Source organism: Dipodomys merriami, unplaced genomic scaffold (genome assembly GCF_024711535.1).
Source record: "Dipodomys merriami isolate MVZ:Mamm:240054 unplaced genomic scaffold, mDipMer1.0.p SCAF_81, whole genome shotgun sequence".
Classification (NCBI taxonomy): Eukaryota; Metazoa; Chordata; class Mammalia; order Rodentia; family Heteromyidae; genus Dipodomys; species Dipodomys merriami.
The window spans coordinates 2,393,952-2,466,040 of NW_027206413.1; the positions used below are offsets into that span (position 1 = coordinate 2,393,952).

Sequence of the window (72,089 nt, forward strand, 5' to 3'; positions counted from 1 at the left end):
CAAACCAGTTCTCACCGTCTCTAAGGTGTGCCTTGAGTGTGATACTTCATCTAGCCAAGTCACACCTCCCTAGTTGGGCAATCCGTGATATTTGATCATCTTCACAGCAGCGTACCGATAAGCAAATGGGAGTGCTTGCTTAAATGCCAAGTTCACGGGCAGGGACACACGCATGAACTCAAAGCTGGCCCTGGGTAATCAGTAGCCCAAGCTCTTAGCAAGCTCTTGGCTCCCACATTTTGGCCTTGCCCCTCTGAAGAGCGTGGAGCATAGGAGGTATGCAGAAAGCCAAACTTCTCTGGGGGGTGAACCCCAGGGCGGCCCCGGCTGGATTGCTATGACTAGCACAAGCCAGATCTTTTCTTGATGGTGTGCACTGAAGGAAGGACCTGGGGGGAGGACAGCTCCAGTCGGGTGGGCTGGTGAGAGGCGGTTTCCACCAGCCTCGCTGAGAAGAAGGAGGCTGTGAGTACAGGAAGTGCTGGGGGCAAGATCTCCTCCCCAGAGCACGGCACTGAGGAGCCCACGGGCAGCCAGAGAACACAGCAAGCAGGCCAGAGAGAACACAGCAAGCAGGCCAGAGAGAACACAGCAAGCAGGCCAGAGAGAACACAGCAAGCAGCGGGGCTGAGTGTGGGGGAGGGGAGCAAAGTGGAAGCTGTATCAAGGTCGCTGGCAGGCCTCAGAATTTCCTTGTCACCCCTCCCTTGGCACCCAGTGTGACGTGAGCCCCACCTCCTGCCAGATGGCTTGGTGATTTTGCGGCAGGCTCTTCTGGGAACAGCCTTTGGAGTCCAGGAGCCTTACAGTTCCACGGTAAATGGAGCCCACGTGGCCGGGGCTTGAGTGTCGATTAGGACCCAAGATCCTTTAAGGCTAGTTGGCAGTTAATATGGAGGACCGATTCTCACTCGTCAGCAATCTTGGTTGAGTGTTCTCAGCCCAGGCTGCCGCCACACGGTGGAAGAGCCCTGGCTTACAAGCACACAAAGGTTAGAAGCCTGTCCTATGGCAGGCTAACAGGATGACCTTGAACTCCCAGGACTTTCGTCTGTAAAATGAAAACATTGTTAATATGCCCCTGATGCACATGAACGGATACGGTGAGGTCTCATCTAATACCTGACACTTGTTTGCTGTTCCGTAAATGCCTGTTAGTAATAGCAATGGCTGTATTGTTCACGTAGCCACAATCAAAAGCAAAGAATCGGAAATGCAAAGATTCCATGACCAGAGAGAAGCGTCGTCTCCAGAATCACAGGGAATGACCTTCGAGGTACTGGCTCAGGAGAGATGGTCAGACTGTTACCAATAATAATTTTTTAAAAAGGCAGTCAGCTGGAAGAGGGGCTCAGCTTTGGAACTGCATTTTAATGAGAAGGATTTTAAACTTAGTTATCATATGGCTCATGGGTGTTGGTGATAATTTCATTCATTCCACAAATATTTTCACTGCCTACCATGTGCAAAAGTTTTCAAAATAAGATAACTGACACATTCAGACCAGTGTGCTACATATAATTTTTATTTTTTAGGCAACCAGTAGGAATTGCTTGAGGGAGCCGAAGAAGGTAAAGCTTCCTCAGAACGCATGCTTCTGCGCCCCGGGGTCCCTGGCTGCCTCTCCCTGTCTACCACACATCCTTTCAGCTCTCCATCCTTCCTTAGGGTCTCTCCCTCTCTCTGATGCAGATCAAAACTGATTTATCCTTTCCTGTCTTGTATTTGTTCCCACATATGGAAAGTTGGATTCATTAAGAAAATTCACGTAAACGAATATCTGGAAACATAAAGCTACTAGTTCTAATCCATTTGATCAAATTTTTATATTTCGTGAGTGAAAATGTTGAAAGGGGTGACATTGATCAAGGTGTTTGGTATTCATAAACTGCTCCGTCGAATAGCAACTCCTCTGTACAACTACTTAAAGATAACAAAAATATTTTTAAACATGAATAAAAGTTGAGCTTGAGAGGGCAGAAGGTAATGCCATTGTGTTTCACTCCCTCTTGATACGAATTTGTAGCCATAACATATTAGGGAAGAACAGGTTAGGGCAGGGTCCTTGGTCCACGGGTGGATTCAAGTTGTCCATAAAACTCCAGAAAGTGTGTAGTAAAAGTCAAATGTATGTGCCTTCTTCTAAGAAGATTTTTAGCTTCCATCAGATTTTTTCAAGGTTGTCTAAGATCTTCAGGGTTAAGAGCCATCAAATGCAAGAGGAACTATATGAACTACTGCTCAGAGTTACTCACAGACCTAAATGGTTAACAACATGTCAGACAGAGCCCAGCATGGGCTGAAGCCAACGGACGTCCGGGGACGTAAGAAGTTAAGCCACTTCCACACACTCCAAGATCCCTTCAATTTTTCAGGCAAGGAACAGAGAAAGTATTTCCTTTTTCTTTTTGGTCAGTCATGAGGCTTGAACTTGGGGCCTGGGCCCTGTCCCTGAGCTCTTTTGCTCAACAATAGCGTTGTACCACTTTGAGCCATGGCGCCACTTCCGGTTTGGTAGTGATTAATTGGAGAGAAGAGTCCTGCCCAGGCTGGCTTTGGACCACGATCCTCAGATCCTGGCTTCCTGAGTAGCTAGGACTACAGGCGTGAGCCACAAGCACTGGGCAACAGCACTTTCATATTGAGGAGGATCTGGGATTGTATCTCTGAGACACTTTCTTCCCAAGCTTATCCTGGGGGGGGCAATGTACATAAACTGAACACCCCCCCTTTCTTTCTCACTGTGTGCGTGCATACATGGTACCAGTGTCCATTGTTTGGACTCCTTTGACCCCAGAGGGATGAGGAGGTGGTATCTGCTTTTCTTTCATGAAAAGTACTCTCATTTATAGCCTTAATATCTGGCTAAACCATCTGTCAGGAGTTGAGTGTTCCCTGTGCCTTTTTCTGGCAGACCTGGGGGAAATGGGCTAATTCATCCATATTAATGCTCTCTAAACAAGTGGCTTAGCAATATTAACTCTGGGAGCTGATTCTGTCATTTTATTCTAGCACATACATTTTTCTCAGCGTTTCCCTTGGAAGTAGATTTTTTTTCCTGGCAGGATTCATTCTCTTCTGATTTTCCACCAATTGCTTGGCTACGCATGTCGGGGTGATTGTTAAACAAGGATCGCATCTTGCTGATGTAGATGGTTTTGTGAGGGACATAGCACCTCTGTTTCTAGTTAATCATGTTTTGCCAAAGGAGTTCTGTGTTTCTTTTAATCTTTTTTATTCATTTCAACACTAGCTTTTGAGCCTTTTCTATGTACCCTTCCTGACTGTAAGCAAACAATGGCAGAAGCCAGCAGATTTGGGGGTTTCATATGAACTACTAATTATAAGACAACAATGAGATGATTTCATGAAGAGAAGAAACTCTACACACGTGTTATGATAGCCCAGAGAACAATTACATTTAGAGTGATCAGGGATGTTTCAGACGGGAGGATGCATCTGAGTTGAGCTCTTACGGCCTAATTAGTCAATAGGCATCACTTTCTGACGCTTCCTACAGAGAATTGTGTTCAGCGGCTTTATAGGCATTTTCTCATTTCAAAGAAGAACCCAATAAAGTAGGCTCTTCCCCAATTCTACCCAAATTTTACCTAAACCGTGCTCTGGATGATATTTTAAATGGGTTTAGCATCAAAAATCTATGACTGAGAATCCACCTTCCATTTGGATTTGAGTTTGTCTGGTTCTTGTGGGATTTGGGAAGCTGTGTATTGGAAGTTCCATGAATGATAGTAAACATTCTTTATTATCTTCTACTACTTTACAACTGGATTTACTCTAGAAGTTCAAATCATTTCAGGTGCCAAAGGCCCTCATCCAAGTCCAGATCCCTCCTCTTCCCGCTCCACCATACACCTGCTGTTGTGAGCAGGTTTCTAACAGGAAGGTAGTGGGCAGCTTTCCAGGCTGCACCTGCGTGCTCACTGGATGAGCAGGAAGAATGGAGTCAAAGAGCACAGGACGGAGGAAGTCTAGGAACAATGAAAGGATACTTCCCAAGTGAAGAGCAGTACCATACACCAGATCACTCCTATACCTGAGCACTCTGGGTGCAGGTAACTTTGATGCCTCCTAGTAATCTTGAGAACTGTTTCTTTGTTTTGTTGTTGTTTTTGTCAGTTGTGGGGCCTGAACTCTGAGCCTGAGCGCTGTCCCTGGGCTCTTCAGTGTCACTTCCAGCTTTTTTTTTTTCCTGCTTATGTGGTGCTGAGAAATTGAACCCAGGGCCTCATGCATGCAAGGCAAGCGCTCTACCACTGAGCCACCTTCCCAGCCCCGAGAACTGGTTTTTATTATCCCAGTTCTTACAAGAGAGGAGATTTAGGTTGTATTTACTTCCAGGAGATATCAAATACCATTGAGGAGCAGGAATTTGCTGTGAAGTTCAACAATTTCTTTCCAGCCTCTCTAACCCATTAGAGAGAGGAAAGATGTTTATGGACCCGATCAAAGACTTGGTGAGGTTTCTTTCTTTTCTTTTATTTTTTTCTAGCAGCAGAGTTTGGGACTGGCTTCACACTTGCTTTACTGGCTTGTTCACTCAGTTGGCACATCTCCAGCCCAGCTTTTTTCTTGGTTACTTTTGTTTGTGTGTTTGCATTTTAGAACAGATTTAAAAATTACCTATAGTATCTGCATCTTGATCAGTGCCACCCCTTGCTGGTAATTTTGGAGAAAGGGTTTCACAGACTTTTCCGCCTGGGCTGGCTTCAAACTCAATTCCCTCAGATCTCAGCCTCTTGGGTAGCTAGGATTACAAGTATGAACTAATGTGCCCAGGTTGCATGAAGATTTTAAAGGATTTGAGTCAAAATTTAGGGATAAGTCTCTGTCTTTGGAGTTTGGATTTGAGGAGTTTCTAAGCTTTGTGCTAGACTTGCCATAAACAAAACAAATGTTCCTTTATCACCTTTTCAGGAAGTGTCCCAGCTCAGGAAGTATCCTGGCCTCAGTTGGGTTGATCCAGGATATTTATAAGAGAATAAGAAAGGAACAGTCATATTACTGCTACCTAATAGCTCAGTAAGAGCTCAATTCAGATGGAATTCATTCTTAAATCTCATTTGTTAAGCAGAGAATCAGGCTTCCCGAGGGAAGTAGAGAAGAACTCTGATTTCAGGACTTGGGAGAGACTTTGCAAAAGGTACTACCTTCTCCATCCTAGAAAAGTAAAAATAATATGTTTCTCAGTTGGCCATTTTGGTAGACTAGCTTTTAGCCTACACTGTAATTTATAGAGCAGCAATCTATAATAATGAGCACTCTGAAGAACCAACTGGCAACCATGAATATTAAAATGTTACTCAGAAATTAAGCATTATTTCTAAACTGAAACTGCTCAGTGTTCAAAATCCTATAATAGCAACAATGAATAATAGGCATTAATTAAAAGCCAATGTACTAGTCTAAAAATGGGACTTAAGGGTGAATAACCTAACATTTCCACCTGAGGGATTTTATAGTCCAGAAAAAGTCACTAAAAATAAAATTAGGCACCACAGTAAAGCTTAGGATGTGGTGTAATAGTCTTGTGAAATGTGAATGTCTGGGAGGGGGCTGTAGACAGCTTCAAGGGCCGGGCAAGGCCTCAAAGGGAGGTGGTTGAAGCTGCAGTCTGCAGGTGGGAGTGGGGACAAGGACATTAAGAGTGTTCTCTCTGCCATGAGATGAGGCACGAGCAGGAAGGAGCAATAATCACAGAACTTTTTTAAGGTACTTACAAGTAATGCAGGGGACTGTATCATAGGCTCTCGGGCAAAACGAGAGCAGACTCTGAGGAGACAGCTCATAATCTTTCTCAATAACCTCTTCTTTTCCAGATGAATAATTTAACAGTGGCTTTAAAATTACAGGGACAGAACCATTGTTAATGCTTAAGGAAAAGTGTGGTTTTGCAAGAATATATTTGAAATATAGAATCAGTGAATGCTGGTATTAGAAAAAGCCTCTCATCTCATGCAAATTCCCTAGTTTAATAAATAAAGAAATAAGCTCAGAGAAATTTAGTGACATAGCCAAGATCCCTAGTAATAAATGTCTTTGCTTTAATAAATGTGCAAATACTTGGGTGGGGAAACAATGCTATTCAGGAGGACAACAATGAGATGTACAAATCGTTATGTCGAAAAATGAACTTTACAACTTTGGTGGTGGGGGGGGAGGATTGGGGGGAGGATGAGAAGGGATGGGAAAGGGAAACAAAGGAGGAGGCAACAATGCTTCATAAGAAATGTACTCATTACCTTGCCCATGTAATTGTAACCCCTCTGTACAGTATTTTCACAATAAAAAAGCACTTCTTTCAAAGCTACGTATAGTATTCTTAGAATTCCAGTTAAAGTGGCAAAAAATATTTTTAATCAAATAAAATCATTTTAACCATGATTTTAACAATCAAATGAAATCATTCTAGAATTAGTGACATTTAAGTGCTTGGTTCATTCAGGTGACTATTTCTTAGGACATCTCAGGCAGAAACAGAATGAAAGAATGTTCACCCTTTTTAATAACGCACAAGGTACTTTGTATGTCACATCCCACTTTTAATGGCCATGGATGCATTTTAAAAGACATCCTTTCCAGAGAAAGTGCTCTTGTCTTTAACCCTTCTCATCAGTCTGACAGGTGGCTGACAAGCAGATCCAAAGTCCTGAGACAAAGCCTGTCATGAAGGGGAAACAGCAAAGCACCACAGTCAGCCCTGCCTCAAAGCCTTCTTCCAGCACCTAAAATGTTCCTACTGTATTAGATCCTCTTCCTTCCAACTGCAGTAATAATTCATGCTTATGTAACATATTCCATTTCAAGAGTTCCCAGGGACATGCTAACATTACAGTTCTTGGTTCCTTTCTGATTAGCCATGAACGAAAGCTCTGGTTGCTCAGGAAGAGTTCTGCCCTTTCCAGTTAACTTCACCATTGTTAAACCAGGGGAGGGGTCTGCCCTCACCGAAGGCAAAACCTAAGCGAGGGAGGCACTCGGTCAGTGTGACCAAGGAGGCATTCACAGAAGGCTTTGTTTCCTTGTGAGCAGGGCTGTGGAGGCTCTCAGAGTTTGAAATCGTGGACTTCCTGAAAGCCACATTGTGACCTCTCATAGGTCTAGCTCACGTACAAGGGGGAGTGTTACCTGTCACCCAACTGTGTAAGGCAGCACATATGGGAATGGCTGAGTATGGGGCGCCTTTCACAACAGTGCAATCTCACTTGTAGGTTCAAGTAATCAGAGAAAAGAGACTACGTATACGAAGGACTAAACATGAATGCTCTTCAATACTTCCACATTATCCCAGTAAGTATTGGGCCTAAACTCAGGCTCCCTCTCACTATCGGGAAGGATGCGACCACTTCAGATCTTGTTCTGGTGACTCCTAAAGGCATTTTATTTAGGGGGAGACAGACTTGAAATGAGGAGAAGAATGAAGAGTCCTGTTAACTCATTAGTGTTAGTCTGTTTCCTCCTGTCTCACCCATGCAAGATGCTGATCCAACTACGGCCACCAATGTACCAGATTGTGAACTGAGCTGTAGGCATCAGCAGGAGGGTGACTGGTCCTCTAGCCCAGTAGACCGCAGAGTTCAGATACACTGGGGTCATCTTTTCAACTGGTGATAGATCAAAAAACTCTTCTTTCCAACCCATGTCTTGGGAGGCATCAAACACCCTTGCTTCTGAAGATATGTAATACTTACAGAGCCAAAGATTGAGAGTGACTGGTGAGGTCATGGGCTTCAGACTCCCAATTTCAGACAGCAGACACCGGACCTGTGCTTATTGAATATCAACAATGTTCCAGGGGTGATACTATACACTGGGAAAATAGCCATGTGCTAGAAATTGGCCCTTCTGGAATGTGCAGCCTAGAGCAGGATGTCAGATAGCATCAGATGATGATACAAGGAAGTGTAGAATGACAATTGGGACAACGATTGCAAAGAGGATCTTACAACAATGAGGCAGGTAGTTTTCTGAGTCAGAGCGGTCAGGAAGACTTGCTCAGGGACCAACATCTGGAGGAGAAGGAGGTTTCCTGGAGCAGGGAGAAGGGATAAGCATTCTGGGCAGAGAGAAGAGACAAATTGATTGTCGCCTCTCGTTTTCTAAGTCCCCCTTTGAGCTGGATGGGTCTGTGAATGAGGCCAGGACGCAGCCCACGCAGCTCCCGAGCGATTCCCGCGTTGTGTTGGGATTCAGTGTGAGAACGCAGCTTTGTGTTCCGGAAGACTTCAAAACAGACCCTTCCCACTAGCTAGCTGACCTCGGGCAGGGTGGTCTTTAAGCATCAATTCCCTCTTATAAAACTGACAGGATGTGTCCCTGAAAAATAGGAGGCTGACATTCCATAGAACAAGTCCAAGAGTGTTTGCCGCCCTCAGGTGGGCTGTCATAGCAAGCGGCTCTGTGAGAGGTGTTTTCTTGGCTCATGCCGGAGAAGACCTCCAGGGACAAGGTCCATGAGCCCTAGGGACAAGCCTGGCCATCCGTGTGAGGACAGCTCTGGGGGGATTTTATGAAAAAGATTTATCTTTGACTTCCTAAGGGCAAAGATCGCCAAACTCCGTGTTTAGACAGAATGCTTTGAGAACTGAGGGTTAGGAGTGAACACCCCAGGGCCAAAGATAGTGATGAGCCACCAGAGCTCCACCTTGCTAGTCCCGAAGTGGTGGGGAGAGGAAGCTGGTGACTGGATCCACGCGGAGGCTTCCATCTTGGAGGATGGCTCTGCCCAGCAAGCAGAGCGCATGCGCAGTTCATCTGCTGATGCTTCTGCTTCTTGTCTTTCCACACACTGTGAGCACAGAGCGCGCTCCACTGGCCAAGCCCAGCCAGAAACCAGGGCCCTGCAGGAAGGGACCCAGAGTAGGGAAAAGAAAAGAAATCCTGAAGTAAACAAGAGGCCATCTGGCATGTCACCTTGAAAGAGACCTTGGGGTTTTGTTGCTGTTATCTTAGTTGTTGAACTATGGGGGTATGCTCTGTTCCAAGTGGGTTACATGTACTAGATTACGTAATGTTCATGGTATCTTAAGAGTGAAGTATGCTCATGGATGTGTGAGCACCTCTCTCTCCCTCCCTCCCTCCCTCTCTCTCTCTCCCTCTCCCTCTCCCTGTCTCTCTCTCTCTCTCTTTCACACACACACACACACACACACACACACACACACACACACACACACACACACACACACACACACACACGGATTGGCAATGCAGAAGATATGTCTCAGCTTCTATTAGTGCTGCTTTGACCGAGGAGACATGAGCTCGCTGACGCAGAGTTGGATTATTTTGGTAGGTGTTAATATTGCAGCATTTTAAGGCACGGGGTAGAAAATAGGCCTCATTAGCGTGCAGTGCGTGGAGCGGCGGCTGCGCCAGGGATGGGAGAGGCTGAGACGCTGCTGCCCTGGCTGCGGCTCTCCGCTCCACACCGTCACTGTCTGCGTGGGCCGGGAGGTGGCGAGTGGGCTCCTGCGAGCTCAGCTGTGCTGCAGCGCCCTCAGCCCAGCCGCGTGCCACAGAGCCCTGACGCACCTGCAGTGTGACCAGCCACCCGGTCACTGGCAGAGCCTGCCTGGGGTCAATGTCATTCTTGGGAAATCAGAAGCATTCCCAGGCAATAAATAAGCACCTTTGCCTGTGGTCCTGAACTTTGCTATGCATGAGGTCAAGGTAGACCTCATTCCAAAGGCAGACCCGGGGCTCTGTCGCCAGCATTCAGCCTGGGGAGGGAGGAAGGTGCCGTGAGCGGACTCCTGCGGGAACTGTCTCAAGTGTCTGGCGCCCTCCCTGAGTCAGTGTTTTGGAGTGGGAGCATGTGTCTAGAGCTGGCAGAGACTCGGCTCCCCAGACGACTAGACCAACAGCTAGAATAAAGTGCCATGCTGACAGGAAGCTAAAGAACACGGCCACAAACCGGGAGCCCCTCCGTGTACGCACACCTTAGTTAAAGTGTAATCAGCTTCAGTGTGACTCTTCGTTAAAGAGTAAGCCAGGCATCATTGGAGGACAAAGCAGAGCGAAACAGTGCTGGAGGACAAAACCAGCTGGGCGATGGGAAGACATCCTATCTTCTCCAAAGACGAAAATTACTTTAAGGAAAGTGACTGCTTTTAAATCCTGACTGCTGTACCTCACGCAGGAAGGCTGCTCAGAGAGGGGAGGGCTGACGAGAGGTAGTTTTTCCAAGTCATTCCAGAGTCCACCATCTTGTCTAGCTATAGCACATGTTCAGCAAGCCCTGAAATGTGAGGTCCTCAAGAGACCTAGCGGAGCTTCTTGGGACTGAGCAGGAGCGTTGGCGGGTTCGAGGGCTTCACACGCATGGATATCTCATCTACTTTTCTCAACTTCTGGGTGCACCTCTACCTTTCAGTGCCTCCATTTTTTATAGTTATATTTCTTTTTTTTAATAAGTTTTTATTACGAAAATACCATACAGAAGGGTTACAATCACATGAGCAAGGTAATGAGTACATTTCTTATCAAGCATTGTTGCTTCCTCCTTTGTTTCCCCTACCATCCCTTCCATCCTTTCTCCACTACATCCTCCCCCTCCCCCCCCCCGCACTATGTACAAGACATAGTGTCTTGTACATCTCATTGTTACAATGGGTCAACCTGTATCCCTATTTAAGCAATTTGTTCCATTTTTAAACTGATAAAACAGACATCATCAAGCTAGCCTTACTACTTCCATTCATGCCAAGATAAACTCAGATCATGTTCAAATGAATATTATACTTGCCAGTCCAGGGACCAGGAAGAATTGTACCCAACAGGGTGTCCAGGGGGCCAAGAGGTCACACCTAGAATGCTTCAGTGGATTTTGGTCTGCTATAAATAAACCCAGGAGTCTATGCTATTCCCAGCAAGGGTTTAGCAAGATCTACTCCAATCCTGAAAGTATAAAAATAACTGTGTTTGAGCAATGACTTGGTTCTTCAGGCCATCCTCAGCGTTCCATCTGAAATCAGAGATTAGACCATATATTCCAGATCTCCCAGAAGAGATTGTATGTCCACGGAAGCTATCTGATAAGAGTCGATTTGGGTTTCAAACAGGATCAGTGGAGTGGGCCTTGCACAGTGGGTTTGCACAGCTTTCAGAAGAACCTAAGCCTGCAAAACAAGTGTTGGTGACAATGTGGGGAAAATGTGGGTCTCTCAGACATTACTGTTGGGGGATGAAAATTGTACTGCTGTTTAGAGAAAATGGTAGTTCCTGAAAGGTTTTAAATGTAAAGTGATAATTAGCCCAACAAATCTACTCCTGGGTGGATGAAAACATCTACATAAAAACTTTTATGCCAGTGTTCATAATATCCAAAAGAATGAAACAATACAAATGCTCCTCAACTTCACAAATGCATAAAATGCAGTATCCACAGATATAGTATATATCCATATATGGATATGTATATCTGGATATAACTATATATAGATATAATATATATGCACACACATTAGAGTACAGTATTTTGTAGCAATATAAAGAAATGAAGTGTAGATGTATGCTACAACTTCTTTCACTTAAGTAAAAGAAGATGGACATGAGCACAATAGTCAACTGTCTAGAATATTAAATCCACAGAAACAGAAAACTTCTAAAGCGATATAGGATTTCTTGTTGGGTGACTTAAGTGTTCTAAAATTGATTGTGATGACGGTTGTATAACCGCACCATACTGAGCCTTAAGTGCAGTTATATGGTATTTGAATTGTACCTTAATAATCTCAATAAAGCTATTGAAGTAGGAGGGGAAGGGAGAGGTGAAGAGGAAAGAGGAGAAAGAGAAAAAGGAGGAGGAGGAGGAGGAGCAGAAAAAAGAGGAAGGAAAAAAAAAGTAAGCTAGAAAAAGAACAACCTAGTTGAAATCCCTTGGTAAACTTTCAGTACGTTGTCCTGACCTTAGTCTGCCCTAGGAAGCCTTCTCCCTGAGGCTTCCTGCAGCTTCTGCGTCCCCTGAGATACTTACTGTACAGCACAGGATGAGCTGCTTTCGTTCCCAAGTAATAGGAATCTACACCCAGATGGACCTAAAGTATAAAAACAGTGTTTTGTACATATTCCAGAAAGTTCACCAAACATGACAGCTCAAGACAGACAGCATTTACCCCATGTACAAGGCCCTGGGTTCAGTCCCAAGCACTACAGACAGAAGGATGGGGGGGGGGGAGGAAGAGGAGGAGGAGAGGAGGAAGAAGAAGAGAAAGAGGAGGAGGAGGAAGAGGAGAGTTAGAGAGAGAGTGAGAAATCTGCAGGGTATAGGGACAAGGTCTGGAAAATGTTGAAAAATCAACAACGTAGGATAAAGATGAGCTCTTTAACGTTTAACAGAACTCCTAAGAATGCAAGATACAAGCTCTCATGAACATCAAGATACAAACAGAGAACGTCTCCAGAGTAGTGGTCCCCCTCTCCACCCTGGCTGAACGCAAGAATGATGTGACTATTTTATATGAACACAAGAGCAATCTCACTTTAACGACCCTGTCACCTGAGCCCGGCTCGGCGCTCCTGGGCCGCCGACTCTAAGGATGGCCCTGACGATGGATACTTTTCACAGCTTCCCAAGTAACTTTTAAGAGCGGATGGTGCTGAGAACAGCTGTGCCAGCACACCAGACGCCAGAGTTGAGCTTGAGGAGGGCTACGTTGCCCGCATTGGCAGTTACTGAGGGGGAGAAGCGGTGGGACATGATCATGCTAAAGAAGAAAATTGAGACTCACACGGAAGTTCAACCTGAAGCCACGTTTCCTCACGCCATAACCATAACCATCAGAGCAGTCGTGCCTAATACACATGAGGACATTCCCCACCCGCCCCCCACTTGCCTTATTTTTATGTATAGCCTTCCTTCTCCCTTCCTGTCTTTTTTGTTGTTGTTGTTGATGGTGGGGCTTGAACTCAGGGCCTGGGCATTGTCCCTGAGCTTTTTTGCTCAAGACCAGGGCTCTACCACGTTGAGCCACAGCTCCACTTCTGGTTCCCTGGTAGTCAATTGTCTCACGGACTTTCCTGCCCAGGCTTGCTTCAAACTGAGTTCCTTAGATCTCAGCCTCCTGAGTAACTAGGATTATAGGCGTGAACCACCAGTACGCAGCAAGAGAGATCGTTTTAAATGATAACTCTTGTTTAATATAAATTATACCTCAATGGAGAGGAAAGTCAGCATGAAGAAAAGAACACCAAGACTATTTTTAAAAAAAAGTAGGATTTAAAACATCTAACTGAGAGCAGCACATGGCTTCTGCATGTGGCTGTGTCCAATTTCAGCAGCTAAAGCAGGTGCTTGTGGAGAGATAATGCCCAACGTTTGACTCCAAGGACCCAGAGTTCGGTATGTAGCCCAGGAATTCTGAGTGTAGCCCCACAGACAGGACGCCTTTGCTTACATTCAAGGTGGAAAGATGTTGAGCTGAGAACTGAACAAAGACAGGCATCCAGGTTCACAGGAATCTAAATGGTTCTGTCCCTTCAGCGACCATGTTTCGGTTTTGAAATCACTGCCTGGTGACTTGTGTAATCCTAGAAAGTTGGGTTGCAGAAGGGTTATGAAGGTTTACTAGTGAGCGGCGGATGCTGAGAGATGAGAATCGCACAGGCTGCGAATGAGCTTCTTTTAAGGGCCAGTGTTTGTAAGGCGGGAGCAGCAGTTGGTTCTTACAACCTCTCTATAAAGTTGTCCTTCTTCCAGGGAATGCCTTCAGTTCACAAGTTCCCACCATATTCCTAGCATTTCCACCTTAAGACAAGCTGGATCTGCTTAGGGCTGGTTTCTCCGCGTGGGGAAGTTTGGATTCAGACATGACACACTGCAGTTGGATCCTGTCCCCACATCTGGAAGCCACATGTCTGCCGCAGCTGTATAAAAGGCAGCCCAGCAAGCCCAGGGTGACATGATCACTCTTTTTTGCCTAAACCCAAGCAGCATGGGCCTTGCTCTTCTGTGGCTGCTCCCGTCAATGCTCGCCGTGGCCTGGGGCCAGTACGGAGACTACGGGTACCCGTACCAGCAGTACCATGACTACGGCGACGACGGCTGGGTGAATCTGAACAGACAGGGCTTTAGCTACCAGTGTCCCCATGGGCAGGTGGTGGTGGCGGTGAGGAGCATCTTCAGCAAGAAGGAAGGTTCTGACAGACAGTGGAACTATGCCTGCATGCCCGCCTCCCAGAGCCTCGGGGAGCCCACGGAATGCTGGTGGGAAGAGATCAACAGGGCCGGCATGGAATGGTAAGGGGCGGCTGCCACTCGGGGGCGGGGATAGCGCTGCATGTCTCCCCAGGGAGTGTCTGAGTCTCAAGGGACCGCAGCGCCCATCGCCTGAGCAAATATGACCTGGGCCTGTATCGCTGTGCTCTCCGGCGGGCACAGGGCTGGTGCAGATTGGGTCATGTCACTGGACCAAACCGAAGGCAAGGGCATGTCCGTGCAGAGAGATGTCTTTGTGGTTCTTTCCCTTCTAGAAGTGGCTCTGTGCTCAGACCAGTTCAGGGGCTAGTGAGAATCTGCAATGCTCACGGACTGCAGAAAGCCAAGTACAGAAATTGAAATCACTTGATGGTGATTGAACTTCGCCGTGACTTGGAATGTCGTTTCCATGTCGTAACGATTTGCCATTTTACAAAAGCATTTGGTCCAGACTAGTTGGGGAGAAAAAGAAACAGTTGGTCCCCAGCACATACAGCTTGGGGAAAGAATATTGATTTAGAGCAAGTGAACAGACAGAGGGGACAAAGACTCGATGTGAAGGGAAGTTAGAGTTCTCGCTGCTCTGATTCAATGTGGTCTCGGTTTGGAGTCCTGAGCTGCTTCTCTGCCTGGGTTCTGCTGGTGGAAATTAGTTTACTAAAAGCTTTTACAGAAGGGGCTCTCCCTCCTCTCTCCCCCTCCTCCTCCCCCTGCACTCTGTCCTTGTCAGTGGCATGGAATGCCCCGGCTTGGGCTTCTCTGTGGGTTGGAGGGTCCCACTTCCCTTCTCAGCCTTGTACTTGGTCAGAAGCAGCCCATCCCAGTGGCCACTGATGGCTAGACGATGCATCCACAACTGCCTGGAAGACCCTGGCTGCAGGGGTGGGGGAGAGGGTGAAGTCTGACCCTGGGGGGGGGCGGCAGGCACAGGGATAAGGAGGCCCTGCAGGCTGGCGGCCCTCCGTGGTGTCTGGAAAGCAGCTCAGACAGCTCTGCAGGGGGGTCCAGAGGTGGGCTGAGGAGTTGGGAGGCATTGAGCAGAAACTCCTAGGGCTCGCATGACGGTCACCAGGGACCCAAGAGGAACAGCCACAAAGGGCAGGCCGGGGTAGAGAGGCCAGGCGAGAGGGGCCGCCAGTAGACACAGCTGGAATTTATTGAGTTCGTGCCCCTGAGTGGGCCCCATGCTAAGCACTTTCTATGGATTATCTCATTTAATGCTCAGAACAAAGCCATCAAGGATTTTCTAGGCAGACAAATTGCTACAGCCATGTAGAGATAAGGTAGGTGTGTGTGTGTGTGTGTGTGTGTGTGTGTGTGTGTGTGTGTGTGTGTGTGTGTGTGTGTGTGTGTGTGTGTTTCAGCTAGAAAGCTGGGATTTAGGCCCAGAAAAATCTCAGTTTAGCTACTGTGAGGGGCCGGCCCCTGGGGGCTTGCTCCCCCCCTGATGTGAGCTCCGAGCGGGCAGTGGGCCCCGTCAGGCCCGTCAGCACGGCCGGGGCTCCAGGAGCAGACCAGGCCAGTGGCTCACGCTGGGTAAGATGGGACTCGCAAGACCACAGTGAAGTTCAGCCCTGGAACCAGGCCGCCTGGGAGGTGCTCGTCCACCCTGCTCCCTCTGGCAAGCAGATTTAATGATCCAAGCCCCTCCAGACGGAAGGCCGGCCCCGAGAGCAGGCCTGCGTGGAGGCTGGACTCCAGACTCATGACCCGCACAAACCATGGCGATGACTTCGTGACAAACGCCTTTCTGTTCCCCCATCTTGGGGGACCATCATGGGGGTGGGGACGCCTTCTTTTTGGAGCCCCAGTTAAAAAGCACTCCGCTATGATTGCTCCCATCCTAAAGGGAAAGCACTGGGCTGAATCAGGAAGTCAGGAAGCGTGGTTCTGGATTCTCGCGCTGAGGACGGTGTGCCGTGCGGCCTGGGCCCAAGGCTCGGCTCTCTGGTGCCCACTTCAGTGGGTGGGGAGCCCTCCTCTCAGACTGTGGAACCCGGAGGTCCACAGAGGAGACATTCACCCTTGAACGTGAACTTGGCATCGTTCAGCATTGGTGGGTCCTTGTGGCCAATCCTGGTAGGACAGGAAGGAATGGATGTTTACTTTGAACTTTGACAACTTGTGGCTGGTCTGTCGTAACCGCCCAGGGTGAGGAAAAGTGAAATGGGGGAAACCATGAATGTGAATAACCAGAGTCCATGGAGTCTAGTGAGAAAACGTCCCTGTCTCCGCCTGCTCTGCTTTCCCTGTGCAGGGTCCAGGGATCTTCCTGCCTTCCTTCCCCCTCTGCTGCCTCCTTCTTATCCGAATCACAGGGCTGAGAGCTCAGAAACATGCCAAACAGCTTCTTCTGCAGGGCTGAGCTGCCTCACGAGAGATACCAATTACTCCCCAGGCAGGTTTTTTTAGATGATTATGGCTTTGAGTTCAGACTGCAGTCCCAGTGAAAAATTTGGAAGGAAAGAAATTGCTCACAGGCTGAGAAGCAATTACATCTTCCCATCGGCTGCAGGTTCTTGATCTGTTCTGGGGGAGGAGTCGCTGATGATTTAGTGCCATTCGGCTGCCTTGTGTAAGGAAATTAGCTTTTCAGTTTTATTTGAAGAGAGGGAGTGTGGAATAAAAACTTGACAATAGAGTTGTGGTAAAAACTTGACTTGCTGAAGAAACTCGCTGATGGACCTCCATCTTTTAACAGGTGCTGCTCATAGCTTGCTAGAGGCATCCGTGCTAGACGTAGACTTGGTCGCAGGCTCTCTCTTGAGACTGTGTTTGTTCCGGGGGGAGGGGCCGGGAGATGACCCGTTGGGGTTGGCAAGAAGGACAGTGCTAAGATACAGCTGTCAGGGGGTGCGGTGAGCGCTTTCAGTGTTAGTGATTTTCCATCAGTATCACCTCTGTGGCCGTGGCATTTGGGGTTTTGTTTTATGAGGGGGGGGAGAGGGCTAAAGAGAGAGAGGAAGACAGAAGAGGGAAAATGTGAGGAAGGGGAAGAGAAACAGATAGGGGAAGGGAAAGGAGAAGGAAGGAAATGAGGTTGTGATATTCATCTCAGAAGGTGTGATCCTTATGAAAGAAAGTATAAAAGAACTCAAAAGCAAATAGCAATCTTAAACAAACACCTGGGACATGGCATCCTGTTGACTGACAATCAGTTAAGATGTCGTGGAAGTTGATGAGGTTTATGTTGGACACATGAGGTTTAGCTCATTCAGGAAGAATGTTGTGTCTACTGATGACTGTTTTGCTCCCCTCTATTTCAAGGAAATTGCTGAACGGCGGCTCAAAGCGACAGTATATCAGAGCTGAATTTATAAATCCATCTAGGAAAGTCACCTAGTGAAGAAACAGAAGCTATCCAACAGAGCTCTGTTAGTATCAAGGCAAACTTGAAGCTGAATATGTTGGGCAGAAACTCCATTTTCCATACTCTGACTATAGTTAAGACCAAGGCTCCATGAAGTACAGAGCCATGGTTCCAATTCCCGGTCCTGAATGTTCAGTGTGTGCAGTGCCTGCTTCCTCTGCTCCAGCACCTCCTGGCCTCTGCCCCTTCAGCATGCTTTATTTCCTGCAGCACACTGTCACTTCCAGATTCCTGTGTTGGTTATTTCCTTCACAAACATATGTTTCATGAACTTCACGGGGGCCCTTGTCCTATCACCACTGTGTCCCCAGTGCCAAAATGACACCGGCACATGACAGGGCTCGATGAGCATGAAGGCTTAAAGCAGTTGAACTAGTGTTTCCAGGAGTGCAGTTCCCAGCCAATGTCCCACCGACCTCAACAAAGAAGCCTATAGTTTCTGGGGGGTTGGGGGATATGTTGCTAACATCTGTAATACGGGCTCAGCATTTCACTCGGGTTTGTTGCATTTACTAACATGCAAGATACTCTTTTAAGAGTTCTTGGGGGCGGGGGGCTGGGAAGGTGGCTCAGTGGTAGAGCACTTGCCTTGCATGCATGAGGCCCTGGGTTCGATTCCTCAGCACCACATAAGCAGAAAAGAAAAAGCTCCTGCCTGTCCCTTGCTAGGGACTGCACAATGCCAGTCTGATGCCCAGGGCCACAGGTGAATAGAGATGTTGATTGTTTTTTCTTAGCTAAAGCTACCATGAGTTCTGAACTTAAAGTCATCAAATCCCTGTCAGAATGACTTTTGAGGGCAAGAAGGTTGGGTGTGGGAGACAAGACCCTGGCAGGTCTAGGATCCTTTCCATCTAGGTCACTCTCTTAAAGACTGGGAAATCAATTGTCTGGGGGAACTTGAGCTTTCTGAAAACAAGCAAATTAAAAAAAAAAAGGTCTAGGCTGTTCCTGCAGGATAAAATCTTCCCAATCGATATAAGATTTTTAGAGAACTGGAGGCTCATGCCTATGCTCCTAGCTACTCTGTAGGCAGAGACCCAGACAGAGTGCTGCATACCAAGGCCGGCCTAGGCAGAAAGTCTGCAAGACTCCATCTCCAGAAGAACCAGCAAAAGCAGGGCTAAAGGCATGGGCCGAGTGATAGAAGGCAGATAAGCAAGCGGTTCCAGCAAGTGTGAGGCCCTGAGTTAAACACATACATAAAAAAGAATTTTAGGGAATTAGAAATTGCCCCCCTCTCTCTTTCTCTCTGGGTGCAAGTGTTTCTGTATAGGTATGATTCTGAAAGTTTATGAATTTTAGAATCAGAACAATTCCTAAAATGTAGCCCCGCTATACATCTAATGTTTAAAACAACTAAAATTGTTAAGAATTAACATGAGCGGGTCTATTTCAATGGCTGTGTGTTCTTCGGGAGATTACCTACGTTGTAGTTCCTTACAGATTACATAGTGGGGTGCATTCTGTTGCTTCTGTTCCACTGCTGTGGCCACAGAAAAGTTTCCTGTCTTTGCGTTCAGGGCCATTTTCAGAAAACCCATTTTCTCAGAACACAGCTTCAGATGTTGTTGTCAGAGGAAGAGTAATTGCCTTAAGATTTTCCTTGCAGAAAGCTTCTAGTGTCAGGTGGAGCGGGATTGATATCGCTCCAGCTTGTGAAAATGAAATTGATTCTTGGCCTTCCAAGAGACGGGGAGAAAGGAGGGGAGGAGAAGGGCTGGGAATCTGAGCACCAGGCCGCCATCCCGCCGGGGAAATCCCCGCGGCGTCCCCTCGGAACTCAGCCCGGGCTAAGACAGCTTACCCGGGAAGCTGCCGTGTGGCCTGTGCCGCACAGGTCCGGGAGCAGCAAGCAGACGCAGGGAAGTGGCTCAGCACCTCAGTCTGTCTTTGCACCTGAACCACTTCTTTTTACCTTTTTAGCTGTCTCTTCTCACCCAGCTCCTGTGCCTGTCCGTCTGCAGTGAGCTGTGGCTGAGGCTCAGGGGACTCTAAAGCTTTTAAAAAGCATGAGAGAGACCGAAGCAAGAGCACTTGGGAGCGTCCATTTGGGGCCCTCATTGTCTAGTGGGCCGTTCCTGGGGAGACAGGAGAGGCAGAAAGATGGACGCTTTCCCTCCTTCCACGGAAATCACGTGGACTTGAATGATAGGCCCCGGCCAACCCATCCCTCCTTCCATAGTGAGCCACATCGCCTCAGTACTCATGCCGTTTATTATAACGAGACCTAACGAAGCATCTACACTCCGCAGTGGGTGGAAAGACATCCCATGTCAGCCAGCTTCGTCTGAGGACAACAGTAGCTCAGGGAAGCTCAGGACAGCCCAGGATCTCACAAAGGGCTCTCCTCACCACTGGGCAGCTTGTGGGAAAGTCAGTGACTGAACACGAAGGACTGCTCCCCCAGAAATTTTATATACCTTGTCATACTTGCCCCCCTCCCAGTCACTTTACGAATTATAAGCGATTCTTGTGCCCATTAGATGGGGATGTAAAGCCCGATCCTCACGACACTGCTAACCCCAGGATACTGCTAACCACAGGACACTGCTAACCACAGGACACTGCTAACCCCAGGACACCGCTAACCCCAGGACATCGCTAACCCCAGGACACTGCTAACCCCAGGACACCGCTAACCCCAGGACACCGCTAACCCCAGGACACTGATAACCCCAGGACGCTGCTAACCCCACGACACTGCTAACCACAGGACACTGCTAACCCCAGGACGCCGCTAACCCCAGGACGCCGCTAACCCCACGACACCAGGCTGAGAACACAGCCCATGCACCGAGCAAGGCCCCACTGCCACCCTCCACACTGGGAAAAGACACCCCTGCCCAAATCCAATTCCAGAAGGGACGATTGCATACCACCAAACTCCCAAGCAGGCTCGCTCGAGCAAAGTGAAGAGGCAATCTAAATGGGGGGGGGGGGGAGGGTATGGTGTTCTGTTATGCATTACTTGTGTTCTCAGGTCAGAGCTGTACAGTCCAAACACTCTTCACCAGGGAGTGTTATCTGAGGTGGTTGTGAGAAAATGACACCCCATGCTTCCCATACAGGCTGTGGGGCTAGCTGCCCGGCTGACAGCTGGTGGGGGACTTGTGGCACTTGGATTGGCTTCTGAAGGAGGACTTCATGAGACAGCTCTCCTTATCTGCCTACATTTATTTGTAGTGAAGGGAACTTAACCACCGTGGCAACTCTGTCCCTTGTAGAGGTCTGAGTACATAGGACAGACAAAAATAGAGCAACAGTCACTGCAGAGAAACCATGGGAAACAATGTGACACATCTTCTCTCTTTGGGCACACAAACTTTTGACATTACCACTTGAAGCTTAGGTTAGAACAGACCTGCCCAGAAGGCCAATTATTTGGTCTCCCAAAATGCTCACCAAGTGGAAATAGTCTTGACAAGATGTGACCAATGATGTAGTTTACCAAAGGCTAGATCATCAAAGGGCCATTTTGAGTAGCATATGCATTATTGATTTCCAATAGATGAATACCAGAAATTCTTACAAGTCTTGAGAGAATGGTTGACCAACTATCAAGCCCATCTCTCTGCTATTCTCTTACTTTGTACAGTGATTAAAATCATAGCCTTGTGTTAAGCAGTTGAGTGGGTAGATGAACTTAGAGATGCCTATTTGTGTCTAAATGAATGAATGTCAGTGATACAGTAGATATTTTCCAATCAACAACAGGAATACTTACTATTTAGTTTGGGCAGAGGAAGAATAAAAGGAAATCTAGTTGCACATAGTTTGAATGTGAGTTATATTTCCCTCAGACATCAGCCTAGCCTACTCATTCCTACTTTATTTGCAATACTTTCTTGAAATTTATCTTGCAGCCGTAACTGCTTTATCAATGTACAAGAGGGAGCAGGTCAACGGTTAGCAAATGGGTAGGAAATGCACAGAAATAGAAATAGCTAGAGAGCAATTTTGGAAGGGCTTGTGCTACTGTTTGATTATATTCTCCAAAGGTCATGGTCAAAAACTTAATCCCTAAATTCATATGTTGATAGAATTTGGGTCTGAGGCAGGTAGTTAGGAATAGAAGGAAAATCTCGCGTGATCATTACACCATCGCCGACTTTATAGGAAGAGGAAGAGAGACCCTACACCGTCCCATCCTGTGATGTCTTCTACCACGATATATACTGCAGCAAGAAGGCCCTACCCAGAGGCCGGTGCCACGCTCTTGTGCTTCCCAACTAACGGACTCACGTGCTAAATAAATAAGCCTTTATTCTTTATAAGTTATCCAGTATGGAACTATTTATAGCAACAGAGAGCATGCTAGGGCATTCCATATAAGGTGGGATAAAATCTGGGTATTTCAGAGTACAAAGTACAGAGTTAAGGTAGTATGGGTTTGGGGGAATGGTAGAAGGTACTGAACATGGAATGAAAGGGGAAATGATTGCTCTGTTCCAAGCCAACACTTAGTTAGAAAGGTGTCATAAAGATAATCACAGTTTTGTTTTTTAAGCCTAATTTCTAGACCAGCACCCGCACAGGCAGAACCGAAGTAAAACTTTGTGTGGCTTGTGGGCCAGAGTGGAGGAGTTACCATATCTGAGGAATTAAGACGAAGCCAGGACAGTGAGGGAGCCTGGAGGGAAGCTGGGGTCGGTGGCCATGACGGCATTGTGAGGACCCCGCCAGAGCTCAGCCGTTCTGCAAAAGCGGAGAGCAGCCTTCCGAGACCGCCCTCGAGCCTGTGCCAGCGGCCACAGGGGGCGGCCTCGCTTTCCTGGACAAACCTCTGGACCCATCTGGGCTTTGTGTGTTGTGTAGGAGACAATGAAAAGTTGGTTTAAAGTTCATTGATTCATCGCATTTGTCTTTGCCTTCTTTGGTTTTCAGTCCAGTGACCTTGATTTCTATCGTCTCTTCTTTTAAATGGCACGAGGAAGAGACTCTTGTAAAATTCATAACCATTTATGTCTTCTCTCATCTAATGATATAAGCATAGAAGTACATCAGGAGCAGTGTCTCCCACACTCCTTTCAGTGAAGAGTCTGAGTCGTGGAACACAGGTCATTTCTACAACATAACAAAGCCTCTTATATATTACAAACTGGACAAATTGTTAGGAGCCTAAGCCACTGCGAGCATGCGTAATGGTGGCGGGCGGAGCTTGGGAAGGGTATGTTTATGCACCATTGTCCTTGGATTCTTATCTCTGCAGGTACCAGACGTGCTCCAACAATGGACTGGTGTCCGGATTCCAGAGCCGCTACTTTGAGTCTGTGCTGGATCGAGAGTGGCAATTTTACTGCTGCCGCTACAGCAAGAGGTGCCCGTATTCCTGCTGGTGAGTTCTGGAGCCAGCCTCCTCCCCCACGGGTCCCGGAGCTGCCCTGGGTTCTCTGGTCCATGTTTCAGGCTTCGGGCAGGCCTACGCCGTCACCAACTAACTTGGAAAACAATCGTCATCTCTAAGAGAATGACTGTGTACGCAGAACGTCCACACTGGGGAGGGCCTGGGCCCATCGATGCTCCCGTAATCCTTTTGGCATTAAAGGCTGGGGCAGATAGCAGGCACGCACTAGCATGTATTGGCTGAGCAAAGGAAGCCTTGAGCCTAATCTCCGGTTTTGTTGTGAAGATTAAGAGAGGTTATTCGTGCGTGGCCTGACCGGTAGCCGCCCTCTCACAGTGACCTCGTAGGAATGGCCAAGCCTCACCCCCGAGGCCTGCAGACTCAAGGCCCACGGACTGCCCCTTGCTCAGGGTAACTTCTCCCGCATGGGAGCCTGTCACCCTGCAGACCCGCTCGGATGGTTCAGAGCCCAGTAGATGGGTTTAGATGGAACGGGAAGATGCTATTTTCTGAATCCATTTGCCTGTGAGACTCACTTCACCCATTTCTCCTTGCTAGATTCATGCCAGATTTCTCCTCTTCTAGACTTCCAACTAAACGGGAGGGAGCGGGGGGAAGGGAGAATGTAGGTGTAGACCCACAGACAGACAGACAGACAAAGACAGATAGATACCTTGGCTGTTGATAACACATTGCATCCCAATTCCTTTGGTCTAAAGTACAAGCCAGTCATTTATGCCTTGGAGAGATATCACAGTCTGGTCAACATTCGAAGCTCAGATCGCTGGCGTGATTTATCTCTACCATTTGATGAATTGCTTCCGCTGACGAGACGGTGTGACTCTGCAGGAGCCTGAGAGGAACACCAGCATCTCAAGGGACACAGGGCAGTTCCAGAAGCTTAGCCTCTTCTTTTTGAATAATGACCAACAGCACATCCAATAGTAATGCCGAATCGCAATCCGCTTGCAGTCCTTGGATCCCTGTAGCTGTAGGATGGAGCAGGAGGCTCCTGGGTGCCCAGAGAAGGGTCCAACTGTGACAGGTTGTGAATCAGAGCCTGCAGCTGTACTGGCGGGGGAGGGGCGTGCTGGACTGGGCGCTGGGTGGCGGGGGAGGGGCGTGCTGGACTGGGGGCTGGGTGGCGGGGGAGGGGCGTGCTGGACTGGGGGCTCCACTCTGTTCCAGGCTTCTCTTTGCAGTGTCCCCCTCTCTCCGCCTCTCCTGCCCACAGTGGCTGCTCCGCCCCTAGGCAGTCACATTAGTTCTCCAAGAAGCCTCCGTGCAGCCTTTAAAATCATGACTGCATTCTCTGAGTCTCTAAAATAGTTAAAAATCAGATGGAAACTCTAGATCCTGACTTTAAGGTGTGTGTGTATGTGAGGGGGTGGGTATTCACTTAAGGATTTTTATGTAAAAGTTTTCTGGGGATATCAGGAATCGTTAAACTCCTTAACAGCCATTCCTGGTGTGAGCCCCACAATGCCTCAACCCCTGTAAAAGATGAAACATCCAGAACGATTCTCAGATGATGCAGATTCCACAGGCCAGAGAGAAAGTAGGTAGGAGCCAGTCTTCAATGACATGAGGAATTGGCCTTCCTCAGCCTCCTCTTCCCCATCTTCTAGAAGAATCACACTTCCCACAGTGAAACCAGCTTCCCTTGGTTGTAAGTCATTTGAAACCAGATAAAATGCAAATAGATTCTCTGGAATATCTAGCAACAACCTAGCCCTCAATCTGTTGATGCACTGAATACACTAGCAAGTCTTTCCCTTGATCAGCCTCCAAAGGAACTCAGCAAGGTAGAGTCACACAGGGAAAGGGACCTTCCGGAAGAAAGGCGTGAGGATGAGCAGCCTCGGGGCGGGCTGCCCCTGCCCCCCCCATCCCTGAGGCCCAGCACCTGCCCCACACCCTAACTGACTCCTAACGCAATGGATGTGCACGTGAATGATTCTGACAGACAGGCAATTCAAGGTGAGATTTCCCCCCCCACACACACACACAAAATAGTTTCCTACCTGATATTTTATTCTCCACTCTCTCCTTCCCACTGCCCTGTAATATAAGCTCTGCACAAGCAGAGATCTTTATACTAATGTAGGACAAAGCCCTTTAAACTATAACCTTTGTTGAAGGAAAGATGAGGGACTTCACCCTACTCCATGTTTGTATTGAGAGGATTAAATGAGATAGTACACGACTGGTATTGTGGCCGGCTACGAGCACACAGAGCTAGCCGGTTTTCAAACACTCCTTTTATTAAAAAGGAGTGTCCAGGTGTGGGAGGGATGAGCCTCTTCACCGTCCAACAACAGGCCTTTCAAGAGCAGACTCTGCCCGAGATCAGCGGCCAGGGCCTGGTGGCCTCAGAGGAGGCAGGGCTTGTGTCTGGATTTGATATGCTGTCCACTGGGGTGTCAGTGCTGGGCGTGACAAGTCACAGCTAGACGGAAGTGATTGCGGGGCAAAGGGAGCCTAACTGGAGAATCCCCGGTCGAAGGCGCTTGTGCTGAGAGCCCTGAGCTTTCTCTGTCAGGCCTGCTTCCAGCTCTTACTGACAGGGAAGAGACCCGACGGGAACTGATGAGGAGAAGGCCGGGCACCAGAATCCTTGCTTTGGAATGTTGCCCTGACTATGTCCTCCTGCACTGGTGCCAAACGGAAAACAAGTTCTGGTCCATCTAGTCAGATGACCGTGGGCTCCTTCGATCCAGAGCTGTTGTTGTTGCTGTTGAACATCACCATGTCATTACGATCCTGTCGTACTATCAAATTCCCACCCTCTGCCTCCACACGCTGGGTTTTCCCCGCGTGGTCATGGGTAGTAGCGTGTGCAGAGTAATTCTTGAGTAATTCATGTCCAGCTTTCGTGTCAAAGTAGGCTGCTCTTGGGGCAGGGCGTGATGCTCTAAGACCTTATAACCTCGAGGAAAGCGTGGGCTGGCGTGGACATGCTGGGCGGTTCTCTACCTCTCTGGGATGACTGATTTCACCTCTAAAATAATTTATCCATTAAGATAAATTATACCTTTAGTGTGTTCCACTTCCTGCCTGAATTCTTCTCTCAGGAAGAGAAGAATTCGAGCAGCTGTGCTGACCTCCTGGTGACACACTGACTCAATGTCCCTCAGCAGAGGAGAGAGCTGTGACAGCCACACAGCACACAGCAGCCAGGGTCTCTGCCAACGCGAGTGGGAGGGGCTGCGTGGGCCTGGCTGGTCTCTGCTGGCTGGAGCCCTGGACAAACAGAGCAACAAAGCAACAGGGAGCGCTCCAGGCCCTGGGCCATCAGACAGACAGGGAAGCTGACCCACAGCAGGGAAAGGGTGGATGGAGGTGGGGTGAGGTGAAGAGGAGCCATCGAAACCATGGATGATCCTGATGGGTTGCTGTGGTCTGTGCCAACACTGCGCGTTGTGACTTCAAGCTTGTCCTGTATACTTGGGGGCTGAAGTCTACAAAAGACAGGTGTGTGTGTGTGTGTGTGTGTGTGTGTGTGTTGTTCTGATGATACTCCGGACTCCGGTGGCTACCACCTGGAGGGCTGCAGATGAGTACTTCCTCACAAATGCTCCATTTCCTTCCTGCCATAAATGTCAACAGTACTCTCCCAAGTGTCTCTCAGGAGTGGATGACCAATGATGATGCAACCACTGTAATGATATGACAGATGTATGTAGGGACAAAGTGAACGCTTCCCAAATCCAAGTAAACAACCTTTTTTGAGTTGACACTTTACTCTAAACCTCAATCTGCAGTGACCTTCTTTTCCGTATTCCCAATCCTCTACCCTTCCCCTCTTTACCCCCTCGCCTCCTCCTCTTCCTACACACACACACACACACACACACACACACACACACACACACACACACACACACATCCAGACATAAGGCTTCTTGGACATAAACATGGGATGAGGGAAGAAAAGAAAATTCCTCAGAACAAACACAGAAAGTCAACTTGGAAGCAGATCCATCCAAAGTATTCCTCAGCTTGGCCGGCTCTGTTTCTGACAGCATGGTGAACGAACTGAGAGATACCACAGTGGCTGAGGGAAATGGAACTTTTTTCAAAGGAAACCTTGGAGAAGTAGCAGAATGTGTGCAGACAAAGCGCCGTGGTGCGCAGTGTGTGACTCACCGTCCCACGGGTGTCTAGACACTTCAGTGGCATCTTTAAATTGCCTTGAGTCATGACGTCATATCTTTCTCAACGGAACGAAACCCCTAGAGCATAAATTAGATCTTATTTCTCCCAAAGTCTCAGCATATTGCCTGGCACAAAATAGACCCTTAATAAATGTGTCAGACAAATAACGGCAGCCCGTGGACCTCTAGGAACAGTCATAATGATGGAACCCGGCATTGAAATGGTCCTTTTTTATCGTTGGTAAGGACTTTGTGGACATTATTTTATTTGAATTTTTGAATAGCCCTGCAGAGGCAAGTAAAGACTTTTCCTGAACCTTCACACAGCAAAACACTGGTAACTCTGATGGTTGAAAGCTTCTTTGTATCCTATTAATGGCTTGAATTACCTTCCCCAGAAGAGACCCACAGGGGTGGAGACCACTTCTCTCCTCCCGCATTGAAAGAGATTCCACAGCATGGGGTCCAGCGCTGTTCCCGACGAGCTAAGAGAAGGTCCAGCACGTCTAGGCTTGTGAGCATTTAAGGATTCAGAAAAATCATCACTCTAGGCTGGGAAAAAACAAAAAGTCATCCACCAACTCCCACAGGAGTGTGAGATTTGTTTGTTTGGTGGGATCCAAGGTGCTGGCTCCTTTCAGGCTGGGCGGTTTCTTGTTGAACTCTGGCAAGAAAGTGAATTCCTGGCAGATGTGGACATGCTCTTACTAATGCTTCCCATTGGGTAGCAGGGATATGCACATTGTATGCATAGTTATTTGTAGAGAAGAAGTCCAATTCTCAGTCCAGCGGTCTGTAAACCACAAACACATGTCGCTGAAGCCACCACAGGCCTTTGGAGATGGTGTCCATTCCCCTCCTCCCAGCGCCGCTGTTCCACGGTCCCCACCGTCCTGACCCTGGCCAGGTGAACTCCGCGTGTCCCAGGAACAGAAGCCTTTGAATTAAGCGACTTCGTTGTGCACGCCACGGCTGTTGTCTACACCCATGGTCTCTCCGAGGTTCACTGGATAACACATTTGACAACATCAGTGTAGGTGGTCTCTGCATTGCTTTTCATCACTAAGATTCTCTGACGCAGGCTTTTCTTTCTCCAGTGTCTGCCTCCTCCTCTCCCTGCGCCTCCCCCCCCCCGCAATTCAATCCTAAACAGGAGAGTGTTTTTCCTTAATTCCTGGATTGCTGTGGTTAACAGAAGCAAAATCAGCGAAGCAACGCCGTTTGTCTGTTCTCTCCAAGTCCACAGCATCTAATCATCGAGCTCCTGACCTCTTGGTCCAGATTTTAGTACCAGATGAGGTAGATTTTGCAAGACCGTTCCTGTAGTAGGGGATTGGAGATGGAGGAAGAGCTCACACTAATGAGGTGTCTGTCACCTCTGACGGCCTCCCTGATGGCCTCCCGCAGCGCAATTGCCAGGGGGCTGAGAAGGACAGATTCTCTGGGAAGCAGGGAGCTGTTATTAGAGAGCTGGAGTTGTCTGTGTTTGGAGAAAGTCGGGCTGATTGTTACACCTGAGAGGGTTTAGATCCTCTGTGACAACTGACACCACGGCCTTGCCTGGCCAGAGCTAAACTCTCCTTGTGGCAGACAACAAACAGCCCCTCTGGGCATGCGCGAAATCCACCTTCCCTTTCATCAGCTGGAGTGGCTGGTGCAATTACCGACCCGTGTGGGCCTTGTAGGCGTGCATTTGCTGGCTTCGTGCAGCAGGAACACCTCTCTGCCTCTGCTCAAACCTCGGAGAGGCAGGTGGCCGATTGTCGGAGTAGCAGAGAACTCAAAGCCAGTCCCTCTCAGCTACATGATGGCCACCTACTGCTTTCTACTGCTCTTGACTCCAGCCAAGAGCCACTGGTTCTTTCCTCCATTCGTTTCATCAGTTACTAAATGGACATAAAATACAAAGTAGGTACAATACATAGATTTAGGTTGAGTTCCTAATAGAACGATGCTAATAAAATGTGTAGTAACGTTTACCCAGTGCTCACGGGTTAGTGCATTGCTTCTTCACAGATAGACATTATGATACCATTACGTGTCTCTCGACCTTCACATGGTTGGCATAGTACCAACCCCCTCTCAGTCTAGGTGAGGTACAGCAATGGGCATCGAATGGTAAAAACAGAAGAGACAGTAGTTGCTGACGCTGGAGGGAAGAGGTTGCGGTGGAGTGGCCCGGGAGGAGTGCTAGCGCACAGTTGTCCTGATGCCACACAATGGATGAAAGGCCGCATGAGCGCCAACCAAAGTTTCTGCTGCCGCCCCTGGCCTGGACAGAGTGCGGAGTTCAGTTCCACGAGAGCAACTTGAAAATGTTTAAGGGCCATCCTCCCCTCATGGAAGCCACAGACATTCCTCAGCCGGGCTCCTCGTGTCGCCATACATATCTGAACGGGTCGAAATTTGAACTCCCCAAATGCCGGATGTGAACACTTGACATTCTGGCTCGCGTTGCAGGGCCCCGGCTCAGGCTGTCTATGCAGAGAAAGGCATTTGGGCGACTGCAGAAATTCTGGCGATCCACATCCCTGGGGGAAGCCAGAATGCTTGCTTCTTGGTATCCATTGTTTCTTTGTGTCTACTAGTTTCCTTGTATCCACCACATTTGGGCTTTATGTCCTATGAGAATGAACTGAATTCTAAAAAGTATCTTGGAAAACAGGTGCAGAGGGATTTTGTTGCAATATTTCCATACATACATTTTTCCAGACATACATTCTTTTCTCTCTCTGTAATATATATATATATATATATATATATATATATATATATATATACATATTGTGCAAAGGGATTTTGTTGAGATATTTTCATATAGTCCTTTTTCCGTATATGCACTTCTCTCTCTCTGTATATATGTAGTATATATTAGTTGTGCAAAGGGGTTTTGCTGAGATATTTCCATATACACCTATCATGTGTCCTGGTCACGTTCACCCTCTGTCCTTCACCTCTCTCTCCTCACCCTCTTTCTAAAACAACTTCTGTAGGCTACATTGTTCTATGTACGTCAACCATATTAACCCTTCTTCAGTCTCTTCCCATGCCCAGCACACCTGTTCTCTATACTCCTGGCCTCCATTTTGGGTGATATTTTAATTGTCCAGGGAATCTCACTGTGGCTTCACACACATGCATCCATTATAGTTGGTTCAGATTAACCCTCTCTATTGCTCCCTCCTTCTCTCACCCACTCTCTCTCTTCCCTTTACATTTGCACTCACATTCTATAGCTATTTCTCCACCCACCAATTTTATCTTATTTCAAAAAGGCCTCCTCCGTTCCATCATTCTGGTTTGTTAAACCCTAAACAGGGCCAGGAGTCTGCACTGTTTCACGCACTCACTGGTAGGAGATGTGAATATTCCCAGGGTGATGTGGAATGAGCCATTTGCCCCAAGTCTCTGCATGCCTCACAGACCCAATGAATGGAGCTCAATGCTGTGGCTTGACTTTTGGTCCAATCCCTTAGTAAATCAACAGGGTCTTGTACAGGTGGTTTTTCACACAATCTTTGGCTCAGTCACTGGAATTTTGCGGCATAAAATACACTTCCTTCTAGAAACAAATTGTATTTCTCTTCCACTCCTCAAAGTGGATGTGATAGCAAATACCCAACTTCAGCTCTGTGTTCTGTTCTAAGCCATGGCACTTCTCAGAACTCAGCAGTCTATGACTTTGTATTGGTCAGCAAATGACCACTGAGGGAGCCTGGATCTGTTGGTAGTTTGGGCACCCTAACCCTCTTAGATGGCACTGTTAGGGGAGGAACACGAGGCACAAGGCCTGTGTGCCCATGATTAGATAAAATAATAGTTATCAAAATCAACTGCAGGAAATGGACACAAGAGTTTTTTTTCTTCATTGCTGTTTTTGTTTCCTTCTTTCTGTCTTGTTTGTTCATATAGCTCTCTTCGGGAGTGTATTGGGGGCCCAGAAACAGAGGGACAAAGGGTGAACAAATGCAGCAGTGGTACTCATTAGACACAATGTAGAAAACGAACTATATGACTTGTGGGTGAGGACAGGAGGGAAAAACTGGGAGAGGATAAGGGAAGGGGTGACATTGCCCCAAAAGAAATGTAGTCATTACCTGACTGATGTAACTGTAACCCCTCTGCGTAGCACCTTTATAATAACACTATAAAATTAAAAATAAAGAATCTTAGATGGGAGAGCTTTATATCAACCCAAAAAAGTACCTTCAATTCAAACTGGGTTTTTTTTAGTTCATAGCTAAATTCAGATGTAATTTTTTTTCATCTTGTTCAACCCTGACCAACACAAGAAGTTGTCTTATGTTAATAAGTGCTCTCTTAGCTTTGGAGCAATTGTTTCTCTTCTTGCCAGCAGACAGTGAGAAAAGTATGGGGAAATGAAACATTATCCCCTACTAGGCAAATATAGCCAAAATACTTTATGTGCTTGCATGAAAATAGACCAGTGAAGCTTGCTGAGACTGGTTTGAGAAGGTAAAAGGGAGGAGGGAAAATGACAAAAGTGCTGATTCCACTCAAGTTGTTTGCAAGCATTACACGAGCAGGTTAAAGTGAAACCTTGTGCAACTGATTCTTGCTAAGAAAACATGAAAAAAATTACACCCTCATAGACAATAGACATCCATTTGACAGTGAACATGGACACAAACATATACACACATGCATGTGTGCACAAACACACACACACACACACACACACACCATAAAGTAGGTTTTTGAAAGCGGGTAAGACTCCTTACAGTGCTTCTTAAGTGCTTTAAAAATGAACTCATTTCAATCATCTGAAAAAAGATCCTTTCTGACCTGCCTTCATCTTTCTCTTGCCAAACCAACGGCTAGTTTGTTTTAATTGGTCCAGAAATGGTGGCAATGCCCAGTAGGAAGTGGCTTTGCCGAAAATCTGCCTGACCTGACCTAGTAATTCACCAGAAAGCTGGAGCCGGTGAATTCCTCCACCACTCCCCCTCAGGGTGGCTAAGATCACAGCAGATGAACCCTGATCGTTCTATTTCTTTGTATATCTAGATCTGAAAGTTTAAACTCATTGTTCTGAGTATCTATTACTAGGACTTGCATTTATTAGGATTGTGTGTGTGTGTGTGTGTGTGTGTGAGAGAGAGAGAGTATGCTTGTGTATACATACATAGAACCACATGCATATGTGTAGAAGATGATATGAAGAACTAAATTCAAAAACTGTAACAATCCTGGCTCATGTTGAAACCAAAGTTTTTGCTGTGGATAATGTTTGGGACATTTGTCTTCCTACTAATGATTGAGTCTGTTTCTCTATATTTTTCATTTCACAAAGTACTCATGACTTCCATCAATGTCCATTTTAACCCAGGGATCTGGGTAAAATAGTCTAAACTTGATCTCATGGTTTATGATGACCATGAATCAACAGCCACCACAAAATAAAAAATAACGAAGAACGAAGCAAAAGAAAAACCTAAACCTGGCTGGGACAGAGATGGAAACATACCAAGGAGCACATATCATCTTCTTCAGAATATTCTGGAATCTAATGGACAGCAAGATCTGCTCTGCAAAAAGGCTTCTAAGCAAAACTGTTGAGCTGAGAGGAAGCTCCTGTCTGTTCTTTACCAAACACGAAGAGACAGGGAGTCTTAGCTAGAAAACATTGGATGATGTTTTCCACCCTTGGAATCTTAAACTTCTTTTCACTTTCTCATTTTTCACTGAAAGCAGATCTGAGTGGTCAAGAAAAACTTAAGAAGATAAGAATGTAGCCCAATTATTTTCAAATGGATTTGGCAGTTGGATTTAACCTAATTTGTTATTGCCAAATAGAGATACTGCCTTGGCAGAAATATAAATGTTGGAAAAATATTTTTTGTGCCAGTACCAGGTCTTGAAGTAAGGGTCATCGTCTAGCTTAGCTTTTCCACTCAAGGCTAGTGCTCTACTACTTGATTCAGATCTCCATTTCTGGCTCTTTAGTGATTAACTGTAGGTAAGAAAAGTCTCACAGACTTTTCTGCCTGGGCTGGCTTTGAACTGTAGTCCTCAGATATCAGCTTCTTGATTATAGCTAAGAATTAGGTATGAGCCACTGGTGCCTAGTTTGAAAAATCACTTTTATATATTGTATCCAAAGAGTGCTTCCATAATATTCTAGAAAAGATACTATGTTCTCTGAAATGAGTAGAATGCCCAAGACCCTATTTACATTACTCAAGTTTTCAACAATCCCCCCTTTCTTTGGGTCAACTTTAGTATAGTCTTTATTAGACTCCTTAGAGATCACAAGCCAAAGGGACTGATTAAGGCCTTATTATGTCCATTTATGAACTATTTACCTTATGTTTTCATTGCAAATCAGTAGTGCTGCTTCCGGATCCCTTTAGAAACACAGGTGGCTTTTTCCTTTCCCTTCATGATCACATCAAGCAAAAATATGCAATCTACTCTGTGTTCTGACTTGTACTAACAGTATCATTATGTCCTAAGATGAATGGCAAAACAAGGACAAATAAAGGGAAAGAATGGTTATGAAAGGGAATAGCGTTTAGAGTGCTGGCTAATGCTTCATCCTTTTGGGTTAACCATTAATTTTGCTGAACCTAAGCACTGAGATCTTCGTGGGACCCCTTCCATGGGACCCCTTCCAGTTATAAAGCAAGTTTTTTCCAACTTTCATGATAATCTTTATAATCTTAAGAGAAAGTTCATTGGTCTGCAGAAGGGAAGAGCTTTCTTTCATTGATACACTATGGCAAACCTAAATTCAAATGAAATCATTGAAACTTGCTACTCAGCTGTTTGACAAGCAGCATTTGGGAAGACCCTCAGAGTCAAAACCTTCATGAGAACTAGGAGATTGTAGATTTATTCTAGAAGGAACTACAATGAGTCCTCTAGAGAATCACATACTAGGAGATCCAATATTGACTCAATCTTGGAAGGAATAAGAAGGGGGAAGAAGAGGAGAGGAAGGAAGAAGAAGAGAAGGAGGGGAAAAGGGGGAGGAGGAAAAAAGAGGAAGAAGATGACAACGATGAAACAAAATAGCTTCTCATAACCCTGTACCTGCCACATACCATTATATCATATATATTTTTATTAGTAGCAGTAAGATTTCTATATGATGATTGTTTCTCTTTAGGGCTTGAACTCAGGGCCTGGGTGCTGTTCTCAAGCTACTTCTGCTCAAGACTAGTGCTGTCTACCACCTGAGCCACGGCACTCCTCCTGGCTTTTTCTCAGTAGCTTATTGAAGATGAATCTCATGGACTTTTATACCTTTCCTACCACAATCCTCAGATCTCAACCTCCTGAGGAGCTAGGTTTACAGGCGTGAGCCACCAGCACCCAGCCACGTTCATTCTTTTATAGATCAGGAAACAGATTGGTTCTCTCAAAGCCATTTTATTTATTAACAAATATTCACTATGTACTTTAGCCGCTTGAAAAACATTGTAGACAGACAAAATTTCTCCCTTTGTTAAAGCCTACATTTTAGTTACATAGTTCTAACACCTTTTGATTATTAGTTATAATAAGAAATATACAAACTACCACAGAATATTTGTATCATATAAATACATACATATCTTTGAAAAAATTCCATACCCACGAATCTATCTTTATTGCATTCAATGACTCATCTGAATGTGTTTCCATTTTTATTTTATTTCTCCAATTTCACTGATTTTATGATCTAATAGTGAGTCATAATCCATAGTTTGAAAACATTGTCTTAGGTGAGTTGACTGGAGTTGGAGTTCATATGAATATTATTCAATGGTGCTTCCAAGCCTGCCGAGTTAGCCGCGTGCCTCCCAGCATACAGCTTCGTGGTCAGGAAGAGAAAGGTGAACAGTAGAAGAGCACGACCTTTTTCCAGCCAGGGATGGAGGCTGGGGTTAGTGGAAGGCCGTTTAGATCACCCAAGATGTTCTCAGACTTAATCTCTTTTTCATGCATGACTTGTACGAGCTCCAGGGGTACATTGTGTTTATTGGCTTCTCCTGTAACCTCTTGTTCCCTCCGCACAGGCTGACAACCGAGTACCCGGGCCACTATGGGGAGGACATGGACATGATTTCCTATGACTATGATTACTACATGAGAGGTGCCACCACCACTTTCTCTGCCGTGGAAAGGTGAGCAGGATGACCTTTTCCAGCGGGTATCGGTTTACAGAAGACGGGGATCTTGTGTGCTGAAATCCTTGCCTGGGGGTTCCCCTCGTTTTAGTTTCCTATTTCACGAAGGATTTACCAAAGGACTGGCTGGACGGCATCAGGCACGCAGAGGGGCAGCGCCCGCAGGAGTGCACCTGACAAGGCAGCTAGCTCCTCCCTGGAATCGAGGGCGGACTCGGGGTCCAGCCCTGGACTTGCTAGCCCTGACTTAGTGTTTCAGGATCTCCCGACAGTCACTGTCAAAGAGCACTTGTCCAAAAGAGAGAGCGAAATGGCGAGAGAAGCAGACACTGTCAGACCAGACCCTCAGTAGCCCCGGGCTCCACGGGGTCACCCCTTCAGGCTGTAGGAAAGAGAGAGAGGAGAAGAGGAAACAGGAGGAAAGACACACATAAAGCCCACCCATCTGGGCCTTTCGCGCTGCTGCTACACAACACCTTAGACTGACGGATTTTCCAGCAATGAGAAGTCATCGCTCCCAGAGCTGAGAGCTGGAAAATCCGAGCTCAGGATCACAGCAAATGTGACGTCCGGTGCGGGCTCTCTCCTTCAGACACCCACTGGGTTCTAGGTCTTGGCGGAGGGAACGTCAGCACACGTCATCATCTTTATAAGGGCATCCATCCGCTCATGAGGGTGAGCCCGTATAACTCAAGCACCCCCTAAAGCCCCCCCGCAACCATTACATTGGATGTTGGGTTCCAACAAATAATTTTAAGGAATATTAGCGTTCACACCATAGTACCTACTAGCCACATGTAGAAACAGAAGGCTCATGGGTCATTCATTGATACAGATAAAATTTTTATTTAAAAATAGATTTTTTTAAAAAGAATAGGGCACTGTTTTTATTCCTTTTCTCATAATCATCCTTGCAACTCTCTTCTAAATACATCAGAACAATAAGAAGAAAGCAAGAACAGAATTCCTGTAAATATAGTCCTTACACACGGCTGGTCTCTAGCCAGCCCCTCTATTAACTTACAGAGAGGTGTGAATAAATGTCAGAAAGTAAAAGTCGCTTTGACCACTTTTAGTTAGGTGATAATCACATTATGCAAAAGTGAATTCCTGGAAAGTTACCAATACATATTTTGCAAACTGAATAAAGCTTCCAATAAGTCACTAGATAATGAGGTTAGGATAAATTTGAGTGTGGTTTATCTATTATGTTTCCAAATGAAATTGCATTTTATTTAACTTATTGAATATGGCTTGCAATTTCCTATGGAAAAGATTTATTTGTTTGTTTTTTATTATCAGACTCCATAAGCAAAAATTCCATGTTTACCTATAGGAGAACCCCCTGAGTTTTCCCACATTGCTTATTTTTGCTTTACATGAAGTTTTAACTGTTACCCATTTCTCAGAAACAACCATTTAGGATGAGAATATCAGTTACAGTAAAATTCATTTCATCTTTGAGAAGAAATAACTGAATGGTAGGACATGCACAACAAAAATACTGAAGAAAATGAAGAAAAAGCAAAGCTCTGGGAACTCAGAGAATATGGAAGCGTGTCTTGGTTATCAGGGAAGTATTCCCTGGAGTGCAAAACTTAGTAGCAGTATAACAGGGTAATCAATACTGTCCCAAGGTCCAAAAGAAAACTCGTTTTGTGTTTCTTGGTTTAAAGGATAGGAAACAATGAAGAAAGAATTTCATCCAAAAATATTACAAAAGAAATAGATTTAGTTAATTAAAATGCCCAACTCCTGTTGGACTGGGAATTTCCAGTTATTTGGATAACAGAACCATGGAAACTGAGAGATGCCCCCCCCACCAGGAAACGAGCCCCCCCCCAGGAAACGAGCCCCCCACCAGGAAATGAGTCCCCCCACCAGGAAACGAGCCCCCCACCAGGAAATGAGTCCCCCCACCAAGGAAAACGAGCATGCCCGCGTTGCTGCTGTCACTCATTTTCATAGCGTACAGACTCCCCACTTGGGTTTTCTCCATTCTTCTGAAGATAGTGAAGTTCCCAAGATGGGGAAATGGTGTCAGTGCAAGGGCCCTCCTCCTCACCTCTCCAGGATTCCTCCTGACATAGACCCCCTCAGCCTGCGCGGACTTGGCAGCTGGAGCCTGATACTTCTTCATTGTTAGATATTATCCTGTGATTCTAGATGTTTAACCTCCACATTAGGTTACCTCTAGCAGCCTACTCCCAATTGTGGCAATCAAAACTGTTTGGACTTTATAGACCTTGTCATTCATAGATGGATAGCTAGCTAGCTAGCTAGATAAATTGAGATAATAAATTGATAGATAGATAGATAAATTGAGAGAGAGAGAGAGAGAGAGAGAGAGAGAGAGAGAGAGAGAGAGAGAGAGAGAGAGAGATCTAGGATAGCACATGTGTCCCTAGTTGGAAACAGCTGTCTTAGAGGATAACCAGATATCTCATTCCTCTTAGGATTGCTTGTAAATTTTTCTCAATATTATTTAATGGCCTCTGAAAAGAGCTGTACAAATAAAAGATTTGGTGGCTCATACCTGTAATCTTAGCTTTGCAGAAGGCTAAGATCTAGAGGCTAAAATTAGAAGGAATGTATGATTTGAGACTATCAGGGGCAAACAAGTTTGCTGAACTCTATCTCAACCAACCAAGGCTGAGCATTGTGGCATGTACCTGGCATCCCAGCTCCACAGGAAACATAAAGAGGAGAAGGGAAATCCTGGCCAGTGGGGACATAAATGCAAGAACTTTTTATTTATTTGAAAAATAACCAAAGCAAAACAGGCTGAGGTCATGGCTTAAATGGTACAGTACTTGCTTAGCAAATTCAAGGCTCTGAGTTCAAACTCTAATATTATAAAGAGAAAAAATTAAAAACATTCCTGGCCATAGGTTCTTGTTTGTCTTTGTTCCCTGATATTGTGATAAATAAATTGGCCGTGATAAATACATTTATTTAGTAAACAAGCATAGCATCGTTTGCTAAACATCTTGAAGAGGCCACACCCTCCGTTGCCAATTCTAGCAAATATCAATAAAACTGTCTTGCCCAGCTTCTCAAAGACGTGTGCTGGAGAATTGTGTGCACAGCTTAAATGAGCACCCAGGAGCAGACACACACGCCATCCCACCTCTTAAACAAATGATAATTCCGTTTCCGGTGTGCCAGAGAGCCAGACAGCTGCTTTTTTACTTTAAGCAATTCTAAAGATGTTTCCCCTCACTTTATTTCTCTATAAGAAAGCTTTCGGGAGAGAAATACGTAAATGCCCTAGAGACCGGTGCAGGATAACGGCTCCGTGCTGTGAAGAGCCGGGGAGGAAAGGGGTGGCCTTCTAAATGACTTTCTACAATGAAACGACCACATTAAATAAGCACTTGGATTTCAAACAGCCGCTGACTCCTACACCCTGGACATGCTTGGGGTCAGCGCAGGGAGCTGACCGCCTGCCACGGCCAGGCGCCTGTGCACCGAGCATGATTTTAGGTGACGCCTCAGCCTTGTTAAAGTTCTTCAGTTCTCTGCAGACGCCACAAGGAATCTTCTGGGAACACAGGGAGATCAGGGCCCTTCTGTCCCCGCCAGCCGCCTCCCTTGCTCCCCTCGCAGAATTTTCCCATGGCAGGAGCCTCGCTGATGTTCGCTTCTCACTCTCCTCCCCAGGGACCGCCAGTGGAAGTTCATCATGTGCCGGATGACCACTTACGACTGCGAATTCGAAAATGTTTAGCTTTGACAACTTCCAAAGCTGGGCGAAGGAAAGGGGCCACTGGTCCTGAGCGTTTCCCACACATTAACTCCAGCTGGGACGCCTGTAGCTCCCTGGCTGCCCGCTTTCCTTCCCCCTGAGCCGGCGGCTGCGTGGCCAGCCGCCTGGGCCTTACTGACCTAATATCAGCCATCTACTCAAATCCACAATGAAACCATATTGCTCACTTTCAACCCATTCCTGACCGACCCTGACAAGTGATGGAGAGTCGTTTCTCTGCCTAGCGCACACGTGTGTGTACACACACACGCACACACGCACACACGTACGCAGCATGCATGCATGTTGGTCCCCAGCCTCCCCCAAGAGCCTTGGGATCGCTTTTCCTGTACAATGAGTTTCAAGTTCAGCATGGTGACCTTGGAGGAAGTGCAGGGCGGGGCTGGAGAAGGAGTGCAGTAGGTGCTCTGTGATTCCCAGGGTCCTCACCAAGAGCGTGCTTTCGGCCTGAGGGGACTTGCACCTGCTCCCCCCCCCCAGCCACTCCTGCCCCCAACCCCAGGGCTGGCTCGGAGTTCCAAGAGGGAGGGGACTGGCAGGTGAACTTGGGAGGTGGAAAGATTTACGGGCAGTGCGGAAAGACTTTCAAGAATTCCCTGAACTCAAAGATGGGTGTTAGCATACTCGGTGATGAAAATGAATTCAGGGCTAGGAAGAACCCATAAGAAGCAGTCTCAGGTAAGAGAACTCACCCCGAGGTGGTCAGAGAATGGGAATCAGGTTGGGAACTTGGAGAGGCCTGGGAAACGGAAAAGGCCGTGGAGCCACTGGCAGCCGGAGGCAGCCCCAGGTTCCCGGGAAGGGTGTCTGCATCCCGAAGCCACAGGGGACTGCCGACCCGTCACCGGGCCTGTCGCCAGCCGCTGCCCCCATGCGCAGCTGAGCACCATCTTTCTCTCTCCTGTGATGTCTCTGCCCCCAGCCTTTTGTACTCTCTTCCTTATAAAACAAATAAAAAATATCAACATTCGCTATACTACAAATAGTAAGAGCCATTTGTGTTTTACTTTCTACCTGTCTCCTTTGTAGTCATTGACTCATTCTGAAAATACTGCTTAGCATTGCGACGTGTCACAGCACCAGGAAAGCGATGATGTGGATGACGGAGTGGTTGGGGCATAAGATAATCAAAACAAGACCCGATACGTCCTTACTTTACCTAAGGACTAGATGAAAGATGGAGCCACACGTGTCTGGATTTGAGTTGAGCGTGATTGTGCTTCAGTAGACTTCAAACCGTTCACGCCCATGCATGTCAGGTATCATGTTAGCCAAAAGAGGATCCTCGTTCCTTTATTAGCAGAGTTGGCCTTTTCTTCTCCGATCGCATTCTCTCTCCCAGTCAGCCCAGCAGAACCAGCCACGCAGCACTCTCGTGTACACTTTGCTACACACCCATCTAGGTGTTCAGACAGTGACTCTCAGCCAGTGATGGCTACATTCCCCACTACAGAAGCTCCCAGCCCATCGACGGGCACGCAGAGCTAAGGACATTCTCCTGGTTTTTCTCATTACTGGGATTTTGTTTTATTTCCTCCATTTCATTGTTTCTGCCTCCTCAGCAACTTGAATTTAGAGTCAGAAGCTGCATGTTGTTACTTTTCACAGAGGGAGTCGTTAATATTTCAGTCATGGCAGCAGCGGTTCCTGATGACAGCCCAGCTGCGGCCATGGTTGGATATGGGGTGCACAGCTGGAAGGAAGACAAACGGTGCTGATTGGCTGGGTTGGCATCAGGGTAGTGGAAAGCAAGGGAGGAGCTGATGAGAGGCCTGCAGCGGGAGGAAACTGCAGGAGAACACGCCCGTCAGGAAAGAGCCTGAGGCAACTTAGCCAGAAAAGCCTACAGCAACTGGGACGAGCAGAGATTTTCACAGAGACAGAAACTATCCTTTGTAAATAGGCCAAGAGCAACGAGAAGAAGAACATAGTCAGCTTGGTTTGAATCTGAATAATTTACACTTAATACTATGTATCAGACGGTGAGTACTAAGTATCAACGTGAGGATTAAATCCCAGATCCAACTGAAGTTCTTTATTTTTCTTCATTGTCACCTTCTGCTAAGCATCTTCAGAGAATAGGAGAAATCACTGCCTTCTTTTAGGAAGTCTTTCTAGAAGCAAGACACCAGTCTAGGTAATTGAGCACATTCTTACAATTCTAAAACTTTATGAACTCTATCATCTACCCAGAATTGTTTATATGGGGAATGCTAATGCATTTTGTTTTTGGAGAGAAGCAGCCTGGAGCTATGATTGAAGATTGCTCCTGCTGTTGGCTCCAACAGAGAGTGGATTTATAATAGTAAATCCCAAGGCTGCCATTTGCTTTTCTGCCCAATACAGACAGGAATCTCTTTCCCACCAGCCTCACAAGAGGGTGGTCATATACGATGAGATGATGTGAAGAAGAGAAACAAGATTCCTCTGTCACAGAGCCTGCCAGCGAGAAAGCAGGCCATGAACTTGAGTACAGGAAAGCGTTCTGATGAAACCGAGACTTCAGTGGGCCACGAAGGGCCCAGGACCTTCCTGCAGTGAGCAGTACACTGTGGACTGTGGTCTGGGCACAAATCCTGCCTGTCACTTCTGGCTTCATGACCTTGGCCACGTTACCAAGCTTTCCTTCATTTTGTAAATAGTTTTATTGCTGTGATAAAGCTGGTAGACAGAAGGTTACAGTTACATTTCTTTTTGGAGATGTCACTTTTCCCTCACCCTCTTCCCGTTTTTCCTTCATCGCACGCACAAGTCGCATAGTTCATTTTCAACATAGTGTCTCGTGAGTACCACTGCTGCGTTGGTTCACCCTTTGTCCCTCCATTTCTGTGCCCCCTTACCCTCCCAAAGATAGATAAGGCAAAAAGAAAACAAAACGGTAAAAAAGAAAAAATAAACCTCTGCGTTTCCATTTCCTAGAGTTGATTTTGATAAATTTTATATGACCAGAGGCACATAGGCAATGCGCCCTTTCTGTTCCTCCCCTAAGAATATTCTTCTTTGGTCCCACTGTATGTGAATGCCTCATATATTTTAGATCTAGCTTCTGGATATAAGAGGAAACATACTCTGACTAACCTTTCTTGATTGTATTTGCTTCCCTGTAGAGAGGCTAATTTCTGCATCATGACATCGTTGTAAAAATTAAATGAGGGCACATGTTTTATGCATAAAATGCACTCAATAAATGCAGGAAGAGAAGGGGAACAGTATTAGTTTGGATTCAAAATAAAGTTCCTCAGGTAAGGTAAATTTTAATAGGAATTTTATGAGTTTTTCGAATAATAAGAAAAAAGTTCATAAGATAGTGGAACTCACTTAAGTTTGGGTCTGATTCGTTCGTTCATTTGTTCAGTTACTGCATCATCAGTGCACAGCTCCTGAATCTCAGAGGATTGTAAGCCAAAGGAGCCAGATAAAAGGAACTATGCTAAAGCATTATAGTATAGTTGGATGGGTCAGTGACAGATGACATTCAAGACAGGGTCGTAAGGAAGTAGGATACGAAAGTGCCACTTCAGACAAAGAAGCCCATGATAGGCATAAAACAGTGTTTCAAGTTAAGGAAATTTCCCCCAGAAAATGAGCCTCACGAAGGAGGTCCGGGAGTCCCACCATTATGTCCAAAGCAGGATTGGCAGTTCACGTCAGAACTATAGATAGGGTACTCTTTCTCTATGTTATTGCAATTTATTATTTATTACATGTATCTAGAACTCTTAATGTGGGGATTCATGGTCCTAAGAATATATGGACAGGAAATACATACCTCTCACTCACTCTCACACATACACACACACACACACACACACACACACACACACACACACACACACACACACACACACACACACACACACACACACGCCCATGCACGCATACTTTATTCCTTTGGCCAGATGACATTTTCCCTTCATCCTGGATCTTCTTCCCACATCTTGTCTTTATCTTCAACTGGCCTCAGACATAAACTTCAACGCTTTTTTGACTTCTTTCAGATGACTACATTCTCACAAAAGTATTAGTGAATACACAAAGTAAAAAGAAAAGGAAAAGAAACCTAGACATTTCCTCTTCCAAACAGTTTTCATCTGTCATGAAAGAATGGAATTTTTCTGTGTTCAACTAGGACCTGATCTAGATGCTTACATTTCTTCTCCTCCTATTAAGCTCTGTTTAGTCGAACCACAGGGTTAACATTCTGGAATCATTCAGGGAGGTCAGATATGTGGAGTCCTTCCCAGAGCCTTCCTGGGGATGTAATCCCTACACAATAACCTGCTGGTTTTCTGTTACTCACCTCTAACTCCTGCTAAGAACTTAAATCCACCAGTATGTGACCAGTTACCTCTCCTCACCACAACGCAGGCCTAAGCAGGAAGTCCAGCTACCATTGTGGACGAATGATACTTTCAGAGACAAATACAAAATACAAATTTTCATTTGCAAAATGAAAATTATTATATTCTCTGGAGCATGCGCATGCATTGCTTTTTTGCCCTTCTTGTACCATTTGCCTTTGCCAGCATATAAACAGCTAGCATGGATGGTGCTGACCATCAAAAGAGGAAAGTCATTTTAAGCTCAGGGAACAAAAATAGTCGCTGGCTGCCGAGCAGTTGAACCCTAGGGTGGTGTTCCAGCTGAGAGGTGACCAGATGGCCACTGCAGGGAAAGAATGAGATTAGAAACCGAGACCCTTTCATCTAAACAGCTGCCTGGTGGGTTGTAATTTAATATGCAGAACTACCTGCACTTTCCGACGTCTCTCTGTCCCCGGAGACAGTAGAACAGATGCTCACTCTGTCATGTGGCCAGTGCGAAAGGACCGTTGAAGACAGTCGCTGGAAACCTCCTCCCCAACTCTCCCCCTCTCACCCAGACGCTCAACGTCAGGGCCAAGGAGAGAGCTGGCTTCTTCCCCACACGCAGCCCCTCCCCGCATCTGAGGTTCTCGCGGGCACTCCGTGTCTGCCTTTCCGCTTCACCCAGGGGTGCTGCCTCAGCCTGGCTCCCATTCGCGAATCAGTGTCACTCATTGACCGTGGATCTCTTGCACGGAGGAGGGTGATTTACACAGGGTGACAATCAAGAGAAATGCTATCAATTTCACCTCGCTATTTGGTTGCTCTTCAGTTTTTAGTGAGAAGATGAGCCAGCGTTCTCAGTAATTGATACTGAAAGTGTGTCTAAAAGCACTTGGACAATTATGAGATTCCGTTAAAATGTGAAGTATTATCATGGCACTGTGGTTCCAAGAAGGATTGATGCCAACTTCTACTCTTGTTCCCCAACATTATTAGACACTGTGTGTGTGTGCGTGCGTGTGTGCATGTGTACACACACGTGTGCTGGTCCTGGGGCTTAAACTCGAGATGGGGGAGCTGTCAGCATTTTTTGCTCAAGGCTCTCATTCCACCACTTGAACCACAACTCCACGTTTGGCTTTTTTACTGGTTAATTGGAGATAAGAGTCTCACAGGCTGACTTTGAACTGCAGTCCTCAGATCTTAGTCTTCTAAATAGCCACTGGCTTCCAGCTTAGATTTGTGTTTAAATTTCATCTTTTAAAGAACTATTTGTTGATGATGAGTGAGTGTCGCAGTTACCACTTTCACCTTCAGAAACTTTCACCATCCTAGGAAACTGAGAAGCAGTTTTGGTGTTTTTACAAACTATGAGCTATACTGAAATGATGATCTCAGTAGCTCACACAATATTAGGCACTTGCTAGAAATCAAGCCTTGTTGACCAACCTCTGAATACACCAAGGATCAAGGGTCTGTGAGGCTCAGATGGTTTAAATAAATGACTCACAATGTAGATTTCTAAAACTATCACTATTAGCCCATAGGTTGTATGTGCCCAATACTGCTCAAGTACAGTATGTGCATTGATTTATTTAACCCTGCTAACGCAAAGGTCGATGACTTCTTTTATCTCATACAGTAGAAAAAGTAAAGCACTGAAAGGTGAACAGCTTGTCTAGGTATCTGGGCTGGCTCAAAACCACGTGTCTTCCTGCTATCTGATAATATCTCCACATTCTACGTATGAATGCCATCCCTGAATAAGAACCACATCAATCCATCCATTATTTTTTGCCTCTGTGGGCCTCTCTTCTTGGCAGACTCAAAGGTGAGCTCATTAGCCATGATCTCCTAGGAAAGATGTCCTTGGAAGCCAAACACGCTCTGAGTTACACCATCCTGTCCCCTAACACAGGAGGACATGTCATGCAGATTGGTTCCACTCACAGGCTTCCAGGGGGAAGGACCCGCGCATCTCTCCACGGTGAAGCTGCGCAGCCGATATGGGAGAGATTTCACAGAAACTCACGCAGTGAGGCCGAGCTCTTACTTCTCTTCTATTTAACAGTGAGCAACCAAAAAAAAAAAAAAAAAAAGACCCCACAAAATTCCACAGATCCCTGCAGAGAGCTGAAAACAATGGGAACAAACAGACAGGTGATCCTGAGGACTCAGTTCTTCCAAGAATAACATGGCTTGTTCCAAATTGGTCATCTCTCAGGGCTGAGTTTTTGTGCACACAATGTATCTATGATATATACCTTATGCATCATATGGTATTACTTATTAATCACCTATTTTGTTCCTGGCCCCAAATGAAGAGACATAAAATACACTTTTTTATTTAGACAGGTATATTTGGGTCTAGAGAGGGGCACAAGAATTGGAACCTGGAAAGGTTGATGAATAAAAGAAGGTGGAGCCCAGTGAATGCCATGCACAGGAAAGGGTGTGCGCTTCTTCTGAGCTAGAGGATCATGGTGGGCGGGTGAACCTATGAAGGTGGAAGGAGCGAAGGCAGCAGAAGGTTCGTGCCAGCAGCAGAGATGCCTGAGGAAGTAGAGGATACCCCCAAAGGCACGCAGGGAAATCTTCTGCCACTCAGTGGGAGCCTTGGTGCCGTCCAACACCCGGAAGTGACAGGGATCCATCTAGAATCTAAGACGCCAGTGAGAAACACGCACAGAATCCTTACACTCAGGAGGTGAAGGAGGGAGGATTGTAAGTTCAAGGCCAGCCTAGACTATCTAAGGAGACCCTGTCCCCAAACACAAACAAGTGAAGGGAGAGAACCGTCAGCTCTTAGCTTGCGACAGACGCTGTCGGGCTCTCGCGCAGCGGTTTTGTGAGGGGAGGATGGTGCCCAGCAGGCTCTCGCTTCCGCCGGCTCCCAGGCTGCCATCCAACACTCTCAGCTTCTCCAGACAGGTGCCCGCTGTCACGGCAGAGAGATGGAGAAAGGCGCCCGAAATAGCACCTTGACGAAAGCCACACAGCCGACAGGAATGGACTTTGAGCCCAAGTCCAGCTGCCTCTGCTGGGCCAACTTGGATCGAAGGAGAGGCATCTTCTCTAAATTCTGCTTTTTGAAGTGCCGTCGGTGTCTGCTGACCAACAGGAAGAAGCGCTTGACAGATGTATTCCAGCATCTTAAGTATCAACCTCGGGAGCGATGGCGTTGTAAGGAAGTCTGTGGGTTGAAAATCATGAGGTTGCTGTTCCTGCTTTTCATATTAACATAGATCTTGCCCATTGTGGGAAACCACATCTCCAGCACTTACAGTAGTCTCATTGTCCTCTAAATGCTATCTGAATACCACGCTCTGGACCCAAATCGGGACTGGTCTGTCGGGTGGGATAGCAATGGCCTTTTCTTGCTCTCTCAGCTTCCCCAGTTGTTCCTCTTCTCCACACGAGCCTCAGCTTCGTGTACTTTGCTGTGACTGCCCTGTGGAATGCTCTGCCTGGTGATCTGGCACTCTCCGGAGGCTTCACAGTTCTTCTCTTCAGCTGATTAGGCCCCAGGACGCTCAGTCCATTAGCAGCAATGTGCTGGCTTGATACATCCAGCCCGCCGCATTGCTAGATGGCCATTTTTAATGTTATCTAAGGAGTGGGCAGGCTGTCCCCGATGGAAACCAAACTGGAACTGGACAGTTAGAATAGAGTCTAGTCTGGTAAATTACTATTCATTAGCCTTTACTCTCAGTGAAGGAATTTCAACACCTAGTCTAAGGACATTGCAAAGGTCTCACTGAAAGTAAGAAGATCAGAAAACGTACAGCAGAGAAAAGAGCACCTTGAGGTCCTTTCCTACAAAGTCAGTGTTAACTGCCAAGCGATAGGGCCTCGGGGCAGCTTTGGGCACTTGGCCCCTGTGAATCCCCTGTGAGTCCTTCGTCATCTGAGGTTCCAGGTCTCTGATTCACCTGTGACTCTAACACACACACACACACACACACACACACACACACACACACACACACACACACACGATCCCACACACACACACACACACACACACACACACACACATGATCCCAGACACACACACACGATCCCAGATAATGAGGATAACAGCAGTTAATGACTTTTATGCATACCCTGAGCCAGACCCTTTACTCAGGAATGTACCTGCACCTCATTTAAATATTCATCGTCTACTTCCAAGGTGGCTATCATTAGCCTCCTTTCACCAATGAGAAAACTAAGAGGTTGAAGAGATTGAGCTATGTTCTCAGGGGAACAGACTCTATGCAGTGGAGAAGAATTCAGAGTCATGTCTGAATCACTACGAGACATGAGTATTCTAGAATGTTCTATGCTATCCTGAGACGCCAGTATGGACTGTGCTGAGCTGGTTTCATTAGGCCCTGCATGGACTGCTCAATCGTGTTGACTCTCACAGCCTTCGCCTCCGTGGGCATGTGCACCCATCAACCCAGCAGCAAAGCTTACTTGAAATAGCAGTATACTGAGTGTGCTGCTGGTGCTCAACCAATCTTGCTGAGAGGCTGGGCTGCCGGTGAATTGCAGAGCGAGTGAATGTGTAGGGCCCTGATTATGACCCAAGCATGTGCCTCTCCCCCACCGCATACACACAAATGTATGTACAATGGAACACTAAAACTGCTTTCTATGCGAGAGCTTGTTTAGCCTCCAGCTGCTCCTCCACCATCTTCCTCCGACCTCCATATGTACACATATATATGCAGATATGACTCTCTCTCTCTCTCTCTCTCTCTCTCTCTCTCTCTCTCTCTCTCTCTCTCTCTCTCTCTCTCTCTCTATATATATATATATATATATATATATATATTGCTCTTTGGTAAACAGCAAAATCTGATGATACCATAGAAGGTAATTAGAAAATAAAATCAAATAATCTTCACAAAATTCCTGCTCACTTCATAAGGCAAGACTTCTTTTTATTATCTTTTAGTCGTTGTACAGAAGAGTTTCAACTCAACATGTCAATTTATGAGTGCAGTATGCAAAGCTAATGACACGTGGCATTAGCACCACAGCACAGTACAGCTAATTCCATTCCATTCCATCCCATTAGCCATTATGTAACGCTCCCTTTCATCAGGCAAGCTTTCAGGCAATTGGTCAACAAGTATTTATCAAAAATATCTTGTGGAGATAACATCATATTGGGTGCAACAGGGAATAATGAAGCAATAGGTTTCTATACTCAGCATTTATTTAGGCAGAACAAAGAGACACCTAAGAACAATCAAAGATAATCTAGAAATACAAAACCCAGGCATTTACCACTGCAGATCTGATTAGATGAAGGCTTAATGGAGCAAGTAGGAGTCAGAAGATCTGGATAGTTGGAAATGTTTTTTTACAGAACTTGAGAGGAAACATGTTTCTTTTGTTTGTCACTTTATTGGTTTAGCAAAGATTCATTGAAATTGAGAGTCCAAGACAAATTCACCTCCATCATCAAGGGCTTTGTGCTATGTTTGATAACCACCGATGAACCAAACACAGCAAACAGATGTACACTTTCTCCCCAGATGAATGCTGCACGTACTATTGCACTCATTTTACAAATGAGGAGCTAGGTACTCAGGGATTGTGACCTGCCCAACTTTACATAGCTAGACCAGACAGAACTAAAATTTGAACCCATTCTTCTAAAATCCAAACTTAAGGAAGCTCACTGCACTACCATGCAAAAAGTACCTGCGAATTTTGGCCAAAATGTAACATTAGTCCTTCCAAATTCTCTGTAGCATGAGACTATAGACCAGTGCTGTTAAGGTAGATGTGGTTTTGTGTATTGTACTCTCACATCTATCCTATGTCTTCTGATGCAAAGTAAAGAATCCTCTCTAGTCTGCATTTGTGACATCGACCAATTCAGTCATCTTTCAGCCATTATGACTGAGTTGTTTTCAAACAACCAATCGGGTTAGTGAAGAACCAAAAAGTATGTCTGACTTACGAAATTAGAGATTTTAAGCAGATCAGTTAAAAATGTAAAGCAAAGCCACAGTCTTAATCAAGAATACTATTACCTCATCATTCAGTGTTATATTTAATAGGGCAAAATTCCTATTTATAAACAATATCGTATCCTAATTAAAATTGCATTTTGCCTCTAAGAGCTTCTAATAAAATGTATGTAGATGATTCAGAATTATTCCCTGGTGTTCTTCTAGCTTCCGCCTTAGTTTTATTGAGTGTACTGTTGTTATAACTTGAGCATCACACGTATTAAATATCTATAGGATTCTCTCCTTTCTTAGGACACGAAGTATATTTGATCTATTCACCTGACTCTCTCTGAAGAGGGTTTTCAAAGGCCTTTTGGCGGTGTTAGAGCAATTGTCAGCTGGCCTCCAGCTCCAAGTGCTGGGTCGTTCTTTCCCCCAGAATGAATCCCCAGGAGACAAGGACTGTGCCATGCTGCTTTCTCAAGGTAGTATTGCTGAAGATAGTTTTGAAGTAGCTCAGCCACAGAGACGGCCTAGGTGCCGCCCAGGGTTTGAATCATCTGATTTGCTCAGGCATGTGCTGGCTACAACTACTCTTTGTTCATCTGTGTGAGGCAGCTTCATTCCACCTTGACCTGACTTCCAGGCATAGGATCCCATTGCTGAATTCCTAGACAAATATCCTCCCTTAAGGAACGATTGCAGCCCAGTGCTGGTGGCTCACACCTGTAATCCTAACTACTCAGGAAGCTGAGATCTGAGGATCCCGTGAGGATCAGGGTTCAAAGCCAGCCTGGGCAGGAAAGTCTATGAGACTCGTATCTCCAATTAACCACCAGAAAACTGGAAGTGACATGGTGGCTAAGAGTGTCAGAGTGCTAGCCTTAAAAAAAAGAATAGAAAAGAAAAGAAAAAAGTACCAGGGCCAGTGGCGCATGCCTATAATCCTAGCTACTAAGGAATCTGAGATCTGAGGATTGTGGTTCAAAGATAGCCCAGGCAGAATAGTCTCCGTGAGACTCTTATTTCCAATAAAGTACTCAGAAAAAGTCAAAAGTGGTATTGTGGCTCAAGTAGTAGAGCTCTAGCTTTGAGCACAAAGAGTTTCAGGGACAGAGCCCAGGCCCTGAGTTCAAGGCCCACTATCTATTAAAAACAACAACAACAACAAAACTATTGCAACTTAATTAAATCTTTCTTTCTATTGGTATTCACCTGATCCATGGTATGAAACATCATAGTTGCTCTAGAACAGAAAAAACTTTCACTATCAAGGAATTTCAGATCAATTGAACTATCTGTTTGCACAGGTCAAATTGTCTAATTGATTCTTCAGTTGAAAGGGGGCAAATTCTTCCACTGAATACATCCGAGGGAAAATTGTCCAGTTGATCTGGACTATTTTACAGAGGCTAACATTTCATGTTTTCAAGCATATCCATCCTTCTAAAGAAAGTTGGGAAGTTTTGAGTGTGTAATGTGCAAGTTAATCTACTAAGGTCTTTACCTATAGTATCTAATTAAATACGACTACTCAATGAGCCAAGGCATTTTAGATGACCATTTTTTAAGTGATCAAACTGAGTCTTATGCTGAGAAATAGTTCCGTGTCAAAGCACTTGCTTAGCAACTGCAACATCCTGGGTTCGACCTCCATACCAAAAAAGAAAAAGACCAAAAAAGACCCAAAACAACACAGACACACAGACACACAGACACACACACACACACACACACACATGCACACGCACACACACACACACACACACACACAAACACAAACCCAACCTGAATCTTAGTTAAATTGCCCACACCATAGCAGAGTTAGATTTCCAAAAGGCGTATTTTCAATTACCTTTGCAAATACTGCTATTTGTACTGTCCATTCAGGTTTTGAAGGATCACAAGCATTAATAAGAAAGCAGCTCAAATGAATCCGTTGTGTAATGCTGTGTTCTTTGTGAATCTGTTTTCAGAGTCTCTTTGAGGCGCACACACTTCGGCACTAACCATTTTAGCTGCTGAGCAGGGAACGTCGCTGACCTGAACTTGGTTTGCAAACCACTGCTAAACAAATGAAAAGCTTGGAGAAAGGCAGAGGCACGGAGCCTTGCCTGGTCCCGAGAATGCTCCTGGCTTTCTCTAACACTTGGCGATGCCCAAGGCTGAGATCCAAGACAGCCCAAGAAAAGCACCGTTGGGCTTTGGGAAGTCAAGTCACCATGAAAGGCAGCTGGGTGAGAGGTGGTTTCGACTAGCCCAGCATTTTGTAAACATTATCCTGAGTTCCAGTGGCAGCTTGGGGTCTTTCTGCCCCTGTTCTCCCCATCAAACTGAAAGTCGTCCAAGGCCAGCGTTGTGGCCCGAAGCTCCATCACCACTGTTCCTGAGCCCTCAGCCGCAGCCCATCGCCCTGGGTCTGGCCACTTGCTTGGTCACCTACCACCTGTGGTTCTGCGGCCGGCCCTTCGAGGGAATCATCTTTCCTCTGTTGGGAGGGCCGCACATGACTGCAGCTGAGCAGTGTTATTGACTCATCTCCTACCTACAGTGTCTTGGGAGGGTGAAAATCATTGATTTTGTTCAGTCTCTTGTCCCTTTTCAGTCCACGTTGGCACCTCACCTTCCTTAAGGTATCATGGGCCTCGACGTCTACCAAGAGAATGAGAGCCGTTAGATGAGCTTGTACTCCACAGAACCATCCTGGCTAACCGCTCTCTACCCCTGGCTGCGTCTACACTGGGTAAGTGTATCCATGAGTCACATGTCTGAGATTTCCTGCTCTCCCCTGACCGTCTCTCCAGAGCATATCTGTTCAACATTGCATTTCCTAGTTTTAGCATCCTTTCAAATCTAGGTCAGGTGGGAACCTCTCAAAAAACCAAAGATGGTTCTTCTTGGCTCACTGTTTTCTTCGGTAATGTATCTCTTTCTTCTCACATTTACTATAAAGAGCAAAGGAAAACCAGGCTTCACCCTCAATATTTTGCTGGAAAATTCCTTAGCTAAATATTCATCTGTATCCTTTACAAGTTCTGTCTTCTACCCAAATGTAGAACACAATTTGTAGAACACAGATTTTCTGGTACTTTATAACAATAACTTATCTTTCCTCTAGTTTCAAACTTGAAACTGGAAGGGGTGACATTAATCAAGATGTATTGTGGCCCAGGAAGGAATTGACACTGCATTTTACAGGCAGAATTCAGGAAAATGTGCTTTGCTTTTAAGGCATTTCAATGAATTAGATGAGAGGCCCACCCATATTATCAAGGATAATCTTTTTTCTTTCTTCTTTTTCATTTCTTTATTGAGATCAAGTGATTACATAAATTTCACAGTCTTGTGGGATGGTGATACTTAGCTAAAGTCACAAACACATTTTAACCCTCACCAGGCAAATTGTCATTATCTTGGTCTATAAAGCTTAGGAACTCTATGAACTTTGACAATACAACGATTTCTTCCAAATCAGGCGATATGTACAACAGAATGAGAGAGAAAGAGGGAACAGCTTACACTCAGCCAAAGGAAAGAAAAGTGCATCAGGATCATCACTTAAAATCAATAGATCAATTCTCTTGGCTTATTTAGTCTTTATATGAGAACAAAAAGATAGTGCCTCACCAATTAATTTATATGATATCAAATCTGACAGAAAACATACTTACACACTATTGGGTATAGGAAGGTACATTTATGATTTTGTTCCTAGAAGAACACAGTGAATCCTATTCAATTATTACTTATTATCATTTTGCAGTGCTCGCCCCAAAGTCAATCGAAATGACTTCTGTTTGTCCCTTCACTTCCTTGAAATGTCCCCAAAGGTAGAATGTTATATCCCCTGCACGGTGACCCAAAATACCACGGTTGACGCATTGCTTCAGTTTAGATGCGTGCTAGAGATAGGCACTTATGTAGTTCTCAAATTATGGTGGAGGCACTGGAAAAATAATCGTGGGGCATTTTCTGTGTTGTGTAAAGACCTGAGATGACATTGATGCATTGTTCTGTTTTGCTTTGCTTTGCTTTGCTTTGTTTTTGCTGGTCCTGGGGCTTGAACTCAGGGCCAGGGCACTGTCCTTGAGCGTTTGTGCTCAAGGCTAGTGCTCTGCCACTTGAGCCACAGCACCCCTTCTGGAATTTTGGTGATTAACTGGAGATGAGTCTCATAGACTTTCCTGCCTGGGCTGGCTTTGAACTGCGATCTTCAGATCTCAGTGCCTTGAGTTTAGCTAGGATTATAGGCATGAGCCATCAGCACCCAGCTTCCCTGACTCTATCTTAAAAGAAAACTTTGATCGATAGGCATACAAGGGTAAAACATGCCAGTGTTTTGGATAAAGCACTGGCAGGCTGGATATCCCATAAGAGTGTTCATTCTCCTTTTATTTTTCCTTAGGAATCAGCATCCCATAACTTGGAAATATAATGGAGATAGATCCACATTGTCTCCGATGTGTGCCGTCAAAGTCACAATTACATAAGAGAAAATGGCTTCTCCCGGGCTTTTCAGTTTTCCTTGCTAAGTTCCTTTGAGGTGACTTACTCAGAAGCTTTGGGAACTGGAGCTATAAATAGCCGTCACCGCGGTGGCGCGGGCTGCTGGGCTCGAGCCTGGAGGCTGCTGCAGCGCCGCCAAGCCTGCACCTCGGTGTCTCTGGCGTCCTGCCAAGAAGAGCAGCACGCTGGAGGAAGAGCCCCTCGCTCCCCTCGCGGCGGCCGCGAACTAGGAGTCAAGGATGATGTCAACCGTCTGCCAGTAACGTGCACACTGAACACTGCTGAGTCACGGCTTCATGACACACTGAAGTTGGGAAGGACCAGGGCCCTGGAAATGTTCAGTTCAAGTCAAACTTAAAATCATAAAGAGACTGTCTCTGAGCCGGCCAGATGTCAGCTCCTCAGTGTCTCTGACCAGTGACAGACAAAAGCAATCAGATGCTTTAAATACTCTTGAATATCTTGTGACTGTCACTTATTCATTGATCATTACGAACCAGAGAATGTATCCTCACCAAAATCCCATGAGAAAAGTAAGTCTCAGCGCTTTGGAGATGAGAAAGAAGAGGAAAATAATGTAAGTAACTATACTACTTCCCCAAGATTACAGTCATAAAGCCTGCTTTACATGACTCCTAACAAGTAACATTACAAGATTCTCAAGTTGGAGGCTGACATAAATGAGACTCTGTCAAACGTGTCTTTGATCAGGAGAAAAAGAAAAGACCACCAAGGGACCCACCTAAGTGTCCATCAGCCAATGAATGGAAAACAAAAGTCACTATACATATACGCCATTTAGCCATAAAGAAAAATGAGATTATACCATTTTCAGGAGAATGAAGGGAATTAGAGATCATCATACTGAACTGTGGAGTCCAATGTAGCATCTTATCACATATGAACAATCTGTCCTTGAATGGACAGGAGTGTAAACAGACTCTGGTTGGGTCTGGGGCCAGCAGGAGGATGGGGACGGGTGAGGTTCCCCAGAAAAATCTATGTTGACTTGAAGTTCTGCAGCTACTAGGCTTTACCTCTTGATCTACCTATATCATTTCCCAATCGCTATGGGCAAAGGCAAGGAGGCCTTATCCAAACCATTGCCAACTTTTCTGGTTATTTAATAGTTGAAACCAACTGTCCAATTTCGGTGCTCTTTTAGAAGGCACAAATGCTTTCTGTAAAACATGAGAGCTGCCGAATAAGCACTTCATGAAGACCAAATGTGTTTTAGCTAACCTGAAGGTCTCTCCCTCTTTTTCTTCTGTATTCAAACGTGTACTGACCAGAATAGTTCTCTGTCTTGGTTATATTCGCTACTCACCAAGTGTTTCTTGTGCTCCAGTAGGTAGGCCCACGGACGATTTTCATTTGTTGGCTCCCTTTGATTTCAATTAGGCCACATACATTGGGAGCATCTGTTGGGTCTTATAAATTGAGCCAGTCAGTTGGGAGCAGAAGGGCCATTGTCACTGAAGGGTGGGACAGTAGAACCTTTCTCTTCATGTCTTTATTTATAGTGACAACTCACCTTTGGGGTGATGGCTGCTCTACCAGTCTAAATCCCAGCCTGAGAAGACAAGAAACAGAACTCCCAGACTACGTAGGAGAGATATATAAATCTTGTTAGTATAAAGCAATATTTGCTTGTTTAGGTTCAGTGATAAAAGCCAGACACAGGGGGATAAATACTGTATGACCTCACTTATATCTGGAATATAAAGAAGTCTTTTACAGAAACAGAAGATATAGACACGAGGGTTTTTTGTTTTGTTTTCATTTTATTTTTAAATATACTGTGTGAAGTTATTTCTTTTTTTCTTTCATTTTTCTTTTTCCTTTGGCTTATCCCCTGTTGTCACTGTTTGTTTTTTTTATTTTGGTACCCTGTCTTTTGTATGTATGATTATCTGATTTGGGGAAAGGAAGGGAAATCACAAAATGGTGACAAAGAAAGAAGAAAGGGTGACTATAGCATCAAAATAGGACGGCCCCTCATTTTTGAGTGCAGTCTTACATTGCACGCAACAGGCACTGTCTCCTCCTGGTCTCCCCTACCTTCCTATATTTACAATCTTTCATAACCAGATGTCCAACAGCCAAAGAAGTTTGAAACCATCGAGGACTCTATTAAGTAAAATATAAATGTATCCATTTACGTTCTCATGTACATGACTCATGAGTTCTCACATCAGTTATATAAGAGAGGTGAGGTGAGCGGGCACATCTACAATCCTCGCTACTCAGGAGACTGAGATCTGAGGGTCACAGTTTGAAGCCAGCTGAGGCAGGAAAGCTCATAAGATTCTTATCTACAACTTTGGGGGAGGTAGGTGAGGAGGTGGGGGGGATGGGAAGGCATGGGAAGAGGAAACAAAGGAGGAGGCAACAATGCTTGATAAGAAATGTACTCATTACCTTGCCCATGTAATTGTAACCCCTCTGAAGGGTATTTTCACAATTAAAAAAAAAAAAAAGACTTACCTAGGAAGATGCTTTCCCATGGATCAACACACACCACTGCCTTCACCACCATTTTCCTGGTCACCCTTCCCATAATTCTAATTTCGTGCATTGATATGGGAATCTGACAAACCCAAAGGCTTCTTGTTTGTATGATCTACCCCTTACACTTTGAGAAGGGTGGCCAATTCTTTTCGGGCACTGATTTAATCACTTATTAATGTGAGGGGGAATTAATTAGCAGTCAGGGTATTGAAGGTGATTGGCAGGTCTTATAGGAGGCAGAGTGTTAGTGGTTTAACACAGCACGAATGTGTTTCTAAAGAGTCGGGTGCCGGGAAGGTGGCCTCCGTTCATGAACTGGTGCTGGGAAACCTGCTGCCATCTTCAAACGTGGTTTCTGAAGGCTGTCCCAGGAGCCTGCATCCAGGAAATGGACCACCAAAGAAAGAGCGAGAAGAATGGTCTGGGGGTTACTTTGGAAGGGCCAGCTCGGCAAGTGGTAGCTATTTCCTCTCAGATGCCACACCTGGCCCTGCCCAGGTGCGGGGTAGGTGGGGGGTGCTGAGAAACATAGCCCTATCTTTAGGGAACTGCTCCCTAGAAAAACTATGTACTGGTAGGTACTTTGGACCTTCAGTAGTAGTCATGGCCTTCACAGACATCTGTGGAGGGAGAGTATGTGCCAAACTATGGCTGTGTGCAATGGGACCGTTTTGAGGCAAAGGTAAAGATACAGAGTGCCAAGCTGGTCTCAGGATTAAAGATGCTTTCCTCAAAAAATACTACATCCTAACCCATGTGCGTTTCCTTACAAGGCCAAACAAGTCACGAAATAAAGACGACTTTGTCAATGGGACTGTGAAGGATCTTGGGATAGGAGATCATCCTAATTTCTCTGAGCCAGCCCCAAAGCTCCATTATTGATCTTACAGGGGAAGGCAGGGGGAGTCTTTGCACAGAGATCCACAAAGGAGAAGCTGAGAGAGCTGGAGGATCTGGCCCCGAAGATGCAGGTGTGAGGGATACAGCCGCCAGCCAGGGAGCGTCAGCAGCCATCAAAGCCGGTGACGCAGGAAGGGCGCTGCATCCACAATCCCTCAGAGGTCAGCTGGGGCTGGTCTCAGACTTCTGGCTCCCATTACCGTGAACGCCTAAGTTCATGTCCTTTTGAGATGTTGAACTTGTAATTCGTGTCGGCAGCCAACGAAAGCGAGTCCAGGACCCCAAGAGGTTCAGTCATTTTGCCAGTGAAGGGATTGAAAAAGCCAATGCCTACCTCTTTGCAGAGACCTCCCCACTGAAGGGCGAAAGACAGAAGACGAGCACATTAGAAAGCTTTATTCTAGCGTTTCCAGGCACTCTGGCATAAACATTTGGCAGCTTCCAGGGCCCGAGATTTACAGGAGAAAAGCAAGAATTTTAGGGCCCTGGCTGGCATCCCCCCAACATCTCCAGCCAAAGCCATGAGTCAGCCCGCTGCAGGGAGCGTGGCAGGCCAAGTCTGCGTGATGAGCCAGCTGCTTAGCGCTTTTCTTTTGCTCTGTTCTGAGTTTGCAGGGGGATCAGCATATTTTTCAACCAAAGGAAGATTCTGGAGTTTGGCAGGCAAAAACCTCTATAGCGATGAATGACCGTTTTAAAGGGGCACCTCGTTAATTGACTGGCATGACGAATGTGGCTGAGAGGTGCAAGGCGCTGCGCAGAGGCTCACTGAGCAGTCCTGTCAGGGATGGTCACCACGTCAACCACTCCTGAGCCAATCCAGAGCATAGTGTCCTTGCTCTTTCCAGTTCACAAGGATAATAGGACACATCCCATTACAGAGCCCAGAACCAAAGAAACGTCTCAGGGATTCATAGCTTCCGGTCTCCAGGATGTCTCCAGGAACTCACTGGGTAGGCTCCGGACTCACATGGGCCACCTCACGCTACAAAGATGCTGCATGAACCTGGGGGCTCTCCAATCTCCATGTCTCCCTCGGCCAAGGACTCAGCCACGCCAGGAGGCTAGCTGGAGGGAGCAGCCCGCACTCCTTGTCAGAGGGTCTGGCTTAAGCCCTGACGGTTAAAATCTGGCCTTTTTTTCATGCTTTTGGCCTACAACTTAAAAAAAATTATCTTCACATAGTTGTACGATTTTTTTCTTACCTCTAACAAAGAAAAATGAGAGCCTTTCCATGTGAAATGTTGTATAAATATCTTCAAGTAGTTATACAGGGGTTTCAATCCAACACGTCAGTGAGTGAGTTCCAGGCGTCTTGATCAATACCACCTCTTCCATCATTCTGCCCATCCCCCAGCCCCTCAAGTTCCCGGTTCTATCTTCACGTAAGTGCATTGAATAGTATAATTGTAGTGGTCCAGCCTTCATCTCCATTCGCCTTCCCTCCTCTCTCTGGACCACTCCCAGCCACACGTGTCTAAAATTCTTTCCAATTCTGACACCTGTGATTCTGCAACTAGGCAAGGAACGTAATCAGGACCAAGACCCACAGAGAGAGGCACACATCTGTGTCCTGACTGCATCCCTCAGGCCCAGGGTGCCTGTCGGGAGTACACTGACGCAGAATCCTCTGCCTTGTGGCTATTTGCAAGATGCACTACGCGCTGGCAACTGCATATTTATCCGCCGCTTCCAGTAGGTCTTCCCTGCCACAGGCTCACCAATCTATCCATTTCAGACCTGTGCTCCCGTTCCACTGGGAGAAAAGCGAAACATCAGTATGAAAAGAAAGCTTGTGGGAACTCCACAAATATCACCACGCAGAAGACATTATTTTCTTAAAATATAAGATTTTAAATTCTATAAGCCTATCCCTAGGTAGTATAAAAATGCAGCTTGCAATAGTAAAAGCAAACTGCAGAAAAAAAGGCTTCTGATGATTGAAAGCCAGATAAAAATGTAAGCTTGAATTCCAAGGCTTCTATTTGCTTCCTGATGGGAGGCATTAGCTGTTTTGTGGGAGAGAGAGAGAAGAGTTCTGCTATGAACCTGGCTCTTTTATGTACTAAGGATAACAAGGGGGAAAATTTAAATTTCTCAGATTCAGTTTCTTTATATTATACATGTAAATTATATAATATATAATCCATAATATATTCTATTCTTTTAAAATTATATCATTTATAGTTTAAGACATAGTTATGTAATCATAATTATTATACTATAATATTATATAGTATATTTTATAGTATAGTATATATTATATAGTATAATATTATATAGTCTATGTAAATATACAACATGTTATATTGTGTATTTATAAACTACATAATACCATGTTACACATTATATTATATACCATATATAATATTTATTATTACATTAGACAGTGTGTAAGTATGTACTATATATTATACATACATTATACATTAGATTATATATTACATATAATATGTAACATATAGTACTATACATAATATATAATATTATATAGGATGTCAAAATCTCTTCTGACGGTGTTATCAGAATTCAGTGGTGTTAGTATATGTAAAATCTTTCTATACAGCCAGGAGTATCTGACAGCTCAGGATCTGATGCTAGCAAAGGTGGAGGACAGCCCAGGCATGGATATTTATATGGAGAGAGTGAATAAATGACTGTTTCACATGCTTTACCTGAACATGAAAGAGTCAAGTAAAAGAGATGAAGGCTAGGTGGCCATCGATTTTATACTCTTATTGTTTGTTTTTGTTTGGCTGTTATTTTTGTGTCTTCTGAGACAGGAGCAGAACTCAGTAGGGTGAGTGAGAGGCTGGTGAGGGAGACGCACCGTGAGTGAGCCGGTGTGAGACAGACGCTGAAGGTGACGAGAATGTGCCCGGGGCCAAGTGCATCCTGGGAGCACCGAATGGATGCTCACGGAGTGTCGTCGGTGTCCAAGCTGTTAGGACAAAAGTGAATTTGTTCATCTGCCCCAAGGGAGTTCAACTGAGACACAAGTCAAGTGAGCCCAAGGGTTGAAAGGGGTTGCAACCAATGAACGTGCAGGCTACAAACCACGGAGCCTGTGAACTGCCCCAACAGCAAACTTCACAACCTGAGAAGCAAAGAGTGTGGGTCAGCTGTGCTTCATGAATGGAGTAGGCAGACTGGAGAGGAATGCAAGATGAAGAGAGGAGGAGGAGGAGGAGGAGGAGGAGGAGGAGGAGGAGGAGGAGGAGGAGGAGGAGGAGGAGGAGGAGGAGGAGGAGGAGGAGGAGGAGGAGGAGGAGGAGGAAGAGGAGGAGGAGGAGGAGGAGGAGGAGGAGGAGGAGGAGGAGGAGGAGGAGGAGGAAGAAGCAGCAGCAGCAGCAATAAACTTACTGAATGCCAAAGGGTGGTCTAGCTTGGTCAGAGTGAAGAACAGGCAAAATTATACATTTATAAAAGGAACAAAATAGTGTCAATAGCAAGACTTATTTTGTTCACTATTATTGCTAGTCTAATGCTTCAAAGTGATTAAAAACTCACATCTGAGAGCTTTTTTTCTAGGGACTTTTCTGCACAGATTTGGAGGAAGCATTTTCATTTTCTTAATTCGCCGATCTTTGCCACCTTCTCAGTTCATCGTGTCAACATTTACCTGTTTGCTCGGCCAGATCTGTCACTCAGAACATTTCTCCTTCACGACTCTTCCTCACTCTCTCTGCTCCTCGGCCAGCCGTCAGCCAGGCTTGTCATCATGAAAATCCCTCCTGAATCCAGTCTCTTTTTCACCATTTCCTGGTGCAACCATTGGCCATTTTTTTCACTTGAACTCTGGGCACTAATTCGCCACGCCCGATCCCAGTTCAAGCCTTATCATTTTTCATCTTTATTAGTTTTCTTTATTAGTTTTCTTCCTTCATCCTCATTATTACTCACTCAGTCTCCCTGTTTGTGCCCTTGTTCTCCTCTGTTCTTTTGGTTATCACACTTTAAAACAAAAATTAAATTATGTTGTTTACAATCCCATGGTGGTTTTTTTGTTTTGGTCCAGTAGTGGGGCCTGAACTCTGGGCCTGGGCGCTGTCCCTCAGCTCTTCAGCTCAAGGCTAGCGCTCTACCACATGAGCCACAGCGCCACTTCTGGCTTTTTTCTTTTTGCTTATGTGGTGCTGAGGAATCGAACCCAAGGCCTCAGCCATGCAAGGCAAGCGCTCGACCACTGAGCCACCTTCCCAGCCCCCATGGTGGTTTTTTTTATTATTATACTTAGAACCAGTGTGGATCTGGCTTTGGCAACACTCAGTGCTCACCCCTGGCTTTCCGCTTCCCAAGTCATTCATTCTGTTTGAACTTTTGACCGGGTTCTGGTCATTGTTTCTACCAGTATTAACACCTCGAAGAAGTCTTTTTTGGCCTGCCCACCAGAACCGTTCCCCTGCGCTTCACCCTGCCTGAGCCCCTGAGACCCTTCAGCCTGGCCACTGTGCCCGGAGCACTCACAGTTGCCTGAAATAGCTTTCCACTGCAAAGTCTTCCCCATGTCTGCAAACTCGATGAGAGAAAAGGGTTTGTTTCGTTTATTGGTACATAGCTAACACCTGCAACAAGGATCCTTAATAAAATGTTTGCTGATTGGAGGGAAGAATGATGAAATGAATGATCACTATTAAATGACTGAAGGATGAAAGTTAATGCCCAAAGCCTCTCTCTCTCCATCCGCTTCTTCTTCCATACACTTGCCAACAAATGTTTGAAAAAAAACCTTTGAAAAATTTCAGGAGTGACGCTGAACATTGTGAAGTTTCAATCAAGAGCAATGGTTCCTGTTGAGAATTTAAGCATCGAATTGTTTCTCTTCTCACTAGAATCATCAGATGCTAACTCAAACTCAATTCAAAAGCAGTGCTAACTTAGACAACGCCCACACTGAATCAAATGAAAGTTAGGACTATTGGACACAACAGAGAGAGTAGGATCTAGAGTGAGAACAGCTGGGCTCAACCCCATTGGTCACTTACTCATGAATTATTGAGCCTGTCTTATACTCTATTTCATCATGCATAAACTAGAGTAAAGGTATAATGACTCCACAGATTTGCCGTAAGGATTAATACTGGTCTATTTATAAGAGGGCTCTGGAAGTTCAGAAATACATGTCAAATCATGTTAAAAACATGTCTTTGTATTAATGATCTGTGCATGCAGATTCCACATGTGTTATAACTTGTCTTCTGAAAAGAAAAACAAGATTCTTATGTTTTTTAAATGAGTTACTGCTCTAGAATAGATTTGCATTTTAACAAGTCCTCCATTGGGGGGAAAAGACTGCTTAGCAAAAGGAATAAATACAGTGTTGGAGACTTCAATTACTACCCGAAGAGAGGAAGACAGGGAGATTTTTATAAGGAACAGGCTAGAGCCTTAGCTTTCTGTTATTTCTTGATGAATGACCTTGGAGGGGTTATTTAATGCTGAATTTTAGGAACCTAATCTGTAGAGAGAATACATTAATTTCTACTCTAGAGATTTGTTGTAAAGATAAAATGAGAAATTATGTGTAGAAACATCTGGCTGCAGGCTCAGCTCATTGAGCAACTGAGAAATTGTGTTTACATTCAGGGTTCCTTGATCTGCAAAGTCCAATGTAACAACTATCTCTTCTCTAGAGGAAGGAGCCCCAAACAGGGTGTCCTGAAAGAACCTTTGAGTTCACTGAGATGAAGGAAGATTTAGAAGGAAAGATGGGGGCTAGGTATAAGAGGTAGTGCTCAGTTAGAGATCCCAGTGAGAATCTGAAGGCCGGGGAACACGGAGGAAGTGGACCAGTCTTGTTGACTGATCAATCCAGTGAGGGTTGTACTTCCTGCCAAGGATTTTTCTACCTTATCCAAGACAAGGTTCAGCATTTACAGACTTATACTTAGGCCTGATGCCAGAAACTGGGTTTTCCAAATGCAGGCCCCATTCAAGCATGAACTCTCTACATTCAGGGGGTTAAAAAATGCTCATTGAAGCAGACACAGTACATGGAAAGTTACAAAGTTTTATACCAAAGCTGTTCAAACTCATCCGGAGGTTGCTGATGAATGGTGGAATTAATTTCTAGTTGACATAACTCTCTTTGTTTCTAGTCTAGGTGCTAGACTAGAAATAATGGAGCATATCTGTTTCTCAGAATTAATTCCTAACTGAATATATGTATATATATATATATATATATATATATATATATTTGATAGCATTAAAAAGCAGGCAAGTGTGTGATATAAGGAGACATCAAATGAGCTATTAAAGTTACTTTTTTTAAGACTGTATACGCCGGTTAAGCCAACCTTATCTGAATCCAAAATAGTGACGCAGGCAGATCAAACAAGGTCCATGCTTGCTGAAGCCTTTTGATTCAGCCATAGATCCATCCTGCCTAGGGAACACCCCTACGAGCCTCCCAGATCCCCTCATGGCCGTCAACAAGCCCTGACACGTGTCCCAGGGAAATTGGCAAAATGGGCATCATATCTTGATACCAAGGACTCTTGATCAGCACAATCTTAACAACACAAGCGTAGTACCATACTGAGCTGTCAAGTGAACGTTCAGGACAGATCACTAAGGTCTCATGTTTATACAGTTCATACCATGAATATCATGTTAACAGAACGTGTTGCAAGGAACGGACATGCGCGATTGAAAAACCGATACAACCAACGCTCATCACTCAAAACTCCTGCCTTCGCCAAAATAAACCGTCAGTGGTCCCAGCCACCCTTCCTCAGGGCCTTGGAGCACTCTTGCTCAGGCCTTCACAGACACGAAGCACATTCCTTTACTTTCGCTTTACCAACGCAGTTCTGCCATTGCTCATGTGCTTCTGCCTCAATCCTTTGCTCAAGTTGCCAAGAACCTGGAAGAACACCTAGCGCAGACCAGCATGCAGTAAAATGATAGGAGAGAATCAGCCACGAAATCTGGACAGGACTCAGAGGCCATAAACATTGCCATCGTCGGAGACAGGTCATCGAGGTCCATGTGCTGACACCACGCCGAGATCCCTTGCTCAGCTTTACTTACAGGCGTTCTAGGAGTAGCTGGCTCTTCTGAGCTGCCCCAGAGCCTTAATTCTACCTCATCCCCAAATGGCTAATAAGGACAAATATCTGGACAAGGACGGATGATAAACATTCACTTTAATTCACTTACATACAATAACAGAGTTGTTCAAACAGTAATTTAGGGAGGAATACAGGGGTCATAGAAAATAAAATAATAAACGGGAGGTATGCGTGTAAAACAAAATTCTTGTCTTAGGCATGAAGAGAAGCAGGGGAGAGGAGAGGCATGAGAAAGGAAGTTTGTTGTGTTGACAGTGGCTGTGATTACAGCAGAAACTTGAGAGACTGAAATCTTCCTAGGTCTGGGTAGGGTTGAACTGAAGCAGCAGAATGAATAAATACGATGGCTGGATACATTTGTGTCAGGAAACCATCGCTTGTGGTGTTTCCAGATTATGAATGATGGGAATTGGACCTGTTTCCCACTACTAGTGATAACTGGGTGGTAACACTAAATGTAGACAGGATCCCAGAGTTGGTGTTTTCTATCCCCCAAAGAATAGGAAAGAACTTGGCCTTTAGTCGTGATTACATGAGTTCAAATATTTAAACAAGGCACTTTCTAGATGTTTGGGAAAATTAACCACCTTCCAGCCTTTCCGTGTCATTATAAAAAGTAGTGAAGAGACCCTGTGATATTGTACCTTTTTTTAGATGATCTTTATTTTTGTGTAAATACTCATAAAACATCAAAGAGGGACATAATTGAGGGCTATCGTCTTTATAGATGTCATTAAGCAGTGCATATTTGGATCCCTGGTAATCTGGTTAGGATCTGACTTATGATTTATGAGGGGCCAAAAGTTCCCTATCACATTACCTACCCTCTGCGTCATCAGGCTTCCAAGAATAGACACACCGATTCTGTGTGCTGAACTAGGTGTCTGAAACAGCTGTTAGACTCTCAGTGTCAAAACTGTCAGTGCTTGAACTGCAAATAGAGCTGTGGCGAAGGAGGTACAGCTGGCCCGTGCCTGTGGTGGAGAGGTGATCACAGGTTGGGTTCTTCAGAGAGATAGCATTTACACGCTGTGTGGCTAGACACAAATTCTCTTTCTCTCAGAGGCTGAATTTTCTTATAATCCTGAAATGGTAATTGCATTTTTATGATAATCCTTGCGGGCAGTAGGATTCTTGTAAAAACCAAAGAGACGATGTATCTAAGAACCCTTGGCAAATCGTGAAGGTTTAGGTGATGGCTGTGCTCCATCTCAAGGTTCCATCTTGCCCCATGGAATGCCAGCTCAATGGAAAAGCCAGCAGCGTCTCTGAGTCCTTTCTCTTTCCTGATTACCTCCCTCATCTTGTCAGTCAGCAAGCCCACACACCTGCACTCCCTAAATACAGCCTGCATCTGTCCTCTTCTTTCCGTCTCTCCTGGTGGCCCCCGATACCAAAGCTCTCATTCAGGCTTTCTAATAATAATCATAATAGTGACTCCCAGGGCTGGGAAGGTAGCTCAGTGGTAGAGCGCTTGCCTTGCATGTCTGAGGCCCTGGGTTCGATTCCTCAGCACCACATAAGCAGAAAAAGCCGGAAGTGGCGCTGTGGCTCAAGTGGTAGAGCACTAGCCTTGAGCTGAAGAGCAGAGGGACAGCGCCCAGGCCCAGAACTGACAAAAAAATAATAAATAATGACTCCTAACCTAGCTTCCTTTGTGTACTTTGAACTCACTAAAATTCATTCTCCAAATAGCCAGAATGCAGTTCTCTAAACATAAATCAGGATGTCATCAAAAGTCATCAAAAGCCTTCTCTGTGTGAGTAAGCAATGATTTTAGTAATCCTCTTCACAAACAGATTAAATCCAAACAAGAGCAGATCTGCTCACTTCCCACCACAGCAGAGCCTTCCCTCCCTCTCCCCCCTCCATTCCCCCCCCCCCACTCTGACCCTTGGCCATCCCAAGGACATTAAGGTTTTCTTTGTAAAGTTTTGTCATCTGTCTCATATATTTAAATCTATGATGATCCACATTAAATTGATTTCTCATATGTAGCATAAGTGAAGGTTTGGGAAGTTTTTGCATATGCATTCCAGTTGTGTTTACATTGTTTGTAAAGATTATCCTTTCTCTGCTGAATTTCTTTGTTACCTTTGCCAAAAATAATTGAACATATAATGTATTCAATATGGACTCCATTGTGTTTATTCATACAGATAGATGATAGATAGATAGATAGATGATAGATAGATAGATAGATAGAAATAGATCTATAGCTACACACACACATACATATACACCTAAATTACTGAAGCCTTGTAATAAATCCTGAACTCTTTAGTCCTTAAATTTTACTCTTTTCCAAAATGTTTTTCTTTATATTTTGATTCAAATCATCTTATCGATTTCTACTTGAATTTTTTATACCCCATCCACTTCCCGTCCCGTGAGCTGACTTGAATTGCCTGAGCAGCAGCGATGTGATTTGTGATGATCACCTGTGCTCCCACTGGAACTCTGGCTTCATGAGGCCACCATGATCTGTGTCCTTCATCTCTATGTACCTGGGGCTCCTCGTATAATGCCTTTCAGTGAATGCTTGTTGAATACATGAGCTCATTGGTTTAGATGTTGTTTTTCTCCTGACAATCTCTCTTGTGTATAAACTCTCCTCCTTGCTATTGAGGATTCAGGGTTTGACTACGCTTTTATGGTGTTTTCATAGACTGGAAGGATTTTCAACGTCACCACTCCCTCCTCTGTGCCTAGAAATATTGAGAATAGACAATACATGGTGTCTAATTCTGCTTTGCCACTAACAGTAAAAACTTGGGGAAAGCCACTTAACGGCTCCAAGTATGCATTATATTTTGATGGAGTTGCATGTTCCTATGTGTTCACACACACACACACACACACACACACACACACACACACACACACACACACACACTTATGATACTGCCTACCGTATAATAAGTGATTGGTGGATATTATTCTAAATATAATTATCATTTAGGTAATTAAAACTTCCGGAAGCTGATCTGGGATCTCTTCAGAGCCAATTGAAAGCTGGAGGAAAGTGAAGAGAGCACACAAAAGACATAATGGAAAACCTTGGGAAGATCGGACACGGCCGCCCTGAGTAACGACGTTGCTTCGTCTGGAGTGAAGCTGCCAGGCAAGGAGCAGCGTGGCCAGCACGCCATCTTCCCAGAGACGAGCCTCTGCCATCACCGCCGCTCCCCAAACGCCCAGGGACTGTCCACCCACCCCCATTGAGCCGCACCGGCCATCGTGCTACTACTTACTAGAATTCAGAGAAAACTGGGGAAAGGGGAGGAAGAGCTGGGGCAGAGAGGACTGAGGGTATCATTCACGCTGTGTGTGAATCTGCTCCTTTGTAGTGTGTGTGTGTGCATGCATGTGTGTGTGTGTGTGTGTGTGTGTGTGTGTGTGGAGAGAGAGAGAGAGAGAGAGAATGAGAGGGAAAGGGGGAAAGGAGGGCAAGACAATCGAGAGGAGAGTAGGGGAGAAGAGAAGAAAGAGGAGGCATTTGAGAAAGGAGTTTAGCTGTATTGACAGTGGCTGTGATTACGGAAGTTATTGAGAGCACTGTTTCTTGCGGGCAGGATCACAGACCGAAGCCTGTCTGTGTCTGTTTGGCTAGGGCTGACCCAGAAGTGGCACAATGCATCAAGAGGGTGGCGGGATAAATGTGTGCATTGTTTGACCAGCGCCTTTGGCCTGTGCTGGGGACAGGTAAGCCAGCCAGCGGGAAAGCAGCCAAGTGGCATGGGAACAGCGCCCACCTCTCTGTCCCTCTCTCGAGTGATTTACAGTGACCTGCAACATTTGAAAGACTCAAATCGGAGGGACCTCCCCTAGTATGGTAAACCTCAGAAGCGTTGAGAAAAGCCATGGCTGTTTCTAGGAAACACTAGGAAACCGCCACGTTCAGGAGAGTAGACTCACCTAAACCCCAGGAGAAAGGGAATGTTTGAAAATGGTGCTTCGGGGCCCTGGTAGGCGAGTAGCTGCTTAAGCTCTGCCCGTCCTCAGCCTTCGGGCAGGGAGCAGGTGCTGCGGGCCAGGCTGGGGTTCACTGCGCACAGGACACACAAAAGGACCCAGGAGACTGCTAAGAATAGAGCAGATTCCCTCCCCAAGCCACACGTTACAGTCTACACAAATGGGAGACTTTCATTGCGAACTTGGCCCTGCTGCTTTGTAGAATGCGTGCTCCACACATCTTCCTGTCCACTTCCCCGACAGAGGAAGACTCTGGGAAAACAGGGCAGGAGCGCCCAAAACAGAGCCGGCGCAAGGAACTAAGAACACAAAACCATGTCACCACAGGTCACCTTCAGAGACCACTGGAAAATGAAGTGTTCTGGGAAGGAACGATGCTAGGAGATGACACGGTGATACACAAATAATACTTCTCAAGCTGAAAACAAGGTGCCGGGGAGCGTTCCCAGATTGCAGAACTCTTAAGTTTACAAAGAAACTTTCACCACCAGAGTTTAAGACATAGAAAGGTTGCTCTGATGACGCCCCAAGGCCTACAAGGTTAGGGGGCATTGAAGTCACAGCATGCCAGGAAAATGCAGGCAAGCCGGACCAGAAGAAGAAAGCTCAGGCTTCCTCCTGCCAGTGCAGGAATCCTCCGACCCCGTTCGCCCTGCCTGTGCTGAGATGCAGAGGTGAACAGGAGTTTTCTCCCGCAGGAAACCCGCAGGGTCTGGGCAAAAGACGATTTTCCTCACAGGACCAACATCTGCCCCTTGCAACCTCCATAGTTCTCTTCCTGGAAAAATACACAATAACTGTATTCTTGCTCTCCTTTTCATGACCCTTTAAGTATTTGGGTATTACAGCGAACTCTGATTTAATGCATCGTAACGCCATCTAGCTATCCTTCTCTTGCAACAAATTGTCAGCTGACTATCCTGGGCAGCTCAGCACCTGCTCTGAGGTAGAAAGGAACCTCCAGCCATCTTGCCTCAGACAAACAACAGGCCCGAACTCCCTTGTCAGAGCTAGACGATGGGAAACACCACCACCGAGCAGTGTAATCTGTAAGAGTAATTGAAAACAACAACAACTCTACGTGGAAAACAGAAAAAGGAACCACTTGCGCTTTCCTGGCCAATCCACATGGAAGTGGCCTTAGGTTACTGCGGACAGACAAATGTCAGAGAACTTAGCACTTTCCTGCCAAGTTCAGGAGCAGATATTTCCTGTACTTCTTGTTCCTGGATACTTGGGGGAGTGGAGGGAAGGAAGACTCTACCTGTCAGCCTCACCATCTCTCCCTCTCTGTCCCTTTGTTCTCTCTCTCCCTCATCATACTAATACTAAAATATTGCGTCTGAGAATACCGAAGAGCTGGACTAGGAAGCGCTCACATGAAGGAGCCGGTCTCCCTCGAAGGCCCCTGACCCAGAGAGGGAAGCGTCTGAGAAATTCACATTATTTCACAACGGAAGCAAGGAGGGCTCCTCCGAGAAAGGGTAGATCACACTTCGGCTAGTTTTCTAGGTTCAGCTGAAAAGAAAGTTCATGTAATTTACTTCAGAAGCTAAATAAAGTAAATGATTTTCTGAGAGTTGCTTTATACTAAAAAAAATCCCCCAAACGATAGAATGCCCACTTCTATGCAATAATAACAATACTTAACAGCTGCGTTCACGTTTATCATCAGCTTTTGTTCACCCAGTTCTCCCATATTCCGAGCCATGCCCTGTCTCTGGGCTTTCCCGTGATGGTTTAGAGAACATATAGAGCAAGTAGAAGCCATGGCTCAAGTGATAGACTGCTTGCCCAGAAAGCATATGGATCTACTTCTAGCAACTTCTCTTCTACTGCCCTCATTCCTTGTCAGTGGTTCTGTTGAGGTTTCATTTGGACATTGACTCTCATGCTTTTGGTCATGTTATCTTTCTACATTTGTCAGAGTGTCCTTACAGATGACCTATGACCAAGTAACTTATGTGGATTAGGGATAAAGTTCCTAAATCAAAGAATGATAATGTAGTTGAGTTAAAATAGAGCACCTACTACTTAATAAAAAATACTATCGCAAAGTGTCTAAGTTGAGTGCTTAAAATTCTTGAGTGCAATTTCTCATGGTCATTGAGTTAGGCACATAATATCATGTTGTAATAACGTTATTAGTGCTCTATTTTGAGTAAAATAGGCCTCATAAAGTAGCTGGAGTAAGCAATCATCATTTATAATGATAGATCATGGGAAGATACCTGTTGGTTCCTCTCCAGTGTCACCCTTCTCCTGATTCCTGCAAGATCTTGGTGTGATGCTAGGTACTGGGGTTCTAAGTATAGATCCAGTCTGCAAAGAGGTTGCTGTTAAGTTGATAAGAGACATAGGCGAGCGAATGAATCGGGTGTCACACAGTGGCACATTAAAAGGGTGATGGAAGGTATGGATGAGCACCTAGAAGGAGTGAGGAGAGTAGAATGATTCCTCCAGGAGCTAACGGAGGAAGCGAATTCTTCCAGGGAAATCAAGAAGATGATCCAAGAGAGGCAAGGCGAGGTGAGGCATCCCCTCAGTGAGGGAAGGGTCCTAACGTTGGGTATGTGTAAAGCGCCCAGGTCTCCCCTTTGGAACGTTCATTGCCATGTTAGACTGTCTCCTGAACTCCTGTCTAGGTGGATACAAACACGCATGTCTCAAAACATCCCATTGGAAGAAGGGCCTTTCAGATACACATACAGAATAGACTTTTTGGACTCTTAAACACAAAAACTAGAGCAAAATCCTAATAAGGATCCCTGGAAATCTTTCTGGGAAGGATGAGGTGTGAGATTTGGCTTAAAGACATCATAAATGCAAGGATGGAAGAGACCAAAGCATGGAAAGAAGTGTGGCAGGATTCAAGTCCTACCTCCCTCCCTCCATTACCCACGCCAGTCTACACACGGATGGTTCAGAGTAAGCATCAAGGAGGCAAACATCCGAGCATTAATCATTAAAAAAAAAGCAAAACCATTGCCTTTAAGTTAGATACAATGATGGTTGAAAGATGATTTCTCTAAGCATAAGTAAGTGAGCTCTCAGAGCAAGATTATAGGTGATAAGAGACGTCATTTTTAGTTTTATTTGTAAGTCTATTACCTTAATCTCTTGAGCTGTCTCAGCTCAGTGGTAGAGTGCTTGTCTCTGGGTTTGATGTCCAGTAGCACAGAGCAACCAATGGGTCACTCACGTTCCATACAGAACATGAAGTTCAACCAAAGCATCACTGAGCTAGAGTGGGTCAGAGTCCAAATTTCCTAACTGAGAAAATTAAGGTCTGGCAGGGACTGCTGAAATTTCAAGCAAGAAGCATCCTGCTTCTTTGCAACGGAACTGAATAGATACGGACATACAAAGAGAAGTGGCTTTTGGCAGAACTTCCTCTCCACACGTGTTCACCAAATCCTTTTGAACGCCAGGGACTCCAGTGGGACCTTACAATATTTGCTTCTATATAGAGAGAATAATTGCCTCTCAGGGATTCATATCACTAACATTGTATATAATGTCATATGGTGGGACATTTTGTCATAGATAAAATTTTACTTTCAACTAATGGTTTCCCAATTGAATCTGTCTTCTGGAAGAAAAGGCCTGCCCACCTGTGTCCCTGTGCCAGGTTCTGTGAAGCCATCACCTCTGTGGTTACCTTAGAAACGGGACTAAATTTACCTCCTTCCCAACAGAGCCGCTGTGAGGACAGCATCTGTGGTGACCCAGCTCTCTTTCCTGGGCACACATCAATAAACCATGAATAATGCCTGGCGTAGATGCTGAAGCTTTGGTTTTCCCATGGTGCTTTGGGCAGTCCTGACTATGCATTGAACATGACACTGATCATCACTCTCCACT

General features: G+C 45.5%; 1 protein-coding gene across 1 annotated transcript; it reads left to right on the forward strand.

Annotated features, from left to right (window-relative positions):
* Positions 1 to 13,480: 13,480 nt before the first annotated feature.
* LOC138819714 (dermatopontin) lies at positions 13,481 to 39,979 on the forward strand. The gene is made up of 4 exons (XM_070011252.1): positions 13,481 to 14,260; positions 22,801 to 22,926; positions 35,117 to 35,224; positions 38,891 to 39,979. Exons 1-4 carry the CDS (start codon positions 13,923 to 13,925, stop codon positions 38,955 to 38,957), a joined length of 639 nt encoding a protein of 212 aa, XP_069867353.1. The 5' UTR covers positions 13,481 to 13,922; the 3' UTR covers positions 38,958 to 39,979.
* Positions 39,980 to 72,089: the final 32,110 nt, after the last annotated feature.

What these genes read in the sequence shown, in the direction of transcription:
- LOC138819714 (XM_070011252.1), top strand. Translation starts at nt 13,923, where the DNA reads ATGATCACTCTTTTTTGCCTAAACCCAAGCAGCATGGGCCTTGCTCTT. An exon ending in AGGTGCCCGTATTCCTGCTG is followed by an intron (nt 22,927 to 35,116) that starts GTGAGTTCTGGA and finishes CCCTCCGCACAG; the next exon opens with GCTGACAACCGAGTACCCGG. An exon ending in ACTTTCTCTGCCGTGGAAAG is followed by an intron (nt 35,225 to 38,890) that starts GTGAGCAGGATG and finishes TCTCCTCCCCAG; the next exon opens with GGACCGCCAGTGGAAGTTCA.